Source organism: Rosa chinensis, chromosome 2 (assembly GCF_002994745.2).
Source record: "Rosa chinensis cultivar Old Blush chromosome 2, RchiOBHm-V2, whole genome shotgun sequence".
NCBI classification, from domain to species: domain Eukaryota; kingdom Viridiplantae; phylum Streptophyta; class Magnoliopsida; order Rosales; family Rosaceae; genus Rosa; species Rosa chinensis.
Genome location: NC_037089.1, coordinates 51035732 through 51107324, shown reverse-complemented (window position 1 = coordinate 51107324; position 71593 = coordinate 51035732). Strand labels below are relative to the sequence as shown.

General features: G+C 37.2%; 7 protein-coding genes across 8 annotated transcripts in view; 2 read left to right on the top strand and 5 right to left on the bottom strand.

Moving 5' to 3' along the window:
- The window catches only part of LOC112189119, an 11877-nt gene extending 1673 nt beyond the window's left edge, over window positions 1–10204 (bottom strand). Inside the window, exons 1-3 of the mRNA XM_024328389.2 lie at window positions 10025–10204; window positions 9222–9428; window positions 8873–9112 (exon numbers count right to left, since the gene is read on the bottom strand). Coding sequence (XP_024184157.1) covers window positions 9102–9112; window positions 9222–9428; window positions 10025–10148 — 342 coding nt within the window. The 5' untranslated portion in view covers window positions 10149–10204 and the 3' untranslated portion in view covers window positions 8873–9101. The remainder of the gene's footprint in view (window positions 1–8872; window positions 9113–9221; window positions 9429–10024) is intronic.
- Window positions 10205–25470: 15266 nt separating this feature from the next.
- On the bottom strand, window positions 25471–28418 carry LOC112189192 (cytochrome P450 89A2). 2 transcript variants are annotated; one of them, XM_024328466.2, is made up of 2 exons: window positions 27508–28418; window positions 25471–26351 (listed from the first exon to the last, which is right to left on the bottom strand). In XM_024328466.2, the coding sequence occupies exons 1-2, from the start codon at window positions 28315–28317 to the stop codon at window positions 25596–25598; spliced, it is 1566 nt and encodes a 521-aa protein (XP_024184234.1). In that variant the 5' UTR covers window positions 28318–28418; the 3' UTR covers window positions 25471–25595. The 2 variants fall into 2 exon arrangements, with proteins under 2 accessions (XP_024184234.1, XP_024184235.1); XM_024328467.2 differs by having other exon boundaries at window positions 27514–28418.
- A 14886-nt stretch (window positions 28419–43304) lies between these two features.
- LOC112184479 (protein FAR1-RELATED SEQUENCE 5-like) lies at window positions 43305–44759 on the top strand. The gene has a single exon (XM_024322740.1). The coding sequence runs from the start codon at window positions 43305–43307 to the stop codon at window positions 44757–44759; it is 1455 nt and encodes a 484-aa protein (XP_024178508.1).
- A 13-nt stretch (window positions 44760–44772) lies between these two features.
- On the top strand, window positions 44773–45772 carry LOC112184478 (protein FAR1-RELATED SEQUENCE 1-like). The gene is made up of 3 exons (XM_024322738.1): window positions 44773–45506; window positions 45597–45666; window positions 45764–45772. Exons 1-3 carry the CDS (start codon window positions 44773–44775, stop codon window positions 45770–45772), a joined length of 813 nt encoding a protein of 270 aa, XP_024178506.1.
- Window positions 45773–51427: 5655 nt separating this feature from the next.
- On the bottom strand, window positions 51428–54875 carry LOC112188510 (cytochrome P450 89A2). The gene is made up of 2 exons (XM_024327634.2): window positions 54073–54875; window positions 51428–52304 (listed from the first exon to the last, which is right to left on the bottom strand). The coding sequence occupies exons 1-2, from the start codon at window positions 54871–54873 to the stop codon at window positions 51549–51551; spliced, it is 1557 nt and encodes a 518-aa protein (XP_024183402.2). The 5' UTR covers window positions 54874–54875; the 3' UTR covers window positions 51428–51548.
- A 7654-nt stretch (window positions 54876–62529) lies between these two features.
- Window positions 62530–65363, bottom strand: LOC121051273. Its single transcript, XM_040513461.1, has 10 exons — window positions 64890–65363; window positions 64636–64738; window positions 64448–64587; window positions 64046–64320; window positions 63798–63971; window positions 63565–63672; window positions 63356–63425; window positions 63165–63263; window positions 63012–63079; window positions 62530–62669 (listed from the first exon to the last, which is right to left on the bottom strand). Exons 1-10 carry the CDS (start codon window positions 65361–65363, stop codon window positions 62654–62656), a joined length of 1527 nt encoding a protein of 508 aa, XP_040369395.1. The 3' UTR covers window positions 62530–62653.
- Window positions 65364–65790: 427 nt separating this feature from the next.
- LOC121051272 lies at window positions 65791–66630 on the bottom strand. Its single transcript, XM_040513460.1, has 4 exons — window positions 66380–66630; window positions 66062–66274; window positions 65858–65950; window positions 65791–65805 (listed from the first exon to the last, which is right to left on the bottom strand). The coding sequence occupies exons 1-4, from the start codon at window positions 66587–66589 to the stop codon at window positions 65791–65793; spliced, it is 531 nt and encodes a 176-aa protein (XP_040369394.1). The 5' UTR covers window positions 66590–66630.
- Between the last annotated feature and the right edge of the window lie 4963 nt (window positions 66631–71593).

Genomic DNA, 71593 nt, shown 5'->3' with positions numbered 1-71593 from the left:
CAAATTCCAAATTTCATAACATTGATTCAGATGAATAGTTTGAATTCTAAATTTGCTATAACTATATTCAAGAACATAACTTAATGCTATTGATCAGTCTTCGCTTCTAAAGCATTTTATCTATTAATTAGAAGCAACTGAATTTTCCAACCTCTGATTCTGAACTACCTAATGTTGACTACACATGACCCAAGCTTCATATTCATATTGCCCAACCTCTGAGCTATGTAACTCCTGAGATATATCAAACTCTTGCTATTTAAATTCAATCCTAGACATGTACATAACACTTGGGATATCTGAAATGTGGACGTAGTATCTTAAATACAATTTAAACCTCAACTATGTGACAAAAAGAGTAGCAGTCAACATTTCTATGAAATCACAGAACATCAAAACTATAGCAACTTCTTATGTTAAACACTGATAAACTCATAAAGTGAAATGACCTGAATCCAATATTTTACTTCATTCAACTTTTTTACAAAAACTATCTGCTCAAAACAATCTTAATGCTGCTGTATCAATTAATTCAATCAATCTGAAAATTTTCTCCTTCCTTTGATCATCAGGGGAAATAAGTGCACTAACAGAAACGACAAACGTATACCAAGTCTGACCAATTACTGCATTTGGTTTTAAAAGGTCTAACAAACAAAATTGAAGTAAATATAAACTTATGAGTACAGGAAATGCAAATACAGTAGAACAAAACTCTTGTTAAAATTAAGGTTATATATTAAATTAATTAAAAAATTTACCTTCTGTAATCATACCCTTCATAATTCATACCCTTTACCAATCTTCATACTTCATTTAGTTCATTACACCTTTATTGCAATTACTGCTCTGTTTTTTCTAGTCAATGCCAATTGTAGGATGAATAGAACCTACTATATACTGATTTAGATATTCTATTGCTAACACACAGTTCTATTTTCATTGTTGGTAAAGCAGCCATCGATAAGGTAAAGGATTCTAAAGAAAGTGATGATGAAACTAAGATCAATTTAGGACATCTTTGAATATCAATTCTTGATCAATATTCAAAACCCAGTACTGGAAACTAAGCAATTAGCACCATTTTGATACATAACCAATAAGCATAAGGATATAAAAATTGAACCTTGATTCCGTGAAGAGGAGCAGAATGCCAGTTGAATTTTATACAAAACTAAATAAAAAAAAAACCCCTCACCTGGTTGATCTAGCACTATTATCTTCAAAACCGAAGGGCACCGAAACTAAAAGATCGAAACCCATATCAATCCAAACCCAACAGCTACAAAAACCCCAATCAAAACGAAAAAACATAGAAATCTGGGAAACAATACCTTCGATGGCCAAGCTTTCATGATCGATCCAAACGAAACGCAGACGTTCTCCCGCTCTCTCGATTCCAACAGTATAATATCTCCAGTCTCTTCTAATCCTAAAACGCCACTCTCAGACAAAAGCAAAAACGATCGCGTAAAAAGGGTGTAGATGAATACAAAAACGATCAGGGTGTAGATGAATGGCAAACTTGTAATTGAGGGAGACAGCAGGGGCAAAAGAGACACTTCATTTTGCACAGTGATGAACAGTTAACCGGGCTTTAGATATATGTACTAGAAATTGTACCCGCGCTTTGCTGCTAAATTTGTGCTTGCAAACAAATGAGATCTATGAAATACAAAAGGGAAATTACTGCATTCTATTGAAATAGCGAAATTTCAATTTAGACTTTATTTGCTATTGAAGCTGGTTCAAAAATGCTAGTTGTACAAAAAGATTAGTTGCTCCTTTACAAAAAGTAGCAGGTGGAGTATACCCAAAGAGCTAGTTAGTGTAGTTCTAAGTTGGTCTAGTAAAATTTGCTGCTGGAGTAGGTTCAAAAAAGTGACTGCTCCAATTGTAGTTGTACAAACGGGGTAATTGTTCCAGCTGCAGCTGCACAAAATGTTGGAGCTGGTTCAAAACTGGCTACTTCAGTTATAGCCGTGCAAAACAGTTAATTCACGTTCTATATCAAAATCAACCAGAGAATAGGAAAAAGCGCATACTTGAATAAGAATAAGTGATTGAGATGGTGCAAAGCAGCAAAAAAAGGAACAACAGCAAAAGGAGTGAGATCTACACTCCTTCGCATGAAATCTACAAAAGCCAAACAAAACAACAATGAAATCCTGAAATAAATCGTTAAGTCACCTACTTCAAAAGAAAAAAGAGTTTTTGTTTTGGTAACAAAAAAAGGAATCAACTATACCTCAAGAATAAACCGAGCAATAGCAAATTTGAGACTTTAAGCAAAAAACACATTTCTATTTTCTTACAGTAACAAATTTAACAAACAAAGAGAGTTTGTTTTGGCAACCAAAAAAAAAAAAAGTTCTAGGTTTCAATTGTTAAAAAAAAAAATGAAAAAGAACCAAAGAAGCAATCAGAAAAATTTATGCTAAAAATAGATGATCTCTTGTTTAGTTTTCCAGTCCTTTTATGGGTTTTTCACTGCCTACACTTGTTTAGAAGCCTGATTGGAGAAGCAAAAAACAGTTTGTGTATGAAAGACTTTATCTTTTCCTTTTCAACTTTATGTTTTTTTTTAACAAAATTCATTTCAAATATTAAGGAAGATGACAATTAAGATAAGCAAGAGAAGAAAACCATTTCATCTTGGATATCAAAACAGTTATTACAAAATGTATGATATCAATTTGTAAGTTCTCACGGATAGAAATACATTCAAATACTGCCATGAAGGCATCTCGTTAAACCAACAAAAGTTTTTTTTTTTTTTTAAATTACTGCAAAAAATCAATAACGATAAATATTCATAAAGCTGATAGTTAAAAATGTCAGTATGATTGCCAGCGTTAGTTTAAGGTGTAACCTATCGATTTATTGAAATTTGGTAACATGCAGCAAGAGTACTTATAGTTAGAACTTAGAACTCATATTCATCCTCAACCAAACACTCTATCCACAAACAATTATATCATGCTATCATCTACAGCAACTCAATGCAACAATGAAGAAAACAAAGTTTTTACCAGCCAATATGTAGAGTCCTATATCCTGCTTCTGCAAAAGCCGTCAATGAGATTGGTAAGTGAAGACATCAATCAGTATGACCACAAACACAAAGGGAACACATTACAGAGTACAAAAGTAGTGAAAAGTAGATGCATTTTTGTAATTAACATAATACAATTAGGATTTAAATTTTGGGTCTATGAACAGCTGGCATTAAACTATTTATGAAAACCACATTTAGATTAAAATCTCCTTGGTTGTGGAGCACATGATGTATTTTGTATTTTCTCTTTCATAGACATGAAATTGCACTGCATTTTAATTGGTAACGTGGATCTTCATCTAGCTTAATAGTGAGTTTAAATGTATCAGTAGATAAAGAGATAAATATGCTCAGGTGTCAACCATAATGCTAACTGCAAGTTAACTGAACTTCAAAAGTTCCTGTCATGTCTAATCTTATTGTATAATTTCTTTAGAATGTAATCATACTCTCTAAATGGAAATCATATCTAAACAGAGTTCATTGATCTTCAGAATGTAATATTATTGTCTAATGGAACTCATATCTAAATGGAAATCATGGAAATCATCAATCTCAGAACGTTATCTTCATTTGAAAATATTTGTTTAAGAAACAGTATAACTAAAAAGGAAAAAGAAAAGAAGAAAAAGAAAAAAGAACTCATGAACCCAGTATTTTCCACTCAAAATCATAAACATTACCATTTACTAAACAACAAAAAAGATTAAAAATTACATACACCATTTATAAACAAAAACAATGGATGGAAGTCATGAAACAGAAGCCAGTTCAATGTTTGCTCTTTGCAAGATATACAGAGAGGTTTCATTATAGAAAAGGTCACAACTTTCGTCTAATTAAGGTTATCCGGAATGGCATAGTCCTTAAGGTAACTAATGTCGATTCATCTATCCACCCAAACAGAAATAGACTTGTAAAATTAAGTACTATAGCATGCTTTGTAACAAAAGGTTTGAGTGGTTGACTGACAGTTTTGCCAATATATATTTAACAACAACTTAATAGGACCAATTCCGGACTTTTATCTCAATTTTCAAAGTTAAATGTCCTGTATGCAGGTATCAGAAGCTTCATTTCACTACTGAGATTTTTTATAAGGTTCAAATAGGGATCCCCGTTTTGAAATGTATCACTTCCCAATAATACAAAAGGAGAAAGTTAGGAGGAGCCATAAGAGGTAGAGATAGAAGAGACTATACCCTGTCCCCGCAAAGAAGGTTAAAGGAAATATGAGCTCCCAATCATTATAGTCATGCTGCAAAAATTAAACCCAATTACCAAACACAGTAGATCGAAGAAAGACTGCAGAAATTTCAGAGAGGCTTGTACTTGGAAATTAATAACATACCAAACAAATAAGGCATCCTCAGCCATAGTTGCATCACTCAAGTATATAGTCATCAATATTAGGATTCTGAAATACCAAATAGAGACATGGCACATGATAAAATAAAGAAAGACCCGAAAAAACATTCAAAACAAATTATGAGAGCTAAAAATAGATGTAGTAAGTCAATAATATCAAACAGAGGAAAAAACACAGATCTGCTACTTTTACAACTTGAGAACCTATTTTTACTTGAATACCATCTCTAAAGAACTTGTCTTCAGCAAATGTTGTAACTCGTGTCAAACATGTAAGACCAAACCAAGCACATAACAGTTGACTGAACCAATACATCAATTGCAATAGTTAACTTGACCAATACCTTCAATTACAGAAATGTATATGCCTTACTCGCATGTCCAAAGTATGAGAGCTTGCTTCTATTATAGTAATGGATACATCATCTTTAACAGAAGGGTAGAACTTGGCTTTATCCTCAACTACAAAGTCATGAATCTTTGCAGAAAACTCCACACCTGCTGGACGGCCACCAACAACTGCATAACGCAAAATTCGAAGAACCACGACAATCAAACTACTTGATCAATCATGAAGAAATTAACAAAGAATCAAAATTCAACCTATTGGGAAATTCAAGATTCAATCACCAAGAAATTGAATTAGTTTACCTTCGGGTTGGACTGCCCGGCCTGATGATTTCCCTGAGAGCTTCCCGTCCCCCTCCTCTTCTTTTCTCCCTTCTTCCTCTCTCTCTCTGTCCCTTGTTCTAGACACAAAAATTAATATATTTATTGGTACTGACAGAATTCAAAGATGTAGCTAACAAATTTGATACATCCATGCCATAGAAATTACCTGATGAATTTGCTCAAAATCGACAATGATGCTCGTGTCGACTTGAATAACAGTGAAGGAGAAAGATTTATGGAAGAAGGAGTTATGGAGAGGATTTGTTTGTGATTCGAAATCCCTTCTTCTTCTTCTTCTACCCAGATCACTCGGCTCTCTTCGTTCTCTCTCTCTCTCTCTTCTCAACAGATGTGAACACGCGATTAGGGGTGATATTGATCCTCTCTGGATTCTTCTGGCGACAATCGAATCAGAAGGTTACAAAAGAATGGCAAACTGTAATTGAGGAAAGTAGAAAGGGCAAAAACGTCACTCCATTTTGTGAACAGTGATAAACAGGAAACCGGGGCAACTGAGCTTTAGTATATTGTATAATAACTAGTTAGTACTAGTTACAAATCCCGCGCTTTGCTGCGGGTAGTATAACTATTTTTTAGTCATTTAACAATTATCAATTGCTTTATTTCTAATTAAACTAACAACAAAAATCGAATGAAGTTCACAGTTTCAGAACAGTAAGAATCCAAATAGCCAAACCAATTCAAAACAAAATTGAAAAGAAACGAAACCAAATTAAAAAAGGAATACAGGCTGAGCATTCTTCTTCACTTTTTCATACTTTAATACCAACAGTAATCAAGTTAGAAGTTTAGAGGAGTAAATTACTTGATGCTATGCTTTCTTCCCGTATATCTAAATCCATTTAAACGACTATGTTTGAAAAGTTAAATAAACTTCAGGGACATAACGACAATATATACTGAATTTCCCGCGGCGATTTTAAACTCTAGCCAACTCCATCTATATATCCAGCATCATCTTGTATCAATCCAATTTCGATGAGAAGAATAGCATCAAGTCGGTCCACTTCAAACATGCTTGCATGATTGAAAGTATCATTCACCTCCTTGAATTTCTCCGTCACTACCAGAAAATTTTAGCTTAGTACTTGGTTGACTTGAGAGTTTTGCAAAAGGCAAAGGCCACAAATACTGAATAATGGAATCCATGTTTACACATGACATCGAAAATGAATGGTAATCTAATGCAGTCAGGATGGTTTCAGAAGTACACAGAGATCAACAACATACTAATAATAGGTACCCAAAAGAATTATCTACTATTCATTTCTTTCATTTGTCAATCAGGTGACTATTTTCTTTGGAAAAACAAACTGTGCACAGAAACTAAGCAAGGAACCAATACTGCAAAGATATTGCATTTCATATTGATTAACGATAGATAAAAACATAAACAGATTTTGTAGATACATGGGATAAAATTGTTTTTTATTTATTTATTTATTTTAAAATGACATTGCGATCATAAAAATTAATAGGGATATTATCTGCAAAGAGATTGCATTTCATATTGATTAAAAATAGATAAGAACATAACAGATTTTGTAGATACATGGGATAAAGCTGTTCCTTTTTAAAAATGGCATTGCAATCATAAAAATTAATAGGAAATTTATCTGCAGGGATATGAACCTAATTTCCAGGTAAACATCACTTCAAAGATTACTGGCATGTAGTCAACCGGAGACTCTGATAACAGTTTAATAAACACTAAGCAAAATAATGTTTACCAGAAAACAGAGATAGATATTCAACAGCTTATATGATCTTACTGTGAATTACCTTTCTGACTATGTTACGAATTGGTTCAACAATGCTCCAAAGGCTCCACAGTTCCACAGGTAACACTTGGTCGTAAAGGGGCGAATGCAAAATAATTCCGAGGAGATACGACATGAACATCATATGAGAAATTTTTCAGATTCCTTGAGAAAGTTGTTCCAGCCGACCTTCTTTCTTTCCACATCAGGTGCACTACTGATCAGGTCGCAATCTTGAGTTCACTTGAGCATAAGCCACATAGCCGCTGCCACTGCAACTCAAAACAATAGATAGAAGCCAAAAGATAATCATGCCATGTATCACACATGAGTTATGTTCAAATTCAAAAGCATAAAATAAGGGGTACGAACTTTGTAGAAACTCTAACATCTAAGCATGGTGACGTGATCGCCAAAAAAGTGGCAGATCATTGTAACTCTTGTAACTCTATATCTTACATCGACTTTTAGCCTGTGAATTTTAATTCCTGTCATTTAAAGTTACACATTAAATGTTCTATGAGCAACTGAGCCTGAAATAAATCAGATGGAACAAAAGCTTAAGACTGGATTCGTATATTTATTCATGTCAATTAAGAACTAATGCAAAAATAAAGGCTAAGAGTGTATATACATGTAATAATTCCAGGACACAGGAGAAACATTACAATTTACCTATAGCTGCTTCAAAACTAATGTATATCCTTGCAATACTTTAGTGTGATCATCCACTATTGTGAATTAAAGCAAGTTTTAACTTGCTGGTAGATCACCCCAGAACAGAAAGAAAAAAAAATTGCATATAGCTGTTTCGAATTTTAACAACAAAATCATGGACAACATGAGCAAGTTTGAAAAGCTGATTTCTTTTACTCGGATATGGTTTCCTCTATACAAATTCCTTAAAATAAAATCAATACATCCATTCATCCATCCATCCATTTGTTATCCTGCATAATATATACTCATTCAAATACATGAAATCGAGACGAAAAAAATGATCATATGAAAGACCAATCATAAGGAAAACAAACCATGTTTCAATCATACAAAGAAAAGGAACAAACATTAATCAAATTTCCAAACAAAAAAAAGGTTTAAGGGTTTACCTCCGTTAAGGGGATTAGAATTGGCAGTCAAGAAATTCAGAGAAGAAGATCCATTCATGCAGTAGATCGTGCTTTGAATAAAGAGATTACCAATTAACCAAAAAAAAAAAACGAAAACCAAATGCCCAGATTCGCGCTTTTCTTCCTTAGATCAAAATCCAACAACTGAGTATCACCTTGTTCGTGCTCATCCCATTCCTTCCCACAAAAACGGTGAGTCCAGTACTTATCAAAACTCAGACCAACTTCCCATCTTCTTCTTTAGTTCTTTCTATTTCAATATTGTAGCATCTTCTATTGCCTTCGTCTCCTCTCCTCTGTATTCCAATATCGTACTCTCCCTTATTCTTAGAATCTTGTTCAGTGAACAGCCGTGGAGGATCGACCAAGAAGGCCCAAGAAAAATGGCAGCCCGTACTGAGGAGAAAAACAGAGGGCAAAACAGTCACTCCACTGTCCTATGAACAGTGATGAACAGTGAATCCACATTTAGTATATGTAGAATTGTGCAAAAGTAGGCATGAAAGGGCATGACATAGCCAACTGAACTAAGGACATGCCTGGTACAGTATTCAACCATATTTTGTAACAAAATTTTAGCTGTTCCCACATCCAGGACTCCATTTTCTCTTGATTAACCGTACTCAACCTAGACTACAACTCATCCAGATAATCTAAGCCATTTGATTTCTGCCATACTCTGGAACTCCAAAAAAAATTGGAGTTGCCAGCGTTTATGAAATATGGCTAAAATTATGTTATGGAACAGTGGAACATGAAAATCATGTGTGTACCATCATTATCAATCATAAACAGACTAGATTGAACTAAAACCAAAACAATAAAAGAAACAATAATTAACGAGCAGAAGTACTGGAGCATACCATCCCAGCCATATGGGGCAGGATCCTTTTCCCATTTCTTGTACTTTGACACTGCCATCTCTTGTGTATCTAGCATGTAAACGCTTTTCATATCCAAACCATTTGCATCCAGAAGTTTACCAATTCTTTTTTCCTCTCTTCAAGCCATTTTTGTTTAGAAATGCCCCTTGTTTCTTGTGGAGGTTCCATTCTTTTCTTTTCAGCTGCAATATCTGTTTAATTTGCTTTCCTAGCCATATTCTGAAATATTTTGACAGTAAGTCAAAAAGAAAGTAAGATGGAATAGCAAAACAATCCAACAAACTCTGTGACAATTAAGTCTACTTTTGACAGTGTCAGAGAACCTTACCATCTTCGATCATCCTTAATTCCCACAACTTTTTCTTCCTCCCTGTGAACTTCGTGAAGTCTCCTTCCATATTCTCCTCCTCGTCAACATGAGGCTCATCACCATCACCAGCATGTTCATCAGTCTCTGATGGTCTATCTAGATCTTCCTCTTGCTGAGCAGCCTCTAATTTTGATTTGCCACTACCACTACTAACTTGTACAGATTCTGATGTAGGTGAGAAGAAATATTTTAGGTATAGAAACACAAATTATAGGGGATATCAATAATTTATTAAGGGTTCCACAATATAGAAAACAACAGAATTCCAGGTGTTCTTGACTAAAATTATAGCATGCATACTTCTAATACGAAGGGGTAGAGTTGAACAAAGAAGATGAAGATCTCATTATGAAGGAGAAAAAATGAAACATACAAAATAAATAAAGAAATAAATACTTTCGACATGCTCCCTTATAACTATAGAAGTTGCAATAATCAATAAAATCTATAAACCCTAAGTTTCATTCAACTTCTAATCAAAGCAGCTTCTGTAAATCACGATCTTACAACACACAGTTACACAATTAACAGTGAATTACAAAAAAAACTTGTCTACAATCGTGATATCACATATGAGAGTCAAATCATAGCGAGCGGCATTAAGATATGCAAACGTACACAGAAAATGGAGAAACAAAATCGATATCCTAGACAAGAATGGAAAATGGAGAAACAAAATCTATATCCTAGACAAGAATGGTGCAAGATTCTTTCAATTGATCAAATCATAAAAGTGCCTCAAGAACAGTTCAAAGAATAACCTGATTGATTTTGATCCATCCGAGCTTTGGTTTCAGCAATAACTTTGAAGCAAAACTCACTGCATTCATGGTAGGGATTGGATGCATTCCTGCAATCCGGGTGCACTCTTCCTTCATCAGACATGATTCGGCTGTTTCTATATCTTTGCAGTAGCTACCTGAAACAAATAACCCACCAATTAAACCTAACTACTAATGAAAAAAGGGGTCTAGATTTTCTAAACCCTTTCAACATTAATTTCAAAAACCTAGCTTTTCTAGTTTCCGTTTCTTACTTAAAAAGCTATACAACGAACCCCCAAAGCTACAGTGTTAGCTCCTCAAGTTTATTTCTATTTAAAATTCCATGTTCAGAACTTAGCCCAAGCCTGACGAATTGAAAAATTGAACATATAAGAATGAATTTTTTGAACGACAACATATACGAATTTTGGCATGAATGACAAAATATTGGTGATTTGTATAATAACAACAACATATACTCCTTGTTTGTCATGTGCCTCTCAGTACAAACATGCCCAAACTAAAAAGGATGAATTACTAACTCCCATTTTCTGATTCGAGCAGAGGAGCTGGTCTTGTCGAACTGAATGACACCAGTGGCGGAACTAGAGAATTATTTCTGGAGGGGCCAAAAGAATAATAAATAATTATTTATAAAAAATACATAAAATATATCTATTCTTTTCATTAAGAGCATAGATATTAAAGCATGTATTAATGTTTTCCATTTAAATTTGATTCCTTAACATGCATTTTTCCTTCTCGAAAGCACTAACTAATAGGTTGAAATCTCATACATCAAGCAATTTATTAGTATTTTCCTTTAACAAAGCATATAAAGTAGAGTAATTTGGAATGTGGAGGGACCACAACATAATTATTTTTCAATTTTTCAATAAACTTCAGCCAATTATACATGACCACATCAGATTATAATATGTCTTGGAGGGGCCCGGGCCATCTTTGGCCCCAATGACGTTCCGCCTCTGAATGACACCTTCCAAGGGCATATTCTTATCGCCGACGAAGTCGGTCTAGTTATTGTTTATCGGCTGTGGAGAAGGAAAGGCCGAGGAATTGGAGAGTTTCTCTTGGAATTGACGGCTGCTGATCTGCAATCAACGCCTCTGCCGGTGGCTTTTGCTAGCGTGAGGTTGAGGGATTTGGACGAGTTGGGTCTAGAAACGAATTTGGGTATTGGGGGTTGGTTTGATATGAGAGGGAGAGATTTACTTTTTCCTGTAGTGTTTGATCAATCTGCTAATTATAAGAAGAATTCTCACGGAAATCCTTGTGAAATACATATACATTTGCATTGATATCTGTGTTTATTTACCTCGGTAACTAATAACTATTATGTCAATTGTCATTTGATTGTTTACACAAAATTCTGTTTCTAATAGACTTTTTCACACGGAATTCTGTAGCTAATTGTTCTTTTCACATGGATATATGTGTTAACATTTCACACAGATATTCGTGTGTTATTCATTTCACACAAAAATCTGTACCAAAAACTTATTGTAACGGAAATCCGTTCCTTCGTAATTCACATAACATAAAAAATTAACGATTTCTAAATAAACTAATTTGTAATAGGTACAGAAATCAGTGTGAAATTGTTTTAGTTTTTACACAGACATCTGTTACTGTTGTTTATTCACACGGATTTCCGTGTTAACATGTCACACAGATATTCGTGTGATACTCATTTCACACATAAATCTGCACCAAAAACTTATTGTAACAGAATTCCGTCCCTCCATAGTTCACATAACATAAAAAATTAACGATTTCTAAATAAACTAATTTATAATAGGTACAGAAATCAGTGTGAATTGATATTCACATAGATAACCGTGTGAAAAGATTTCAGTTTTTACACAGACATCTGTTATTGTTGTTTATTCACACGGATTTCCGTTGATATTGTTATTGTATAAATTATTGTGGGCCAAATTATGCTCATTTCACACGGATTTTTGTTAGTATTTATATTTTGCACGGATATATGTGGCTTTTAACTACAATAAATCCTTGTGTGTTGTGATTTTGCTAGTAGTCATGAGAAGTGACTGCTGGAGGGAAAGTTGAAGAGCTTGGAGGCTAAGCTGTGGGCATATGGGATTGGTCAACATATTTGGCGGGAAATTCCGTTCCGACAAAGATACCCCTCCAAAATGCATACTTAACGGAGGAATTAACGATGAATTAACGGCATACACCAAAATGATAGAAGGAATGTAAAGTTGATACACCAAAGTGTAGAATCATTCAAAGTTCATACACTATTTGTGATTTTTTTTTCCCTGAAAGATATTAAGCATGATAATTTACAAAAGGGTTTTTGTCCATTTACCCCATTTCTAGGGATTTTTTTCCCACTAACCCCATGAAGTTTTTTTAATTCTCTCTTACCCAATACACTCTAAGGGAGTCTTCCCTAATACCCCATTAATATTTTTTTTGTTTTAATTTTTTTTTAATACCATTTTACCCCTCACCCTTTGTTACTTAGAGAGAGAGAGAGAGAGAAACCATAGGAGACTTCGCCGGAGCGGTCACCGGCCGCCGCCCACCGGAATTTGCTGAAAATCTCACCGGAAAGTTTTTTGCCCCCAATAGAGATCTATTGCCTCCCAATAAACGTCTATTGCCCCCTAATAGAAGTCTGTTGCCCCCCAATAGACGACTATCAGCCATGTATTGCCCCCCAATAGGACTTTCAGTTGCCAGAATGGAAACTAATCTTCCTAAATTTAGACAAATAAAACTTTGATTACAGGAAAAAAAAAAAAAACAAGGAGATTGCATCAATTCAAAACATCTATTGCCCCCCAATAGGCGTCTATTGCCCTCCAATAGACGCTTTAACATACATCTATTGCCCCAATAGAACTTTTTGTTTTTACCTTTTTCTTTCCTCCCCGGCTTTCTGCCTCAGTTTTACCAAAAAAAAAAAAAAATTTGGGCACCCAAACTCACAACACTACTGAAATACTGTACTCTCTGCTGTCTTAGATCTTCTCTTCTCTCTCTCTGCGCAAATATTGAATTCTCCCAGTTCTTGCGTCAGTGCATCCAGCTATATAATTAATAAAGAGGACAAGATGAAATTCACTAGCTAGCCAGAGAGACGAGTTAAAATAAACAAGTGTATATAGATATCTGATTAAGCTTACTTGGTCTTAGGCCTTCATTTCGAATCCAAGTCAATGGCACAAACCAAAGAACTCACCTTGAATCAGGCCAGCGCCGGCGCAATTGGCTATATCCGACGGTAGTGTTCATTCCAACAGGTTGTGGTCCAGCGTCGAAGCTAGCCGGAACCCAACCGGAAAACTGATTGTATAAGCCGAAGGTGAGTCAGGTTGGCGATGCTCCTCGGAATCTCGCCGGAGAGAGAGGACTGGAAACAACTCACCAGCGGTGGAGTTGGGCCGGAGAATGGAGCAGGACTCGACAAAGGCCAAATTGTCGTCGCGGAGGAGAGAAAGAAAGAGAGAGCGCAAAGGAGAGAGAGAAGGGAAACGGCGCAGTCGCGGTAGTTGAACTGGTGCCCGGAGAGAGAGGGCGGTGAGGTCGAGGGAGGGCGGTCGTCATCGTCTTCAAGCATGAATGCCATCGCTAAGCCGGATATGGAGATCGGAGATCGGAGATCGGAGATCGGCGAGAGAGAGAGAGAGAGAGAGAGAGAGAGAGAGAGGAGAGATATAACAAGTGGCACATTGTAGTTTCTTAATTAGATTAAGGGCAAAATTGTCATTTCTTGTTAAATTGTGTATGTGGGAACAAAAATCTGTTGCTGGGGTAATTGAGATCATTTTTACTCATTTTGGGGCTTTGGGTCAAGAGCCCTTTACAAAATTAGAAAACAATTTATAGTAATTTGTTGGTGAAAATCTATAGTATATAACTATATATATGTAGTGTTTAAGTCGAAAGAAGTGAAAATAAGAGATAAGATTCTACTGTCAGCATGATACAGAATTCAAACACTCCACAACCAAGTGAAATTACTATTTAGACTCACCACTTGGTCTTTGCGGGCGAGGTTTGACTCTGCCATGACTGTTAAGCCGTTTGGGAGAATGGTGACATGTGTTTCCGAGGTGGTGAGCATGTGTGAGTAATCTGTCAAGCTCCGGAAGCGCTCCCGTGCTTGAGGAACCTCAGGTTGGGGTCACGCGTGGTGAAGAGGGATTGGGTGGTGTCTCTAGCGGGTGAGGACGTAATGGATTGGATTGTGGTTGAGATGGTGGTAGAGACAATGGTTGGTGGAGGGAGGGTGTTGCAAGTGGCTTTGGAATTGGATGACATTGGAGAAGGGAAATGAAAGATTGGAGCTTGGAAAACAAAATACTTTTGGGGAATAAAATTGGAAACGTTATAGATTTATTGGGTTAGTTCTATTTTAGTACAATTTAGGAGAAAAGTGGTGGAGAATTAGATTTCTGAGGCATCACCCTTATTTCTAATAACAATAGAGGATTAGGCAATATCAACCCCTCTTACCAAACTTCGTGCGAGGCGCCTACATACCCTGCCAGTAAATGAGAGAAGACCACTGCACCTAAAAACTCATCGACCATCCCTCCTCCATTCGTTTTATTATTTAAGTAAATGAAAATACAAGATGGGGAGAAGTTTACAAAAACCAAAATCTCTTGAAAATAACGAATGCATGATAGCTAACATTGTAAGCTATTGATTTTCCTTATTCACACTTAAGATTGTCAATTGTAGCAAGGGTAAACAAGGGTCTTTCCCGCAAAGGACTAAGCTTATAACTACTCAAAATAATATCATAAAAGTGACCACTGTTCCTAGCAAACAGCAGTCGAAAACCTAATCTAAACTACTCAGAAAATTACGAAAATTTACATAGATATACTAGACACACAGAGCATCTGGAACCCAAAATTTGGTGATTTTTGGATAACTTTTACTATATAAAATAATTACCAAAATATAGAGGACAGAAAGTAACGAAAACAGATTTTGAGATGGGTTTTGAAATCAATGAGAATAAAGCTAGCTAGGGAAGATGCATCCACCCCCGACAATCACACACAAGATAATTTGTTCAATCCTAATTCAATTAATCTAGACGAAGATGCTCAGGTTGGCTCGGTACGCTTGAACACAACCCATTACCCTTTCTTACTTCGTATGCTAGGCAGGAAGTGCTCTACACCTAGACTATTCCCAAGCAATGCAACCTAAAGGTACGCTTATTATATTAAACATGAAGAGATCATTAAGGTCCACAAGAGTTTGAGACATCACTAGGCATCGCAATAAACTTAGCGCCTTGCTAAACCTAGGACTTAGTTTACTTGATAGTGAAAACTAACAATTGCTTCTCTAGAAGGTTTGAAGAGTCCAACTATTGACACAGGCATCAAACAATCAAAGCGGTAGAATCCTAACATGCATACTAAGCGTGGACTCAAAGCATACAAGCAAGCATTCATCAATGGAAAAGTAGTAAACAACAGTTTCATCTTGGATTAAAAGAAAAGAAAATCAAAAGTCAAATCATCTTGTAGTTCATGTCTAAGGGCTTCAAGCAGCCCCCTAACTAATAAGAACTAGTTAAACATGGAAGAAACAAAACTAACAAAAGAAAAGGGAGGAAGAGAGAGAGAGAGAGAGAGAGCTGCAGATTGATCTCCTTTTATATGCTTCTTGACCGGTTTTATTCATGAAAGTCCCTCCACATGCAGAATCAACGTTGCCCCTATTAGCTATGTCCAATCCATCATAGAAAAATTGGACAAGGTCATTTAGACTGAAGTTGTGATGGGAACACTTCCTCTACAACTCCTGAAATTCCTCCCATGCCTCATATAGTGTATCTCCATCCTTTTGAGTGAAGTTTTGAATCTCCCTCCTTAGTCGTTTTGTCAGTTGAGTGGGGAAATATTGTTTCAAAAACTTCTTAACCATTTAATCCCAAGTTGTGATGATACCTGCAGGTAACGAGTACAACCAACGTTTTGCATCATCTTTTAAAGAAAAGGGAAATAGAAGTAACCTGAGTCCTTCTGGTTGGATGTTCTGAATGGTTAGCAGCTTGCAAATATCTAAGAGTTCCCTAATGTGAACATTAGGATCCTCAAATGGTGTGCCAAATTACTAAGGCAACGAGTTAAGGAGCTGCACAGGAATGGAAAAGGCTTGATTGCCCTGTGGTGTGTAAGCTATGCATGAGGGGGATTCTAAAGCTGTTGGAAGAAAAACATCCTTCAATGCCATGTCGAGTCTTGGGGGTTCCTCTTTGTCCTCGTGAATTGAATGCACATGTGAGTTTGGTGGTGTGTTCTCCTCCTCCTCCCCTTGTGAGGAAGTAGAACCCGCCATTATGTAGTGAATTGGCAAACTAGTTCCCTTCGTTTGCTTCCTATTCGACTTGCAAGTGAGTTCTATCTCTAAATCCAAGGGGGTAAGATTGCCTTGAGCAGTTCTATGAGTAAGCATACACCTAAAAACACAAACAAAGAAAAACTAAGTAAGAAACTAAAACAAAAATCAAATTAAATAAACTAGTAGAAGCAATTAGAATAAAAGTAATCCCCGGTGACACGGCGCCAAAAATTGATAGCTAAATTTAAAGCTATTGATTTTCCTTATTCTCCTGCAAATATGTCAACGTAGTATAGAGAAATAAGGGTCTCCCTCAGAGGATTAAGTTAAACTAAGTGCTTCAACAAAAGTCACAAAAACGTGACTGCAGCTCCTGCAGAACAGCAGTCGAAAAACAAACTAAAAACCTAACTAAAACAACCCAGAAAAATATGAAAATTTACAGAGATGTACTAGACACACAAGGCGTCAGGCATACAAAATTTGGGAATTTTTGGATTTCGTTTACTATGAAATTAAAATACGTGAAAAAAGAGGACAGAAGGAGAAACGAAACTGAGACAGATTTGAGATTGGTTGATATCAAGATGATGAAACTAGCTAGGAAGGAAGTATCCACCCCTAACAATCACACACAACACACTTTGTCCAATTTGCTACCAATTAACTTAGTTGAAGACACTCAAATTGGCTCGGTACGCTTGAACACAACCTATTACTCTTTCTTACTTTGTACGCTAGGCAGGAAGTGCTCTACACCTAGACTATTCCCAAGCAATGCAACCTAAAGGTACGCTTATTAGATTAAACATGCAGAGATCATTAAGTTTGAAAAGAGTTTGAGCAATCAGTAGGCATCGCAAATAACTTAGAGCCTTGCTAAACCTAGGGTTTTGTTTACTTGCTAGTGAAAACTACCAATTACTTCTCTAGAAAATTTGAGGAATCCAACTATCGATCCAGGCATCAAACAATCAAAGTATTAGAACCCTAGCATGCATACTAAGTAGGCCTCCAAAGCACACAAACATAGAATTCATCAATGAAAAATCGGTAAACAAAACCTCAACTTTATTAATTGGAAAACAAATTGAATATCAAAGCATGTTATGGATCATGTCTAGGGGCTTCAACTGCCCCCTAACTACTGGAAATTTAGTTACACATAATTGGAATCAAAAACACAAAATAATGAAAAAAAAAGAGGAAGAAGAAGAGAGCCAGAGCTGCTGCAGATTGATCTCCTTTTATATGCTTAGAGGTTAGGAAATCCAAAACCTAAAAGAATTAGGGTTCACGTGCTTAGATGGAGTTTTCCTATTGGCTCTTGAACTTGATGACTTATTCTAACCATTCACATCGTGCCATTTGTCCATCATAAGTCGGAATATGAAGTACAAACTCGTCGTTGGGCTTCTTAGTGTGATTTGGGCCTCGAAACATAAATTCCCGCCCAACCTCAGATTGACGCGCAGCCTGACCTCTTATACTAAATCAGCCATAACTTCCTCTAGAAAAATGATATTGATGAGACGTAAAAAGATTCGGAAACTAGACATCTGAGGCTATCCATCAATATAAAGATCATCCTCTAGATCGTTCTGAACAGGTCTCAGTGCTCTGTCGAAGTTAACTGATCTGCACAGGCAGATTTCCTGAATGAATAATCTCAAGTCTAGCAAATATAATCCTCTCTACGTTTAGAACTGAAAACTAAAGTAAAGAATATCATTTGAAGAGGTTGGTAGTGTCTGTAGAATATTCTGTAAATATTTACTTTCCTTGTACGTATAGATTACGTCTCTCTGTATATTTGAAGGAGATCGTTGATTACTCTTGTATCACTTTATAAACTCTATTCTTTGGAGGTGAATATTATTGAAGCATTCCAAAATACATTGAATTCTTATTTTCTACTTGGTATCAGAGAAAGCTTTCCTGCACCGTATTCTTCTGAATCCCGAATCTCGAAGAACTTTATGAACCACCCGATCAAAGTTATTTTTCCACCATCACAAACCTACCTTGAATTTGCCACGGACAGCCTTGAAAGCCGCAACATGCATAATTGTCATAGCTACATAATTATCATAGCTACATCAAGTGGGGACAACTTTATACTTCCATACAATTCCAATTGTTTAAGCCTAGCTTTCCTGACAAAGCCGACAAGCTTTCCTGTCCCACCAACAATCCTGCTGCAGCCAACAAACTAAGATCTGCTACAAGCCAAGCCGTAGCCATCCTAGCCGACTGCTACAGCCGATAAGCATTGTTGCGTTGCTACAATCCATACAGTTCCCTTTATTGATTTCGTACAGGCTCCTATTTTTGCTAGATGGAGGACGACGCTGCCACCCTTGCACTCCACAACATGCCTCCAACTATTAACCATTAGGGGAAAAAATGCAAACAGTACCCGACCTTTGGCCCATTAGTAACTTTAGTACCTGACAAAAAAAAAATCACTTTGGTACCTGAAGTTCAGACCCCGACCCAACATTAGTACCTAAAACACTATTGGCCGTTATGGCGTTAGCCATGTAGCAAAATTTGAGGGGTATTCTCATCCCTTCACTCAATCTCTTCTTCCTCTCGCTTTCTTCATCTTCTTCTTCCTCCCAACTGTCCTTGTTTCTCGCATCTCTTCTTCTTCCTCAAGCTTAGATTTCCAATCCATCGATGCTAAACTATCATCTACAACAATGATTTCTAAAAGATTAATTGTGGGAAACGAAACTATCCCAAAAATGAAAGGCACCTATAAACAAAACCAAAACAAAAAGAATCAAAGTTGTTATGGGTGATCACCAAATTTTCTTTGTTTTTGTTCTACATCTATGGCTGATCACCAAAACTGAAAAATAAAAAATAAATGTCCAAACTCGGAGACAATCACCAATTTCTCAATATGCAATTGGTCTCCTATTAATCCATACCCTCTCTGTCTTCTATTTCCCCCAATTTAAACCAAAAGCTCATCACCAGATCCATCTAGTCACCCACACCATACCAATCAAATCTCACCGTAAACCCCGCTCAAACTTCACCGTAATTTGAAGTCAAAGCTTCAAAACAAACTGTCTCCTCCTCCTCTAGCTCTGAGATCACAACCCAAAAGAGCGAAGCAATTGACAAGTTGCAGAGCTTTAGAAACAAGCTCCAATGGTGCAATCCCTCGTGCCCCAGATGGAAGTGCCTTTCAAAATTTGCTGATGAAGGACCAGCAGAGCTTTGGGGTCTTGAGCATCATCGGGTAAAGCGGTTGGGTGCTGGACTCCAAGTTCATTCGTGTTTTAATTCATTGGATCTGGCGATGGCGACGATGGTGGTGTGGAGGTGGAGGGAGTGGGTGGTGGCAGCAGAGAGAGACATGGCTCCTCTCTCTATCTGTTTTTGGTTTTCAAGGAGAGGTGGAATTTGGAGGTTGAAAGAAGAGTATCAGAGGAGAAGAGAAGGTGGAATAGAAAGGAGGAAGGAATGGAGATGTTGTGCTGGTAATTTGAGAGGATGAAGATCTGGGATTGATCCCAGATGTGATCTTATATGCTTTTCTCTCTTTTTGGTTGTTTGATCTTTGTTGGTTTGGTGAAGTGTTCAAGATTTTGTGTCGAAACCCATGTTTCTCTAAGTACCCAGCTGAGTTTTTCAATATTTCTCTGGTTACTGTACAATAAAGCTGAAAGCTTTTTTGTTTTTGTTCTTTGAGCTAACATTAAAGCGTAAAACTTTATGATCTATTGTTTTCTGGGTATATTTGCATGACCCAGATTGTTGTTTGATTGGTGTTTGGTGAAAAGAGTTTAGATGATGCTGTGTTTATATGACAGAATTGAGTTTTATTTGCAATCGAATGCTAATTCGTGTGCCATGGTTGCGGCTGAGCACAGCAAGAAGTGTTCATGGAACTGTAGAGGAAGAAGGTTCACCGCTATGTGTTATTTAGGGTGGATTCATACCCAATTCAAGAAGATGAAGATTTGGGATTGATCCCAGATTCCCAGTTGGGAGGAAGAAGAAGATGAAGAAAGCGAGAGGATGAAGAGATTGAGTGAAGGGACGAAAATACCCCTCAAATTTTGCTACTTGGCTAACGCCGTAATGGCCAACAGTGTTTTAGGTACTAATGTTGGGTCGGGGTCTGAACTTCAGGTACCAAAGTGATATTTTTTTTTGTCAGGTACTAAAGTTACTAATGGGCGAAAGGTCGGGTACTGTTTGCATTTTTTTCCCTAACCATTATCATACCACCGCTCTAGATAACTTAGCGTTTCCAACTGGCGTTGCCTTGAATGAATCCAACTACACCATATGGGCACCTCTTATGAAGATGAGGATTGGAGCACGCGGAAAAGTTGGCTATCTCACTGGAGCTAGAGCTACACCAAATGTAGATTATGCTGAATTTGAAGCTTGGACCACAGAAAATGAAAAACTAAAGAGTTGGTTAATTGATTCCATGGAACCATCACTCATGAATCGATATATCCGACTCCCAACAGCCAAAGATGTGTGGGAAGCTGTTGCGAAGACCTTTTATGATGATTCTGATGAAACCAAGATTTTTGAATTAAACAAGAAGTGCTTTGGAGCAAAACAGAATGGTCGGACTCTTCCTACCTACTACAATGAATTGGTTGGGATGTTTCAGGAAATTGATCAGCGTATGGCCTCTCAGAATAATATAGTGGCTGCAGTTGTTCAAGAGATCACTGCCATGGCACAAATGCGAGTTCACATGTTTCGTAGTGGACTCGATCCAAAGTATGATCAAGTTTGTGGTGAGATTCTGCGTAAAGACCCGAAATTCGATTTGAAACAAAGCTATGCGTATGTTCGAATGGTGCATTCTGAGAGACAGGCAATGGGACACGCCTCTGAATCCTCTGCCATGGCTGTCCAACGCAAACAGGGGCCCTCCCTAGGCTTCTCAACTCCCTCACAACATCACCCTCTGGGTAAAACAAATCCATAGGCAAATACAAAGTGTCCGGTTTGTGGAGATGTGGGTCATAGCAAGCAATGGTGTTATGAAGTGATTGGCTACCCTGATTGGTGGGATTTCACCAAGAAACCGCGAAAAAACCTTGGAAAAGCTGTCGTGGCTGCTACAGAGAAAATGCAGCCATCTAGTGCCTCTGCTAATGTAGCACAGTTAGGTATGAAGGGTAAGGTCTCTATGAATAGTTCTTGGATAATTGGTACAGGTGCATCTAACCATATGACTAATGATCCTAGTCTCTTAGAAAAGCTGAAACCCTCATCTCAAAATATTGTTTCTACTGCTGACGGTACTCTGACTCCGGTTATCGGGGAAGGTTTTGTTGTCCTATCTAATACATTAACCCTCTATTATGTGTTGGTTGTTCCTTCATTGGCATATAATCTCCTATCTGTTGTATTCTAGCACTAGTATGTATTATGAACTTTTATCCCTCTTTCTGTGTGTTTCAGGACATTCTGACTCGACGGATTCTTAGTTATGGTGTTAGAAGGGGGAAGCTCTAGTACTTGGATCTGACAGAGAGTGGCGAACAACAGTTGTTAGGACAAGTGAATCAGGTCAATGGAGTAGAGAATGCTAAGGAAACAGTGTGGCTATGTCATCGTCTTTTAGGTCATCTTAAGAAACTACAACCTCATTTGTTTTCGGTTGTCAGTGATTCAGATTTTCGTTGTGATGTATGTGAACTGGCTAAGAGTCACAGAATTTCATATTCACCTAGTCTTAATAAAAGTCCCATTCTATTTATGAAGATTCATTCGGATGTCTGGGGTTCTGCCAAGATCCCTTCTCTTTCTGGAGCTCGGTATTATGTGACTTTTATTGATAATTGCACCCGTATGACTTGGGTATTTCTATTAAAGAACAAGAGTGATGTGTGTTCCATGTTCCAAGATTTTCATAAAATGGTGTCCACAAAATACCAACAGTCTATTCGTGTTTTCCAATCTAACAATGGTGGTGAGTATGTTGATGGCCCTATGCAGGAGTTTATGCAATCTCATGGAATTTAACATCAAACTTCCAACTCATATACTCCTCAACAAAATGATTGGCAGAAAGGAAGAATCGACTGTTACTTGAAGTTGTCCGTGCATCTTTGTTTGGCATGCATGTACCACGTGAATATTGGGGAGAAGCTGTGAAGTCCGCCACCTACCTCATTAATCGTACTCTTTCTCGGGTCATCGAATTTCAAAATCCTCAGCAGAAACTTCATATACTTCTGTCACTTCCGTCGCTACCAAACCTTGAACCTCGCGTGTTTGGATGCGTAGCTTATGTTCATATTCCCATGCCTCAACGCAGCAAGCTTGATCCTCGTGCCCGTAAGTGTATATTTGTTGGTTATGCAGATTTTCAAAAGGGTTATCGATGTTATGATCCTTTTACTGGAACTATGTATGTTTCTCTTGATGTTGCGTTTCGCGAATCTGAGTCTTATTATTCAAGGGGAGGTTCAGAGTCTTCCCTTTAAGGGGAGAGAGATTGTGAAGGAAATCCTCAGGAATTATTTGCATTTGAAGAATTTGAAGCTTTGGAGTCTAAATTTGGAATTGGAGTTAGGAACTCCCCAATATCAGTTGACAGCGATGTGGCAGGAAACAAAAAAGAAAAAGAAACTGGAGGTGAACACCCCATGGGGTCCGCAAGGGAAGAGAGTGGACTGAAAGAAAAAGAAGCTGCCGTGGGGTCTGCAGGAGAAGAAAGTGAACTGATGGGAGATAGAGAATGTGGAGGTGCTGTGAGTGGAAATAAAGAAAGAGGACAAATGGATGGAGGTGGACTCGTGATGGGAGATAAAGAGGATGGACAAATGGATGGACCAGTGGGGCCCTCAAAGGGACAAGTTTTTGGCTCCAGTCGACAGCAGCTCCAAAGTTGCCAATTTTTTGGCTCCAACCGACAACAGCTCCAAAATGTCCTTGAAAGTCGCCTTGACGTGACAAACCGAGGCCCCACGCGCCAGGATACTGCCACACACCTTGAGGGTGACAATGATGCATTAATACCCAGTGGTGATGCACCTAATGATGAAAAGAATATAATTCAGAGCCCTCATCTATCGGAGTTCTTCCCCCTCTCTACATCGTCAACTGAAGAATCCGCTGTGAGTATTCCTTCTCAGGTACCTTTAATTTTGAATGAATCATTTGGGGTAGGTAATATTGAGCCTAAGAAATCACAAAGGGTTACCAAGGGTATTCCTAAGAAACAATATGAACTAGACATCAAAACCAAAGCTAAGTATGCTATAGCTAACTACATATCTAACCATAGGTTGTCTAGGTCACATGCACTTGTTGTTAGTCAATTATCCACTGTATCTATCCCTAGTAGTGTACATGATGCTTTGGTAGATCCTAAGTGGACTCAAGCAATGAATGAAGAACTAGAGGCTTTATAGAAAAACTCAACTTGGGATTTGGTGAATATACTTACTGGAAAGAAGATTATTGGATGCCAATGGGTGTTTACAGTAAAACTTAAAGCTGATGGGAGCATTGACAGGTACAAAGCCAGATTAGTTGCCAAAGGTTACACTCAGCGCTATGGAATTAATTATGAAGAAACATTTGCCCCTATAGCAAAAATCAATACTGTTCGAATCTTGATTTCACTTATAGTAACTAATAATTGGCCTCTACATCAGTTTGATGTGAAGAATGCTTTCCTCAATGGTAACTTGGAGGAAGAAGCATATATGGACATGCCACCTGGAGTCAAAAATTTGCCTTATGGTACTGGCAAGGTTTGTAAGTTGAAGAAGTCTCTTTATGGTTTGAAGCAGTCTCCGAGAGCTTGGTTTGAGAGGTTCTCCAAGTCCATGAGGGCGTTTGGATATAGACAAAGAAACTCGGATCACACTTTGTTCATCAAGCGTAGTCAGGGTAAGATTACCGCTCTGATAGTATATGTTGATGATATGATTGTCACATGGGATGACTTAAAAGAGATGGAGGCTCTACAGAAGTATCTTTCTAAGGAGTTCGTGATGAAGGATCTTGGGCAATTAATGTACTTTCTTGGAATTGAAGTTGCAAGGTCCAAGAAGGGGATTTCGTTGTCCCAACGAAAGTATGTACTTGATTTGTTAGCTGAAACCGGGATGCTTAACTACAATCCTAATGAGACACCGATAGAGATGAACCACCGCCTTGTATGTCCGGATCAAGTTCCAACTGATAAGGGAAAGTACCAACATCTAGTAGGGAGACTTATTTATCTTTCTCATACTAGACCTAATATTGCTTATACCGTGAGTGTGGTTTGTCAATTTATGCACTGTCCTAGTGAAGAGCATATGGATGCAGTGTATCGTATTTTGAGATACCTTAAGATGGCACATGGAAGAGGTTTGTTTTTTTTTTTTTTTAAAAGGGTGAATTGGAGGTTGTAGGGTACACAGATGCAGATTGGGCTAGTGATAAGACAGACAGACAGTCTACATCTAGGTATTTTACATTTGTTGGAGGAAACCTGGTGACTTGGCGCAGCAAGAAATGAATGGTTGTTGCTACGTCAAGTGCTGAAGCTGAGTTTCGAGGTATGGCACGTACATAGAGTGTGTGAGATGTTGTGGATTCGTAATGTGTTAAAAGATTTGGGTGTTAAACTCAAGAAACCTAAGGATTTGCATTGTGATAGCACATCTGCAATTGAAATTGCTCACAATCCTGTTCAGCATAACCGGACTAAGCATGTGGAAGTAGATCGACGTTTCATTAAGGAAAATCTGGACAGGAAAATTATTCGTTTTCCTTTTGTGCATACAGAAGATCAATTAGCAGATGTTCGTACAAAATGAGTGTCAAGGAAAGTGTTTGAAAGTCGATTGACAAGTTGGGCATAATTGACATTTATGCACCAACTTGAGGGAGAATGTAGAATATTCTGTAAATATTTACTTTCCTTGTACGTGTAGATTACGTCTCTCTGTATATTTGTAGGAGATCGTTTCCTATTAGGATTACTCTTGTAGTACTTTATAAACCCTATTATTTGAAGGTGAATATTATTGAAGCATTCCAAAATACATTGAATTCTTAAATTCTACTGTGTCCAAGGAGATGATAGAGATGTTGAAGTTGATAAATATATGCTGGTGTTGTCAAATCGAAAATTGACATCAAATGAGTAAAGTAGATCGAAGTGGTGAAATCGTTTAATACAGAATCAACTGATAGTTCCTTCTCATTTGTTCAACCTTGGGGATATTTGAGCCTGTAGTGGATTCTTCATTACCCAGGTGGCCTCTTGTCTCTCAGTCAAATCAACACCAACTCCATCCACAGCCTCCCACTCGTACTTCCAAACCAGATTTGCCACCAAATACTCCAAAAGAAGCATTGACAAACCCAATCCCGGACAAATCCTCCTACCCGCCCCAAACGGTATCATCATAATTTCCTTGCTCCCTGTTATATCACATTGTACGTTACCTCCATCTTTCATAAACCTTTCAGGTTTAAACTCCATGGGCTCGTCCCACACACTCGAGTCTCGACCAATTTCGGCCACCATAAAATTCACAGTACAGTTCTTTGGCAGCGTATAACGTCCAGCCAGAATAATGTCCTCTGTAACCGTGTGTGGCACCACGTAGTGGCCTGGTGGGTGAAGCCTTAGAGCCTCCATCACCACCGCTTTTAGGTAGTGCATCTTCTGAAGATCCTCATCTTTCAGCTCTAATTTTTCAACACCCACAACCTTTTTAATATCTTCAACAAGCCTCTTCTGAACACGTGGGTATTTCACTACATTCGCCATGGTCCACTGCAATGTTATGGACATGGTGTCCGTGCCGGAATTCAAAATCTCCGAGCATTGATGCATTAGTTCTTCTTCATTGAAGGCTCTCTTCTCGCGGGGGTCTTCTAAATCCATTAATGTATCAACATATGCTATTGTGAACTCATCGCTGTTCTTATCTACCATTTCTTGTTTCACCTGTAAAGAAAGAATGGATAGTCGACTTTGAGTCAAATAGATCCTCATGGGATGCCTTTGGGTAGTGTAGCTAGTTATACATTCATGTACGCAAAACTTGCTATCCGACTGAAGTCCTTAATTCCATGCATATTATTCTTGTTATCACCAGTATGCACTTCAGATCACATGCAATTTCTATTGATAAATCTTCTATAAAAATTTGACATGAATGGAAAACACAAAATGAAAAGCGTAGAATATGTAAGATATAGCGTTGAAGTAGAGAAATTATATACAAAATTTTAAGGATACCACTTCATAGTGATTAACAATTCGTGTTTTATGTTTTTAAGTTTGAACCCTATATTTTTTTGCTCTTTTGAAAGAATGGCGGGTATGGTTGCCTTCAAGTTTTGATTAATAAAATTATTGAATACAATTGTAGGGACATAAAACCTAAACCTCATATTATAATAAGCAACGAAAGAGCATCCCGAATAATAATATGAGCCTCCATTAATCCTATGTATTCAAGCCTGCATCAACTAGTAAGGGTTGCCATACCAACAATCTAACTTATGTGTTTAAGTTTGAACCCTACTTCTTATTCTCTATATATAGTTAAATATGGTATTTCATAGTTTCGAAAGTATAATTTAAAAAAATTAATAATGGAAGTAAGATGTAAAACTTCCAAAATATTATAGATAACTATTTTTAGGGAGTCAGTTATACTTTTTTTCTCTTCTATTAGAGCAAAAGAATGCATTTTGTTTACCAAAAAAACGACTTATATGAAAGTTAGAGTCTATTCATGATCTCTCATCCTATAGTGATTATTCAAATGCACCTTACTTGATAAAAAAAAAAATGCTCTTCAACTGTATATTCAAAACCGAAAATCATTGTTTAAGCATCTTTTAATGATTATTACCGAAAAATCAATCAAGATCTAAGATATCCAGGTAGTTATGTGACTGTAATAAATAAAAATGACAATAATTTTTAATTTGATTAATAAATAATCTGTAAAAGTGATTAAACAAAAAATATTAAATTTTGAGTGTATAATAAAAATTTTGAAAAACTTTTGGAGGTACTTCAAGCGCTAGAGTGTTCAATTTCATTTATCATATTCGTAAAAAAGACCAGCTGTTTCATCCCTATTTCTTACCACCACCTTCTTTCGTGCCCGTATGAATGGAAGCAGGAGGTGCTTTTGTTGCTGTCGAATTTCGTTGAACTGATTCCAACCCTTACGGAACAAAATCTTGTTCAACCATCTCGGTCCCAAGTTTAGGGTCTGGAAACCTCTGACCAAACCGAACATAAAGCGACGCTGCACATCAGCAATTTCTTTCATCTTCGCCTCATCCTCCACCTTCTCACCAAACACCATATCCACGAACAAAGAAGTTATGGAGAATCGAAAATGGTCTAAAACTTCGACGACTGGTCCGTTGGACCATACGGACTGATCGAGACGGTTGGTGAGGATGTCCAAGGCCCATTTGCGGGAGGAAGCGTAGGACTTGAGCCGAGAAGGGTTCAGAACCTCGGACATGAGGTTTCGGCGGAGGAGACGCCATGTTGGGCCGTAGCCACTGCTGAAGATGACACGGTTGTCACTAGTGATGAGCTTGGTGATGGGCTGGGGAGGAGGGCGGTCCGAACAGACTGCTCCGTTTTGGACCAAGACTTGGTGGGCGAGTGAGTGGTCGTTGATGAAAATGGCGGGGTGAGAGCTGAAGGGGATGGGGAGAGAGACGATGGGGCCGTACTTGGCGTGGAGGTCAAGAAGGATGGGTTCGATTCTGGAGGTCAGTTTGAAGAGCCATATGAAGTTTCCGATTATGGGAATCGAGGTGGGTCCTGGCGGTAGAATAGTACCGTCGAGTTTGGCCGAGGGTTTCGAGAGAAAGAGAAGAGATTTGAGGAGGAAAGCGATGAAGAGGGAGAGGATGAAGATGAGAAACCACATCATTTCCGTGTTTCTGTAAATTAAGTGCTTGGTGAGTTGGTGTTGGTGTATATATAAATATGTAGCAACTAAATACTATAAGAGAACACCGGGATACGATGAGACTTCCGTTCGCGTTTCCATCATCTTATGACTCGGTACTGTCATTATAATAGTGAGAGTGATTCATGACTTTCTGGATTAAGGCTTTAAGAAATTTTATATTTGCATGACGTCTGACACTAGAAATTTACACAATACTGAAGCAATAGCAGAAGCATATAATCAAAAACAAAACAGAAGTTAACAAAACGGAAAGACATTGTAATAAAAAAAAATTATACCAAGTGATATCACCACATTGATTATTGATGCCGTCTTATTTATTTATTTATTTATTTTGAAAGAGATGTCCTTATACTAATCTTATTTGTTTTGTTTTCCAATATGATCTGCCACCTATTTTTTTTTTTTTTAGTACACACCTGACAGTACGTAGTGACCTGCTACATATTTTTATTTTATTTAGTAAAAATAAGAAGTAAAGTTTAGGGTAGTAAACTGAATTTAGTCTTTTTTTTTTTTTTGAAAAAGTCATATGTTATGCAGTTTAGCAAGCAGTACCAAAACAACATACCCCTATGAGTCGTCAAAACGAGTTGTTACACAGCGCACACCAACACAACCTAGCCCTAAACATAAAATAAGCTATCTAGTACACAACCATCATAGCCACCTTTTAGAATCATTCCATAAACAAAGAAACCTAGTGCCTCGATAAATGAGCAACATAGTAACTAATTTCATTGTGATGTATTCAAACTTAAACAACAATATAAGTAGAAGGAGGTATAGCTCCCTCAATTAAAAGACTAGTGTTTGGATTCATCTTCAATCTTTTTTGGAAAACATTTCCATTTGAGGTTCAGACGGATCTTTTTTGTCTTCGAATTAGGAGTCGTATTCAACTCACTGTTGTTCTTGCTTCTCTTAGGACGACCGAACTTTTTCTTCTTCGGGGAAATAATGAGTTTTCCCTGCTTCTTTGCCATAGCCAAAGGCAAGACTGAGCCGGCAACGCAAGTAGTTTCTGTAGAATATTATGTAAATATTTACTTTCCTTGTTTATGTAGATTACGTATTCTGTATAATTGTAGGATATATTGTCCTATTAGGATTACACTTGTATCTCTATATATATACCTCCTATTTGGAGATGAATAATATTGAAGTACAACAAACACATCATAGTCTTATTTTATACTTGGTATCAAAGCCAAGCTGAAACCCCAAGCCCGAGCCATTGAAGACAAAGATATCTTGGAGTGTGAAACTGAAAGTCAAAAGTCAGCATCACCAATTGAATTGAAACTGCATCGAAACTGAAAGTCATCATCACCAATTGAATTGAAACTGCTGCACACTTTTTGGTTGATTCAACCTAGCCGACAAAGACATCCTGCACCCTTTAATTAAGTCTACCCACCTTGTTTGACTAAGTCCTCCCTGCAGGATAATTAAATCCAGCAGATATAGACCTCCTGACCTCCTGCTGTTTTCAGCTTGGTCACGTGTAGGCTTCTTATATTTTGGTCAATGGAAGTCGACGCTGCCACCCTTGCGCTCCACAACATGCCTCCAATCATCAACCATCACTACTATAAAAAATGCATCACACAACGGAACATAAATCATCTGTTGTGTGTTTAAGTAAACTCTATTGTACAACAGTATTAGTGATGTTCTGTTGTGTGAATGTCAACAAAGTCATAATTTTTTTTATCAAAACTACATTGCACAACAGAATAAAGTATTGTCCGTTGTCTGAGTCTTAAAAAATTTAGCGGCAGATTTCCCTCCACTCTCGAGTCTTGGTTGCCTCTTAAAACACTGAAATTCAGGTGACTAGGTACAACGGTTTTACTATTTCCGTTGTATGATTGAAAAAATGAGCACCAAAGTTTGAGGAAGCTTGCTTGAATGTCTTCCCCTAGATAGGCCTAGTGCAAGTTGTAAAAATTGTACAACAGATTTAAGCTTTTCTGTTGTGTGAACTTGGAACTGGGTGGCAAATTTTGAGCCAAAATGTTGTACAGTCGCCATGTTTCCCTCCATGATTTCAGATTTTGATTTTTAGTGTTGCACTCAGACAACAGTTGGTGAAGTTTCTGTTGTGTGAATAACTTTGAATTTTTTGCTACGTTTAATTGCCATGCCACATCGTGTCCAAAAGGGAGAAAAAAGATTACAAAACCTAGCAAGCCTCTCGACCTCTCTCATTTTTAGAACCCTTTCGACCCTCTCTCTCTTTCTCAGTCCTCTCTCAATTAGATTTGGATTGCTGTCCTTCATCGTCCTCCTCCGCCTAGGTTTGTCTGCAGTGCCCCTAATACACTTTCCCTCTCCTCCATCTCTCTCTGAAAAATTAGGATTAGGGTTTTTTGCTGAATCCCCAAATTGTGCTGAAGAGATTGGCAGTGGTTCGGGTTCGGCGAACTAAAGACCATCTCGCTTCAATTTGCCATCAACATGTCATCAGTCCCTTCAATTTCAAGTCCTTCACCTCCCTTCAATTTCAAGTCCTTCACCTCTATCAGTCCATCGTTTCCTTCTCTCTTTCACAGGTTATTCTCTTAGCTGGGCGATTGAGGTTCGGACTCTCGAGGAAGCTCTCAGGTCAGGTATCGTTTTCGGTTGATTTTGATTCTGATTCCCTTCTATTTTGGCTATTATGATAGAGTTATGTGTTTTTATTTGCATTTTTTTGAAATTTAGGTTTGCATTTCTCCAAAGCTCTTTAGCGATGGAGGACATTGAATGCCCCAGATCCACTTTCTCTCTCCACCTCGCCTTCAAACTAGGGTCGATTGAAGAGATGCAGAAGACGAAGGTGTCCGAGAGCGGTGGCCAACATGATGTTCTGCGCTGACGAGGCAGCGCTGTGCTTCATTTCCTTAACCTCTTCATGGTATTGTTGTTTTCGATTCTAGTTGCTCCTATATAGTTGTACAATCTGTATCAGATTCCCAATTTGTTGGCCTCTAGTTGTTATTTATTTTTTCTGCCGCAGGTGACAATGAGGGATGCTCTAAACTCTGCCTTCGATGAGGAAATGTATGTCGATCTGAAAGTGTTTTTGATGGGTCAAGAGGTCAGGAGACGTGGATAGGTTCTGTTTTTGTTTATATGAGACCCAACCGATTTTATTTTCGCGACCTTGATCTTTGCTCGTTCTATTTGTAGGTTGGGCAGTATCAATGTGCTTACAAGGTTAGAACTACTCATGGAAAGAAACACATTTGAAGTTTTTTGTTTCATTTTATTCAAGAACATATGTGAACTTACCTGTCTTCTTCATCCTCCATTGTATATAGAAAACTGAAGACTTTTGGATAAGTATGGCCTTGAGAGGGTTCTCGATACCTCAATCACATAGGTGATTCTTGTTACTTGACATGCCAGTTTAAATTCTTTCTTTGTTACTTATGTTCAGTAAAATTAGTATTCTATGTTGGGAATGAGATAGAACAGGGGTCCTTTGGCATTTCAATGGTCATGTTTTTGCATCTGTTGTGAAGGGAATTATGGGAATGTAGGTGAAGCATGAATGCACACAATTCAAAGAATTTTGTCTAGCAGGAAATGCTGAAGGGTAAAGTAAACATGTCTCTTGTATATGTACACTTTATACCAATAGTATTACAACTAGTTCTTCATTTTCTCCCTGTTGGGGCTTCATGATTATGATTTAATTTTGCAGATGCTTCAGGGCTTTCTAGAGAGCAAAACATGAGCATGAGGCATTAAAAAGGCAGTTTGAAACTCATTTCTAGGTACCTCTAGACTCTTTCTTTCTTTCTGGGCAACTGTACGCTGTGTTCAATTAATTAAGTAACTCTTGGGGCTATTTTTCTTTCATATATTTGTAGTTGAGAAGACAAGCTGGAATGGCACAAAGGTCTTAAATGCCACATAGATTGGCGATTGCATGAGGTGCCCATATAATAGGGAGAAACTAGTTGAGAACCATGTATTTTGTCAATCTAGTGAACTCCTAGCTACGTAATATATGTATTACTATAGAGGGCACCCTATTCAAGTTTAGCTGCTGCAATATGCAGATACTAAGTTTTGGTTAGCCATATATATATAACTAATATTGTTCGAAAAATCTACTTATCTAGGGCCTGTTGTTCTTTTTTCTACCTACTTATCTAGATACAGTAGTATCGAGCCCAAATTAATTTTGTTGTTGGTTAGTTTAGGCCATGGCCTGTTTAAACTACAATTTTGCAAAGGAGAGATCAGAATCAAAATTTGAAGTATCATTACTTATAGTGATTGGAGGCATTGGTAATGATGATACACTTCAGTCTTTGTTGGTTTCATTGCTGACCATAGTTCTTGCTTCATATCTGGTTCTCTTTGTGTTCTCATTTCTCCCAATTATATGGGCACCATAGTTCTTGCTTTATATGCTAGGAGTTGTTATCTAGGTGAGTTGTGATTGGATATGGACTCCCTTATGTTAATTATGGTGTTCTAGTTTAGCTAAGGCACACTGGTTGATTTTGTTGACAATCTTTTTCGGTTTGGTTGTAGCTAAAGATCTCTGTAGGCACACTGGTACTCATCTCTTCGAAGTGGTAAGATTCCTTCCAGAGTATAGGGGTGCAACACCAAAGAGATCAAAAGGGGGCACATTTCAGGTTGAATCAAAAGTAGTCTGTCGAGCTCCTAGTCTTGTGTACATGTGTCAGTGAGTGACTTTGGTGTTGAAATTAACATGCAGATGCCAGAAATGGATGGATTTGAGGCAACAAGGGAGATAAGGAAAGTGGAGAAAACTCACCATGTCAGCATTCCGATCATTGCATTAACAACTCATACACCAGGCGAGGAAACAAGAAGGATGTTGGAGGCCGGCATGCATGGATGACTATTTGAGCAAACCCTTGGAAAAGGGTCGTCTACTTGAAACAATGGGTAGACTGGTAGGGAAGCAGTAGAATTGTGCGGTCATGATTGTCAGAGAACAAAGGAAGAGAAAAAAACAAACAGAGCTTTTCATGTAAGTTTTGTTCAATTCTGTATCTAGTGTTAATCATCAGTTGCAATATAAGAGAAGTCTCTTAAAATGACATTCTAAAGTGAAAAACTTGTGAAGAAAGTAAATTGTGCTAAGTAATGATAACCGCATGGGTTTAGTTATTATGTTAATTGTCCTAAATATGTTGTTTATTTAATATATGTAGCTCCTTAAAGTGCCTTCTAGTTTACTGGTATGAGCATGCTAACTATGATTAAATGTTTCAATCATTGTGTGTGTCGTTGCATTGTTTTTTTTTATGTTACCTAAAACACTCCAATGTTAGTTTAGCTAAAAAAATTAAGTACACTATATTAGACATAACTCAATCACAGTTTTGTATTATGGAATGACATATAATATCAAATGACTTATTATATGACGTTTCAATTGTTTCAGGAGTATACATAGCATCCTTGGTGCCCACTGTTTCCCTCTAGCATGTTTAGTTGAATTTATTATCTTTTAAAGATCGATGCATTATTGATGGGTTAAGCATACCTTCAGTTGTTTATTCAAAACTCTAATGTTTTAAGAAAATTCTGTCTTACTGCAATCCTTAAAGATACTGATATCTCCAGTGGTATATTTTTTACGAATATAGGATTTTTGGTTATTTCATTGATGCCCATATGAGTATATGCTAAATCTTTAAAGCACAAAGTTAAATAGACCTTCACTCGGTGGTTCTACTGAATATCGTGATGCAAAATTAAGAGATTTTGGTTTTGTTGTTTTGTTTACAGGGAATCCGACATCTTGTCTCCGACAGTTGAACTAGAGCCAATACAGCAAGCGGTAAGTCTGTGAAGAGGCTGCTATGCTTTACTGATTAAGAAAGTTGATTGCTTTTTATTTTTCAAAACTTTGCTTAATTTCTGCAAGTTGAGGCTGTGAAGTGTAAAAGTTGGAGCAGCTCAAGTCAAGTAGGCTCAAAGAGATAATTTTGAAAAAGATGTTGGAACTGGAGAATAAGCTGTTGTATGCTCCACCCGACACACTAGGTGTTGTTGCCTTAGCACTACACTGCAAGTATGAGAGAACTTTAGTGGCAAATATTTTCCTCTTGCGACGATTTGATTGTATCAGCTTTTGCTATCTTTGAATGTAATTAGCTAGAATGCAGCAGCCATCAAGGTAGCTAGAATGCATCTTTTTTTGTTTTATGGTATGGATACATGAATGTATAGATGATTGACAAATGCTAGCTCTTTTGGTACATTAGATGGTTAAATTAGAGTGCTTCTGCCTAAATCTTATATTGAGCATTATTTTTGTGCAAATAATTTAGGCAAAGAATCGATAATAAGCAAACAATAGTGAATTACATTACGTTGTATGAATATGCATGTGTCGTTTTCACACAACAAATCACTTATAATCACACAACGGTACTTGTAAATTTTTTTTTGTCTCATTAGTACTCACACAACAGAAAGAATAGATATCAGTTGTCTAATAGTAAATCACATAACGGTATAGAAACAATATGTTGTATGACTTGTGAAGAATTCAACACTGAGCCTCACACATACAACAGTTACTTTATGATATCTGTTGTGTGAAGGAACAACCAACAATAGTTGCCATATTTTTTTGTTGTATGATAAGTTAACCAACAACAATATGGTATTACTTCCGTTGTCTGAGTGTCATTTTTCTGTTGTGTGAGAAGTTAACCAACAACAGCGTGTACTTACTTCTGTTGTCTGACCACCATCGAAACAACAATTGAATGCGCCGCATCAAATTTCTGGCATTGGCATGCGCAGAATTGGTGCAATGGTTTTAACTGATATGTTGTGTCTATGGTACACACACAACGGTGTTTCACCATTATTGGAGTATGCTCATCACACAACACCGAGATAGACGACAGACATGGTCCAAATCACACAACAGATTTCCACCGTTGTGTGATACATTTTTTGTAGTAGTGCATTATCATACCACCGCTCAAGATAATTCAGCGTTTCCAAAGGGCGTTGCCTTGAGTGAATCGAACTACACCATATGGGCAACTCTTATGAAGATGAGGATTGAAGCATGAGGAAAGGTCGGCTACCTTACTGGAGCCAAAGCTGCACCATATGAGAACTCTCCTGAATTTGAAGTTTGGGCCACAGACAATGAAAAAGTGAAGAGTTGGCTCATTGATTCTATGGAGCCATCACTCATGAATCGGTATATCCGCCTCCCAACAGCCAACGATGTTTAGGAAGCTGTTGAGAAGACTTTTTAAGATGATTCTGATGAAACCATGATTTTTGAATTAAATAAGAAGTGTTTTGGAGCGAAACAGAATAGCCAGACTCTTCCTACCTACTATAATGAATTGGTGGGAATGTTTCAAGAGATTGATCAGCGTATAGCCTCCCAAAATATCACAGTGGCTGCTATTGTTCAAGAGACTACTGCCATGGCATGAATGCGAGTTCACATGTTTCTTAGTTGACTCGATTCAGAGTATGATCAGGTTCGTGGTGAGATTCTAAGCAAAGCTATTCCTATATATGTTCGTAAGGTGCATTCTGATAGGCAGGCAATGGGACACGGCTCTGAATCCTCTGTCATGGCTGTCCAGCGCAGACAAGGTCCTCCCCTAGGCTTCTCAACTCCTTCACCACGCTGCCCTCCGGGTAAGACAAATCCATATGCAAATACAAAGTGTCTAGTCTGTAGAGATTTGGGTCATAGAAAGCAATGGTGCTATGAAGTAATTGGCTACCCTGATTGGTGGGATTTCACCAAGAAACAGTGAAAGAACCTTCGAAAAGCTGCTGTGGCTACTACAGAGGAAGTGCAACCATCCAATGTCTTTGCTAACGTAGTACAGTCAGGTATGAAGGGTAAGTTGATGATGCAGCCGTATCTAACTCCATCTTGATACATTGCTCATCTTCCTTGTGGTGCAGCTTGACCTAATCGAATCTAATGAACCAACCCACGAAAATCTAGGGAGAGGGCAAACAGATTGCAAAGAGCTAGTGGAAGCCCCTTCAGCAACACCCACGTTTCCAAAGTATTATACAAGGTGGAATAGACTTCATCAACATGATCCCATCATTTTCTCCCTAAACCACCGTCGTATTCCGATAGTATCACGGACCTCCATGAAGGATTCGATTGCGATATGCTTTCCTGTCAAATTGGAACACAAACCTATCACCTATATATATCAAGATTGTCACACCTGCTCATAGCCACCAGATCGTTGGGATTATACCCTTGAAGCCCGGTAAATTAGCTTTTGGGGCGAGAAGATGATAACCAAGTAGAACTAGTCATCCTGAATTGATGCGACACCTACCAACCTGAGGTCCACCTTGGACATATCTGACAGGACTTGTCCTGGATTCCACCCTAAAATCTGAAGTGGCCATGTGGTGCCCACTTTAGAAGTAACTTTACCAAAAAAAATTGGCATAATTACCCCTTAAAAATGGACTACCCAACCCTGTGAAAAACAACTGAACACTTCTAATAGCCAACAATATCTCCATCTCCATGACCTTATAAGCTCTTCTCAAGAATTAACTTCCACATGTGATATACAAGGAATCTTAAACATGAACCTCGGTAATCAAAGCAATAAACCTACAAGCTCTTCTCCCAAATTATAGATACAACTGAAGTTTCGGTAATCAGAGTAATCTAGATGAAATACTAAAATAAGGTACAAGTAGGTTAAACGGGTGACCTACAATAATGATGAAGGTGGTGGACACCATGCCTCAATGCCTATGCATGCTCAAACTCAACTAATCTGCAGACTCGGCAAGAAAAACTGAAAAGCCCAGGAAAACACATTTAAAAACTATTAGAGTGAGTGGATGAAAAATACATAATTAATTTCAAGTAAGAAATTTATGCTTTAATTCCCAATTCTACTTTCCTATAAAAACTAAGTATGCAGTACGATTTCATGAAAATACTTTTAATCAATCTCTGGTACTGAAATCTCAAAATATGTTGTAAATTATCTCATTTAAAATACGAGAATCTCATAAATATCATAATCTTAGCATCTCAATATCTTATTTAAAATACTCACATCATAACATAGGCGATGACTAGAGGGTATTGCCGACTAGTCATCTCATGTCACGTAGAGGGCACTACCAACCGAATGATGCATCGGAGGGTACTGCCAACCGAAATACGAGGAGGCAATGGTTAGAGGGTACTGTCGACCAGATGACACATCAGAGGGTATTTTCGATCGGTATACTACGAGGCTATGGCTGGAAGGTACTGCCGACTAACCATCTCATGCCATGTAGATGGTACAGCTGACCAGATGTCGCATCGGAGGGTACTGCTGACCAGAATATATCTGATGCATCGGAGGGTACTGCCGAATATAATATATATTCTGGAGGGCATTGCTGACTCAATAGCGCATCTAAGGGTACTGCCGATCAGAATATATGTTCTGGAGGGTACTACCGATCAAGTAATGCATGCATGCTCTGATAATATTATTAACCTCTTCAAATACATAATCTGAACTCATTAATTCTTATATAATTTTCTTAACTGAACCACTTTCCAAAAGCAATTTTTGAATAACTCAATATTCAAATTACTCGATAATTAAAAAATGCTTTTGGAAAACATAACTCAATATCAATTCGATAAATCATCAACGAATTTTTGAAAGTATAAATCATGAAATCTCGATAATCCCACCGTACTCAAGTACTCGAATATCATACTTCATTTATTATCATTAGTTTCTCATATCGTATTTAACTATCAACACGCTATCGGAAATGTAACTTATGAAATTCTTATAGATCATCAATTTATGAAAATCATTCAATCGTAAAAATCATATATCAAATCTAAATTAGAAAATAATAATAATACTGCATGCACATTTAATTAAAAAAAAACAAATTAATGTCCACTAACAGAAATTCAGCTATGATAACTGTCCGACGAATTCCTCCTCAAACTTGGTCTACATGTCGTCTTGAATAAAATGATAATCATTAATAACTAATTTCGAGAATCGAAAATAAATTCACGATAATAGAACCGAAACCCTAAAATGATAATTCATCAAAAGCTCAAAATTACATTGAAACGAACTCAAATTTCATAGGTTACTTTGACTCGATAATTCAAACAATTGATCGAAAAATGCGGTTGACCCAACGGTCGGATCATCACAAATAATACCCTAAATCTCGAAGCTTCAGACATTCCGATCATTTTCAAAACGTAAATCAATTGTAACAAAATTTATATCTATAGATTCTTAACGCTACGCTCCACCTAACAGACCAAAGCGAAAAGCCTGAAGTGGTCATAGCGCCCCCACGTGTTGCCGAATCTGACCCCGAATTGGGTAGCAAGACCTATTCCAAATTGTTCATTCCAATATTCCCAACAAGTTTTACAATTATTACACAGTCCAATTTCAATCAAGGGAGCCAAAATTTACCTTGAACACCTCAGGAAGCTGAAATCTTCAAATCTTCAATTCCCTCAACTCCAGCCAATTCATGCTATGAGTCTTGTATTAGGATGATCAGCATAGTAAGGAATAGTAAGGGTTTCAAAACCGAGGTTGTGGCGTCTTTGGAAGTGACCGGAAAATAAAGTTCTGGCAAAGACGTATAGCACGGACTATCGAAGCAAAGAATGCGTCGATTCTCCTTACTAGATGCAAATCAAGCCAAATCACCACCACATACCTCAAGAGGAGGAAGAGGTGGTCCAAACCCAACCGGTGGCTCGCCATCAGATGGCCAAATGGCTGAGATCGTGTTGGGTTGAGGTGAGGGTCGGGTCACAAATCTAAGTCATGCTAGAGAGAAACAGAAATAAGGTTTCTAATTGAAAAAGAAATTTCCCCCAAAATGGAAAGGTGGAAGATGCTATTTATATAAGGTTTCTTGAAATAGTAACTTCTTCATACGAACTCTGATTTTTGCGTGTCATGTGTCCACGAACTCGTTTTAACGTGCTCTACATCTTTCATGAATGATGTTTTCCTGAAAAGTTGATAAAAGAAAAAGTCAAATTTGGAACCCCCAAAAGTTAGAAATGGAAGTAAAGAGTGAAGATTTTAATCGTTTACCTTCCAAATGATCGGTAAACGAGTATATCTAGATATGTGGCGTAACAGTATCAGACAAAGAGAAAGCCGTTGCAAGGTTGGGAATGGCGTCGGCCATCAAATTTGGGAAATTTTGTTGAAGAATGTGAGTCTGTGAGGAAGGCCTAACAGAGTGACTAGATGTGACGTCTCAAACCCGAATTCACCGGTTTACTAGTCATTTGGACGGTAAACAACTTTTATTTTCACTTTTACTGTCGTTTCAATGCTTTTAGGGGGCCCTAAAAGTTGACTTTTTGTTCGGATCAAAATTTGAGAAAATTTTCTTCATGAAAGTTGTAGAGGATGTTAAACCGAGCGCGTGCATATGTGGTACGTAAAAATCGGAATAGTAACGAAGAAGTTATAAGGGTTTTAAATTAGTGGCAGTTTTGTAATTTTGAGGAATTCATGTCTATAAATAGAAATCTGGACTTTCCATTTCGGGAAAGCCCCGAAAATTTCCAGTTTTCTTCCTCTCGCCGACGTAACTTTCTGGCATCGCTGCCGCCTCGTCCGGCCACCTATGGCCATGAAATTGGTGTCCATCTCTTCGTCTTGAAACAAGATTTCTATCTATATATGCCTTGCACCCTATCATTCACCATAGACGACGAATCGAAGCCAACAGTTCACTGTAGCAGCTCGGGTTTTCTGGAAAATTTTCCAGATTCCGGCCATCTCCGGCGGCATTTTTGAGCTTGATCGATGCGCCTCGAGATGTGGATGATATTTCTCCAAGCCTTGTTCCACGAATCGAAGGAAAAATCGACGAATCAAAGGTTTGAAATTCTTGACACTGTTCACGTTTCGGGTATAATCTTCACCTTAATTGTTGAGGTAGTTCTAGGCATTTTCTGGCTTTGTTTTAGTTGAAAGAATTAATGTGTGTGTTGAGAAGGTGCTACTGCCAAATTTTGGTGGCCATTAGAGTTGGTGGCAGCGGCGGCGGCGCCGCCACTGTGGGCGGCGGTAGCGGCGGCTAGGGAAGCTTTTTAATTTCAATTTCTGGGTAGTTGAATTCTATAATTATCTTAGAGCTTATATATGAAGTTTGGTGAGGATTGGTGGAGTTTTGAATCGGTTATAAATTTCTAAAGATTTGGATTCCGATTAATGTTAATCGTGAATCCGGTTGTCGGATTTCCTCCATAATTGTTATATAGTCTGAAATCGACGAGTGGGCTTTGTTGGTGAAGTTTGGTTGGATGTGGAAGAGAATTGGAGAAGTTGAGGTTTTGGGTTTTGAGACTTAATTATTGATTATCGTAAAATTATTTTCCGTCCGGTAATTATTTATGTACAAATAATTGTGTACAGGGCGACGTACCGAGCTATTGCTCGACAAACTCGTATGCATGGTTGCCTAAATAGTACTGTGAGTGGACATTTATTTTAAATTAATTGTGCATGCAGTATATTAGCATTTTCCGATTGAGATTTAATTTATAATTTGAATTATTGAGTTTTATGGTTTTATGAGATTTAGTCTATCGAGATTTATTTATGAATTACGAGATTAGTTTTGAAATTCCTTCTCGAGGGCTTTTAGTAGATTTTTCAGATAGTCATTCATGAGTTATTGAGTTGAGGAATGATTTTTGGGAAGTGACTGATTCAGAAAATATTATGAGAATTTTGGATTTCGAATATCGGTTTTTATGAGGATTCACGAGTACGAATGTTTCATCGAATATTTGAGCATGATTGATTTATCGAGTTTTGAGCTCCGTACTTATCAGCTTTGAAGTTAGATTGAGTTTTCTTTCCGAAAGCATTTATTGATTTACAGAGTATTTGATTTTATGCTTTCGAGGATGCTTTCGAGGATTTATTGAGATTTTGAGGTTATTTTCAGTTTCTTGAGGAGGCTATTCAGTTTATTAAGGAGGCCAGTTTTGGCGCATGCGTATCTTACCTAGTTGGCAGTCCCTTCTAGGTAATAGTCTGGTTGGCAGTCCCTTCCAGACTACAGCCCAGTTGGCAGTCCCATCCGATGCGTCACCTGGTTGGCAGTCCATTCCAGATGACATGAGGTAGTTGGTCGGCAGTCCCGTCTACTACATGTGGTTAGTCGGCAGTCCCGTCTACTACATGTGGTTAGTCGGCAGTCCCGTCTACTACTTGTGGCTAGTTGGCAGTCCTTTCTATCCACCGCCTCCTATTCCGGTTGGCAGTTCCTTCCGATGCTTCATCTGGGTGGCAGTCCCTCCTAGATGGCATGAGATGACTAGACAGCAGTCCTTTCTAGTCATCAAACGAGCCTCATGAAAATGATGTTTTTATAAGGATTGATGATGAGATTTTAAGAGGTTTCAAGATGTTCTTGTTACGTGATTGAGATTTCAGTAAAGAGGATGATTAAGAGTGTTTTCAAGATTGTTACTGCATGCGAGATTTTAGAGAATAACTTGGGAAAACATTAAGTTTTACTTATACATTTGAAAGTACTTATTTTTCGTCCACTCACTCTAACGGATTTTAAATGTTTTCCCCTGGGCCCTTCGGTTTTAAATGCCCAGTTTGCAGGCCAGTTTAGCTTGAGGTCGAGCGTACTTGGGGTTGAGGCATAGCTATCATAGCTTCCGCATTATAAAAGCATCGGTCATTTATCTTGTTTTCTATTCTCTTGTACGCCTGTACATTAGATTGCTCTGATAACCTATGAAATTAATATTCTTAAATTCAGAATTGTTTATGAAATGAGAGATGTGAGATGTTGTAATATAGGGAGCAGGGTGGCTCCAGGAGAATAAGGATGGATGATTTAGAAGTGTGGATGTTTTTCTACAGGTTTTGGGTTGTCCATTTTTAGGGGAAGTTCTGTCAAATTTTTGGTAGAATTTCTTCTAAAGTGGGTCCCGCAGGGCCTCTTCGGATTTCAGGGTGAAATCTGGGGCGGGTCCTGTCACTAGATCAGAAGTTTTTGCTAATAACTCTTTAATAACATGATTGTTAGACTGCTATGCATATTGAATGTAGTCCATATTTTTTCTTTTATTTTTGCGTGTGTGTGTGTCTATATATATATATATATATATATACATCCCCCTTCCAATGAGGGATACCTATTTTTGGCCAACTTGAGGGATAGGCTCCCAGCCCTTGGATCAGGTTTAATGAGCTTGGACGGCTGAGATCGTAAACAGTGATAAACAGTTATTTAACCCTTATCTAACCCCAATACCTAAACTCGGGCGTGAAAAGGGATCTTCAATTCTTTAGATTTGGCGCTCGAAGAAACAAAGGCTTGTGGTATCCTGATGTTTACTTTCTAAGACAAATCTGGTATGGCTCTTCTTCTGCTATGGTATGTCTTTTCAATTATGTACAAGGACCTCTGTTCTGATGCTTGTTTGATGCTCAATTTTATGGGTTTATCCACATTTGTTATTTTGTTGTTCTAATTTTTGTCATCAATTCACTCTCTATCTTTGATTGTCTATTTGAAAAGAATTAAACTTTTTGAGTTTATATGGGAATTTGATTTGATTAATATGGAGGACCTGAAACTCTTTGGCTTTTGTATGTTTTAATCGCTGAAGTTCTGTGGTATGAGCTTATGCTCGAAACAAGTTTTGTGCTAGAAATTTTTAGTCCTGCTGCATGTGTTTAGTTTCATGACTTTGCATTCATCAATTTGAAAACGGCTTTGCATTCATTTGAAAATGGCTTTGCATTCATTCATTTAAAATTGGCTTGCATTCATTAGTTTAACGAAAACTTTTAGTTTTGCTATATGTGTTGTGGCATTTTGTAATTGATAGAAGAGCTGAAGATATGACAGATAATAAGATGGTTGTACATGCAGAAATGGAGACTAATGGGATTATTGTACCTGCGGAAATAGAAACTGGACCTATTCAAGCTATCCCTCCGTCAGAAGAAAATGTCTCTACTTCAATTTTCTATCCTCAAGTAAGGAATGAGCTTAAACCCTTCAAGGGTCAGCAATTTAAAACATGGGAAGAGGCACATGTTTTTTATACCAAATACGCATCTGCAGCTGGGTTTGTTGTACGAATTGGTTCCAGTAAAAGGAGCAGAGCAACTAATGAGTTTATAAGGAAAGAGTTTTTTTGCAATAGACAAGGAAATAGTCCGATTGAATTGACTGGTGATGAGAAAAGGATTCGTGGTGTAGTAAGGGAGAACTGTAAGGCGAGAATGATAGTTGTGAGAGATAAGTCTGGTGGATTTGTAGTCAATATATTTGATGAAGCTCACACTCATCCTATGACAAGTCCAAAAAGACTCCACTTGCTGAAGTCCAATCGTCGACTTACTAAAGCTCAGAGATCATTATGGGAACAACTATCCATGGTAAACATACCCACACACCAGCAATTTGACATTCTTGGAGTGCAAGTAGGAGGATTTCAGTACATTGGTTGTACACAACAAGATTTGTACAATCTTGAAAGGGATAAGCGTAAAGAGACAAAAGGGCATGATGGAGAAATGTTGCATGACTACTTTCTGCTAGAGCAAGAAAAAAATTCCGGGTTCTTTTTCACAATAAAAGCAGATGTTGAAAATAGGATTACTCATTGTTTTTGGGCTGATGCAATTTCGAGACAGTTGTATAGGTTTTATGTTGATGTGATTATCTTTGACACAACATACCAAACCAATCGGTATAGTTTGACTTTTGCACCATTGATGGGGATAAATAACCATGGTCAGACAATTGTGTTTGGAGCTGCATTCTTAAGTGACGAGACTACAGCTTCGTTTGTGTGGTTGTTTAAAGAATTTTTGAATGCTATGTCAGGGGGTCCTCCTAAAATGATAATTACTGATCAAGATCCAGCCATGGAAAAAGCTATTTCAGAAGTCCTTCCACACACATTTCACAGATATTGTAGCTGGCATATCTTGAGAAAGTTTTCTGAGAAGCTTGATGCAATCAAATTCAGAGATCACTATGATGAATTCAGAAATTGCATTTACTCATCTGAGAATGCAGAGGAGTTTGACTTCAAATGGAAATCAATTCTTGAAAAAAGTGAATTAAATGGACATAAGTGGCTGCAATCAATTTATGAAATTCGGTTTAGATGGGTGCTGGCTTATATGAACCACATTTTCTCATCTGGCATGTCAAGTTGTCAACGAGCAGAAAGTGCGCATTCCTTTTTTAAGGATTATGTTTCTCATAAAAATTCTCTAGTGGACTTCATGGTTCAGTTTAGTCGGGGTCTTTTACACAAACGGCATGAGGAGTTGATTTTAGATCATATTGACAACAATGAAGCCAAGATATAAGTGCGCCATTAAGATGGAAAAGCAAGTGGCTGCTATTTATACACAGAAGTACTATTACATATTTCAAGATCAGTTGTGGGAGAGCTACAGTTACAATCTTGAGGTCACAAAGGAGGATGAAACTAATTGTATACTTAAGGTTATGCGTCAGGATCATGATGATGGAAGAGCCCGAGTCATTATGTATGACAAATCAAAAGATTTTGCCTCATGTAGCTGCAAATTGTTTGAGAGTGCAGGAGTCCCATGTAGGCATGTTCTACCATACTTACACAAGTTACTTCAAGTTCATAAATTTCCAGATCAATACATTTTGAAGAGATGGACAAAATCTGCAAGATCTGAGGTTGTGATGGACAAGATTGACATGGAGATAACTGTTAGGAAGTCCTTACTTGAAAAATGTGGTCTACTGTTCCAGCCATATTCACATGTAACTGATAGCGTTGTCTTAAGTGAAGAAGCAAGTCAATTGTTTCGTGAAACAATGGATTCTTTGATTGAGAAGATTAGGCCACTACTTGCCAATAATAGCAGTGAAGGTGTGGAGTCTTATGCAAAAACAAGTTCAACTCATCAGTTTGATTTTCGAGAACCAGATGAAGTTAAGACAAAAGGAAGGGCTAAAAGAATTAAGAGAGGAAAAGAGAAGGAAAATGGAAAACGCAATAGTTCCGATAGACATTGTCATAGATGTGGCAAAGATGGGCAGACCCATGACAAACGCAATTGTCCACTGCTCAATCAGTAAGAATACATATTTTACATATTTCATGTTTTGTTGGTAATGTTTGGTGACTGTTGTCACTAAATATATACCTTCCTTTGCCCTTTTAGATCTGCTGATGTTGATACAAATGAAAATTTTAGTGAAGATGACATTGATACTGATAGTTATTCATCACAGGTAATATTAATACCTCCCTATACCTCTCTATACAGTCTGAAATTTTTTTCTGAAAGAATTAATACCTTCCTTTTTCCCATGTACATGGTGTGGTCAGGATGATTAGCTGCTGTTGTGCTTGATGAAGAAGTGTTTTCTTTTCAATAGTAATTTTGGAGAGACAGAGGAGACATGTTGTGCTTGCTGCTGCTAACGTTTGCTTTTTGGTTCTCAGCATCAATGTTGAAGCTAGGTCTGGAATACTAGAGTAACACCTGTTTTTGGTTCTATCATGTTTGTTTATTGTGTAATTGCATTTCTCACTGATGCAAGGTCACAAGTCTAGCATTGATGATGAGTTTTGTATAGATAAGCTAGTAGATGTTTGTTGACTAGTTGTACATTACAGTATGTTGTAGTCAGTACTATTGCTTTTGATGCATTTTTTTCCAATGCCAAAATGAGACAATTGTAACACCTGTTATATATCCCTTCATATGCTATATATGCTTGCCTGCTTGCAAATGTTTGTAAATACATTCTCATAAGTTTCAGAAATGCAATACAATTGACAGATAGAAACAATGATCACATATACATTTCTCATAAGTTTTTTAAAATACATACACTAGTTCAGAACATTACAGAGTATCATTTGATAATCAGCATTAATTGCCATCCTGAGAGCAACAAGAGACTAGAATTGCATAATAAAGAAACATGAATTGTATCGATACAACAAATAGGAAAACTGCTAGTGACAACATCAATGGTAAGGGGTGTTTGGCTGGCTTCTTCATCCTCTTCAGCACACATCCAACAATTAAACTTCATCCTCGAGAGCTATAGCTAGGCTGCAATCTGCATTAGCATCAGTAATCTGACCCAGCGCTTTGTATGCAACAGCACGATTGCACAAACAAACAGCTGTGAAAGGACGAGATTCTACATTACATGACAAAGCAGTAGTATAATGTTCAACAGCTTCAGTATGCCTCCCGGCCTGAAATGCTTCGTTCCCTGCAACCTGTAATGCAAAATTTATTATGGATTATTTCGGTTCTAGACTCCAAAACATGAAGATGACATTGCTAGATCACAATTCCAGAAGATGCAGAAGTGCATTAACGATTATGTGCAATCTCCTTCAACCTAGAATTTTGTTTGTAAAATAACCCAATGTAACATTCATTTAGATAGGAGCAATTTATAGATCGATTACATCTTATACCACCCAAAAAATGGACGTCTGCCTTTTATTTCTTAGTTACTGCCAAAATGAAGTAAAGGGATGTCCATTGAAATATGTTTCAATTCAAGAACTAGAAGCCATACCTTATCTCTATTTCAATTCATATAATTCTTTCACATGAGCACTTCATTCTTCAATCTAATAGAACCCCTAAACTAACCAATTCTGAATGTACATGAGCACATAACAAATGAATCGAAATACCAAGAACGTGAATCACCTTGGTTCTAGCTAGGAAATGTTGTCAACCTGTGTTTGGCTGTATTGCACAAGCTCTGAAAACAAGAACGCAAATGCACTCAAACTGACCTGAAACAACCGTCAAATCCCAAAATCAGCAAACATCCAAAATCTCAATCACCCAAAAATTCAATAAAAGCAAAAAAACCCAGGTCCTCATCACTCAAATTAAGGTTAATTGAGTACAAAGTTTCCCCTTAAATCGAGTACCCAACACACACAGATCCATCAAAATCACACCCATTAAGTTCAGGGATTAGTAATTTGATGCATAACGAAACAAAAGTGAATGAGCTAGAGAGAGAGAGAGAGAGAAGACCTCTTATTTTCCTTTGCTGAGAGGCTTGTCGAGGACGTTAGGCAGTAGCTTCATCTAACCGTCTTCTTCTTCAAAACAAATTACAGTGAGGTAAACTAACCGTCTTCTTCGAGATCGCTACCGTCGTCGTTGGGGTCGAGCTCGGCGGCCTCAGCCTGATCGGGAGGGGCCAGGAGAGAGTCGCTTTCGACGATGTGAGAGCGGACGTTAAGCACTTTAGGGTTGGAGAGGACGCCGAACGACTTGTAGTTTTGGATGACGCTGCCCGACAACATCTCTTCCAATCAATGGCGGTGGGATTACTTTGGATTAATGGACGATTTCCTTGTAAATTTCTGCAATTGAATTGAAATCTAAGGCAACAGTGGACTATTTCCCTCAACAAATCAAATACTTACTACAATTACAAAACCCACCTGATTTCTAGAAAAGTTCATGCTCGATTTACAAATTCTCTGAGAGAGAGAGAGAGAGAGAGAGAGAGAGAAGAAATTGGGAGGCCTGAGAACGGACCCGAGTTCAGGAATTGGGGTTAGATAAGGGTTAAATCACTAATCACTGTTTACGATCTCAACCGTCCAAGCTCATTAAACCTAATCCAAGGACTGGGAGTGATAGGAGCATTTTAATGCGACGTTTTAATAATTATTTCCTCATATTTTACTTAGTTATTTCCTTAAATAAATAAATTTTAATTTAATTTTTATTTTCTAGGTACATTGGAATAAATGGAGAAGAAATGAGCTGAAATGAAGAAATAGAGTTTTCCTGATCCAACTAGGAATCCCAGTCAACGCAGGAATCCTGATGAGGCTAGGAAACCTGAAGGCATTAGGAGACAACATGATGACGTGGGAGATATTATGGGGAATTAAGCTGATTTTGCCATGGGAAATTATGGAGTTAATGTCAAAAATCAAGAGATGATCAAGGATAATGATGCCATGGAGAGATTTAAGGGAAGAAAAGTCCAAAATGCATCCAGATACATTGTCTAGGTTCATGCCTAGATATTTGGCCGAAAATTAAGAGAAAAATCATAAATAATCTTGGGAAAATCAGCAACAATATATTAGGGATTGATTTTGGAGCTTTTTGATTGGTTGGATGACACACAGAGCTGACGTGGCGCTACGTGATTGGTCGAAACTGTGTGGCAAAGCTTGGCCATTCCCCTATATAAACCCCCCTATGCTAGACGTTTAAACACACCATCACAACAACATCACACCAACACAACACAACACATTAGAAAAATTCTCTCCATCCTTTAAAGCAAGCCACAGAGTTAAAGCAAGGCCGAAGCAAGAGAAGAATGAGCCGTGACCTTTTCCTCCACCATCCACCATTGAAGACTTGCTTTCAAGCTTCAAGGATCACAACGAAAATCATCCATCCTCATCTTCCATCCACGGTGTAATTCGACCTCTACTTTGTAACCCTTGTTTTGAATTTCGTTGGTTTTGTTTTAGTTGACATTCATGATTGAACAAAATTATTATTTCTGGAATTTTTATGATTAAATGAGATTTTCAGATTCTTATATTGTAATTCGAGAGTTGCTTATGTGAGTTTGTTTAATTAAATTTGCTTTATAGATATCTTTTGTATTTTAATCTTATGTGGTTCGAAACACTTAGGGTTTTGATATGAATGGTGCTAGATTTAAGAACATGAAATCAACTTTTTGTTTTGTGTAACTTGAATCGAAGTAGTAAAGGTTTTGGACAAAAACCGAATTTAATTAAAGAGGATTGCAATTAGGTGGACTTTTTCATACTAAGTTGCACACTTGAGTTGATAGCGTTTCCATGTGTTTCATGCGTTAGACATGTCATGATTGACTAGCTTTCTAGGGCTTGATTACATGTTTGATAGGATTAATCTTTGTGCTTTCACTTAGGTTAATTAGCATTGAAAAGTAAAAAATGGGAAATTATTTGCTTTCGAATATTTCACATAATTTCCCTTTCGAATATTTCACATGATCAACTCCTTTCTCATGACTTAGATGAACAATATTAGGGTTTAATCGAATTTGATCATAGTTTCGGTTTTGATCTTTGTTCTCTCATTCCACCCGTGTATATATGTTTTTACATTTTCTTTATTTTATTTATTTTAGTTTTTAATTTAATAATCCTAAAACCCCCCTTTTGTGTTCATTTGTATATATTTTTATTCTTTGTTTTACTTTTGTAAATAATACTTTTTACTTTTATTAATTTGTTTTTGCAATTACAGGTGTACCCTCAATCCCCGGAATAGAACGATCCACATTTACTATATACTAACGATGACATTTCAGGGTTAAATTATGCGCTTGCTTTCAGGTGCATCAGGGAGCCTATCCCTCAAGTTGGCCAAAAATAGGTATCCCTCATTGGAAGGGGGCTGTGTATATATATATATATATATATATATATATATATGTATTCAAAATTAAGACTCCATTATCCAAAAATTAATCTTTTCAAATCAAGAGAATTTAGTTTCCCACCAACCCTGAATTTAATCCTTTTTTTTTTTTTTTTTAGATGAAAGGTGTCAGACATTATTGAAAAAAGAGCATACTAGTGATTACAAAGTTTAGAAGCTATCACATTACAAAGAAAGGAAGGTATAGAAGAGTAAAAGAGAGGCTGGCCAGCAAAAGCAGCTTTTGTAGCCATCAGGTGATCGAGCTGCCTTCTTGGCACCCTTGTTGTGTGCATAAGTCGAACATTGGGTAGTGCATCAAAGAGCACTTCTAGACCAAAGAGTACTAAATCTTTTGTTTTTGTTTCTAATTTATTGTCCATTACAATCATTTTAAATGAAGATAAATAAGTATTTAATAATTAAAAATTAAAGAAGGTCAGGTGAGGAAATTCAGGGCATGTTTACTAACTTGGAATGGAATGGAATGTAATGGAATGATTACGAAATAAAAACACCTCTGTGTTTACTAACACATAAAGGAATCGGAATGATTCCAGGTAAAAGAATTCATGTGTTTACTAACACATGAAGGAATCGGAATTGGTGTAGGTCCCACCTATTTATCAGGAATCGATTCCTGAATACTCAGGAATTCGATTACGAAGGGGGGAGACGGGTTTAGAAATCATTCCTCCGGAATCAATACCGATTCCTTTCTTCTCCAATTCCACTTGTCTCCGATTCATGATTATTTTCCATTCCAAGTAAGTAAACATGCCATCAGAGGTCTCAGTAGAAAAAAAACTCTTATTAATTTAGTATACCGACATGAGTTGGGACCATAAGAATTTACTATTTAACCCAATTATTAATATACCAAACATTTATTTGTCGAGATTTTACTGTACATATAAACTTAATTTTAAGAATTAATGAACGATTTGAATTAGGAAAGGTCAGAGTGAAAAATTTCTAAATTACAAACGTAACCTAAGAATTGGCCCTCCAAAAATAAGGAGAGAATCTAAACCATTTACATCTTATTGAGTTGAAAATTAGTTCACACATAATCTATAAATATTTAATTAAACCCAATATCTCAACAAAAACATAATTTTTTTTTACCAATTAACTCTCAAATATTAATAAGATTTAAGAAAATTTTAATCTGCAAGGATACAATAGTAAATTTTAGAGCAGTGATTTATTGTACGACATCAGTATACCTTCTTATTTGTTCTATGTTAACTCTAGGGTAAGCCAGTTTTGGCCTTTGTATGCTTCGCCTTAGGATGCCATTTTGAGCAATTTCTATTGCTAGTTCAATAAATTACAAAAACAGAAGAAAAAAATATAGAAAAATATGAATAATTTTGAGAGCAAAATTCCCACACAACTTGTTCGTTAAACTACCCAAAATTGTATCCATAGTTCTTTTCTTTAAATATTACATCAACAACTATAACAATTAATTAATGTTACATGAGATTCACGGTCTTCCATTTATGAATATGATATTTATGCTAGTAGACCAAATGGTATTGGCCAAAATTGATTCCATAGTTTTAATTTAATTTTTTTTTTTTCAATATTACATACACACAGATAATTTCTTTCTTCTGGTATATATCATTTATTACTTATTACAGACAATTGACTGATAATTTATTTTCACTTGTTCAACCTTGGAGATATATGGGCTTGCAATGGATTCTTCATCACCCAGGTGGCCTCTTGCTTCTCAGTCAAATCCACACCAACTTCATTCACAGCTTTCCACTCGTACTTCCAAATCAAATTTGCCACCAAATACTCCAGAAGAAGCATGGACAAACCCCACCCCGGACATATTCTCCTCCCAGCCCCAAAAGGTATCATCTTAATCTCTTTACTCCCTGTTATATCACACTGTACATTATCTCCATCACTCAGAAACCTCTCAGGCTTAAACTCCGTGGGCTCGTCCCAAACACTCGGGTCCCGACCCATTTCGGCAACCATGAAATTCACAGTACAGTTCTTTGGCAGCATATAACGTCCATCCAGAACAATGTCCTCTGTAAGCGAGTGTGGAACCACAAAGTGGCCTGGTGGGTGAAGCCTCAGAGCCTCCATCACCACTGCTTTCAAATAGTGCATCTTCTGAAGATCCTCCTGTTTCATTTCTTCGTTTCCAACCCCCACAACCTCTGTAATCTCTTCAACAAGCCTATTCTGAACACGTGGATATTTCACTACATTCGCCATCGTCCACTGCAATGTTACTGACATGGTGTCCGTGCCGGAGTTCAAGACCTCGGAGCATTGATCCACTAGTTCTCCTTCATTGAATGCTCTGTTCTCGAGAGGGTCTTCTAAATCCATTAATGTATCAACATAAGCTATCATGAAGTCATCGTTGTTCTCATCTACTCTTTCTTGTTTAACCTGTTTAAGAAGAATTGATAGTCGACTTAGTGAAATGGACGTCTTTAGACAAAATTTTCCAAGTACACAAAACTTGTAAACTTTGGTCAATAAAACTTGTAAACTTCGCCGGGTACCTAGTCAAATAGTTATTTTATGCACTCTATTATGCTTATTATCACTACAACATATGCACTTCGAATCATAATTTCTATTGATAAATGTTTTATAAACAATTGACACAAGTGAAAGAGACGATCTGTAAAACAAAGGATATGTACTAGCTTTGAAGTAGAGAGATTATGTGCAAAATTTGACAAATTCATATTCACTGTTTTAAAGTTTGAACCTTAATTTCATGCATATATCACTCGTTAAATAACATTTCTACAACAACAACAAAAAAATCAATTGAATATTGTATCCATTAAATGAAAGTGAGCTAGAGTTATGGTTAATCTACGAATTCACAATTAGGTTTTAGATTAGACCTGCAAATGTGGTTTTAAATATGAATCCATTTAGTAACAACAAAATTTAACCTGATCTGATCCTATAATCCTGCAAATCATTAATACCTCAATCAGAATCTGTATTCGGGGATTAGTAGATATCCGGTCCACTAGTCTGATCCATTTATTATAATGAATATTCTTAAAATTCAAATAATAATATTAATTTTTTTTAGGGTGATTCTAGTTGGACCTCCATATTTTTCATTTATTAATAGATTTTGTCAAGTCATATGAAAAGACGAATAAGGACTAAGAGAGAAAAATGAAAAAAAAAAAAAAAAACTACTCTTCTTACCTCCCTAAATATAACATTCAATTAAATTATTTTTTTATTTCTTCAGAAATTTCCTTATATTACCATATAGTTTTATAATTTACCTAAAATAATTAAATAAAAATAATAATTTATATATATGGCCCATCATTTAATACAAAAATAAATTTAAAACAATCTGATTTGGAATTCCTTAAACTAAATTCATTGAATATTATGATATAATTATTACTTGATCTTCCAAACCAAAACCCTTAAAATCCTTCTTTTACCAAATTCAAAAGGATTCCAGCAACATATCAAGATCGAGAATCTCTGATTAATTTTGGTGGAGGAGAGACCTATTCATTAGAGAGCAATATCATGTTATTTTGATTCATTTTTCTTCTCATGGTTGAAGATAGAGATAAAAAGTAGAGTAACAGATTGTTATATCTCATGTTCAAGGGTCTTTTGGTAAAAATAAGGAGGTCTACTTAGCTTTTCAAGTATTCTAAAAAGTAAATTAGAGGTATACTAAGTATGGAAGATCCAAATAGCAAATTTGGATGTCAAACTAGAACCACCCTTTTTTATTATCATGATAAACTTCAATAAAACATCAAAACAAAATGAAGAGTATCACCGAATGTTAAATTAAAATTAAATAACTAAAATACTCCTTAGAATAATACACTAAAGTAAGTAAGATATTGTGCTTATAATTTTTTTTTAATAATTATAAAAATGGACCAGATTATTAAATGATCAAATCAACTTAAATCTGTGTTTGATCCGTTAGATAGATGGATTAGCGAATCCGGACCATTCCCGGATCAATGAATTAAATTTTCAATCCAAACTCATTCAATAACTACAGATCTAGATTGGGTCTAGATCAAAATCCAGTTTATTAATAGGTCTACTTAAGGTGCTAGAGAGAAGAGACCAAAGTGGTCTACTTCATGTATTGTAGCGCAGTAACTAAACAAGTAAAACAAAAGCAAAGATCGACCATCACCTTCTTTCGTGCCTTTATGAAAGGGAGCAGGATGTCCTTTTGTTGCTTTCGAATTTCGTAGAACTGATTCCAGCCCTTACGGAACAAAATCTTGTTCAACCACCTGGGTCCCAAGTTTAGGGTCTGAAAACCTCTTACCAAACCAAAGATAAAGCGACGCTGAACATCGATGATTTCTTTCATCTTCGCCTCATCCTCCACCTTCACACCAAAAGTCATATACACGAACAAAGAAGTAATGGAGATCCGGAAGTGTTCTAAAACTTCGACGACAGGTCCGTTTGATGATACGGACTGATCGAGCCGGTTGGTGAGGATATCTAAAGCCCATTTTCGGGAAGAAGCGTAGGACTTGAGCCGAGAAGGGTTTAAAACCTCGGACATGAGGTTACGGCGGAGGAGACGCCAAGTTGGGCCGTAGCCGCTGCTGAAGATGACACGGTTGTTGTTAGTGATGAGCTTGGTGATGGGCTGGGGAGGAGGGCGGTCCGCACACACGGCGCCGTTTTGAACCAAGGTTTGGTGGGCGAGTGAGTGGTCGTTGATGAAAATGGCAGGGTGAGGGCTGAAGGGAATGGGGAGGGAGACGACAGGGCCATACTTCGCGTGGAGGTCAACAAGTATGGGTTCGATTCCGGAAGCTAGTTTGTAGAGCCATATGAAGTTTCCGATTATGGGAATCGAGGTGGGTCCCGGCGGTAGAATAGTGCCGTCGAGTTTGGTGGAGGGTTTAGAGGAAAAGAGAAGGGATTTGAACAGCAAAGTGAATAAGAGGGAGAGGATGAAGAGGAGGAACCACATCATTTCCATGTTTCTGTAAAAGAAGTGCTTGGGGTTGGTGTATATATAAAAAAGAAGAAACTATAATGAGAACAAAGGGACCAGATGCCATTTCCATTCGGCAAATCATGTAATATGTTATCATTAGCTAGCATTTTCTCTAGCTCAGACAGGAAAAAAAAAAAGGAATTAATGACGTCTGATACCAAAGTTCAAGTTTGCAAGTACCCTTATATCATATATTTTCTGTTCACAATAATTGAGCAATAATGCCAAAAAGAAGTATTAACAAAAACAAACAGAAGTTGAAAAAAGCAAAAAGACATTGCAACTTACATCGATCACGACATTGATGCTGATGGATGCTATAAACTTAAAAAGTTTCTTATAAAAACCTGATTTTATCTTAAAATTAATTACATTTTATCTCTGAGTTATAGGATGGTTTTCAATTTCGTACTTACATTTTAAAATTTAGCATTTCCTCGAGACATTTTTATACCCATAATTAAATTATCTGTTACAGAAATCTGTTAACTGATGATGTTGCAGTTTAACTGATGACATCAATAAACAAAATTCTAAATATTTAAGCCACATGGACGTACATATAATTAGACAATCCCTCAAAGAAATATTTTTTTAGTAGTAGGAGAGACAAGGAGTCCAGCGTAATTGTACTTGGCTATAATTGATTTTCATCTCAATTTGGGAGATCCAAACATAAATGAAAGGAAACTGCATATGATTCACCTTAAGCACCAAAACCAGCATGATCCCACACCCAAACCCCAACGCAGAACTAGACTTGAACACAAACCACTGCTCCTTCGAATTCATATCCTTAGAACACCAAAGCGAAAACCAGTTTCTCAATCCCAAAAATACAACCGAAGCTCAAATTGATTGCAAAGCATGGCGATTCTGGTCTGATTCCACATCGTCGAGTCTGGGTCGTCAACACGAGGTCTCCTTTGAGTCTAAGTCCTCGATGAGCACGAGGTCTCTTCGTTGTTTAATGTATTAATCAACGGTTCACGATCCGATACTGTAAGATCGGAGTAGGGGTCATCATGGGCCGGGCTAGGGCCGGCCCTACCCTAAATTTTAGGGCTTAGGGTAGGGTCGGGCCGGGCCTAGTCAAAGTCAACAAAATTTAGGGCCGGGTAGGGTCGGGCCAGGGCTTAAATATGTTAACCCTTACCCGCCCGAAAAGCCCGATCCGTTAGGGCCGAAAGGGCCGGGTCGGGCCGGCCCTCAAATAGGGCCAAATAGGGCCGAAATGGGCCAAAAAAGGGCCTTATTTTGTTTAACAAAAAAAAACATTATTTTTTTCTTCTCAAAATATGGCTTAATGGTATATATTGGTAATAAAAGACTCATTGTTTTTTATTGAACATATTTAATACACACACACACTTGTAACTTATAACATTTATTAATATTAGTTAAGGGGGTTATATTCAATTAACTATCTATATAAATCTCTCAATATTAATTGTTGTGTAACAAAGAAAATAGAAATTAAAGAAAACAAAACTTATGAAATCAATTACAAAGAAATAAATAAATTGCATACTATAGAAAAAAGAGAAACATAATTAAAAAATAGAAAAAATAAAAAAAATTTAGGGCTTATTCGGGCGGGCCAAAAATTTCAAAATGGAAATTGATCAATCTGACAATGGTCATATGCATATACAACAGTAGTAGGTATTGTGTAAAAAAATTATGTCGATCTGCATTAAATAAGGCACCAAACGGAGCGGTCAACACTTTGTATAAGCAAATTTCCGTAAGGGGAGCGGCACCTTTTGCGGACAAACATCCCCGTATTTTGACAGCAGGTGATAGACCCCTCCCCATGAGAGTGTGGGAGCTGATAGATCAAAAAAAAAAATTGCAAATTCTTGGTTATGAGCATATTTGTGTTAGGTTTTATTTAGGGTATGGAGTTGACCGGGTCGATAGAGACCCAACCGAAGGTGGAAGTCACTGAAATTTTTACCGCTACCATATATTCATATACGGACGACATCCAATGGTGCATTTTAAAAAATTCCATTTCGTCCCCCATTTTGCTCATGGAGGATAACAAGCCTAATAAACGAGTTATACTACATTAATAGGCATATAAGGATTATATGTGATCCAAAAATTCTGAAATGGAAATCGACCAATCTGAAAATTCTCATATGTTTATAGAACATTGATAGGTATTGTGTAAAAAAATTAGGCCGATCTACCATGAATAAGGCGCCCAATGTAGCGGTCAACGCTTTGCACAAGCAAACTTCCCTAAGGGGAGCGGCACCATGCGCGGACAAACGTTGCGGAATTTTGACATCCATAAGTAGACCCCCTAGCCATGAGAGTGTGGGAGCTGAAAGATCGAAAAAAGTGAATTGCCAAGGACCGGTTAAGAGCATATTTGTTTTATGTTCTATTTAGGGTATTGAGTTGACCGGGTAGATCGAGGTCCAACCGAATGCGGGAATTGTTGAAATTTCTACCACTAACATATATTCATATGCAAACAACATCCAACGGTTAATTTTAAAAATTCCATTTCGTCCCCTATTTTGCTCATGAAGGGTAACAAGCCTAATAAACTAGTTATACTACATTACAAGACATATAAGGATTATGTGCGATCCAAAAATTTTGAAATGAAAATCGATCAATCGAAAAATTCTTATATGTTTATACAATAGCGATAGGTATTGTGTAAAGAAATTAGGCTGATCTGCCGTGAATAAGGCACCTAACGGAGCGGTCAATGCTTTGCACAAGCAAACTTCCCTAAGGGGAGCGGCACCATGCGCGGACAAATGTTGCGGAATTTTGACATCCATAAGTAGACCCCCTATCCATGAGAGTGTGGGCGCTGAAAGATCGAAAAAAGTGAATTGCCAAGGACAGGTTAAGAGCATATTTATTTTATGTTCTATTTAGGGTATTGAGTTGACCGGGTAGATCGAGGTCCAACCGAATGCGGAAATTGTTGAAATTTCTACCACTAACATATATTCATATGCAAACAACATCCAGCGGTTCATTTAAAAAAATTCCATTTCGTCCCCTATTTTGCTCCTGGAGGGTAACAAGCCTAATAAACTAGTTATACTACATTACAAGACATATAAGGATTATGTGCGATCCAAAAATTTTGAAATGAAAATCGATCAATCGGAAAATTCTTATATGTTTATACAATAGTGATAGGTATTGTGTAAAGAAATTAGGCTGATCCGCCGTGAATAAGGCACCTAACGGAGCGGTCAACGCTTTTCACAAGCAAACTTCCCTAAGGGGAGCGGCATCATGCGCGGACAAACGTTGCGGAATTTTGACATCCATAAGTAGACCCCCTACCCATGAGAGTGTGGGAGCTGAAAGATCGAAAAAAGTGAATTGCCAAGGACCGGTTAAGAGAATATTTGTTTTACGTTCTATTTAGGGTATTGAGTTGACCGGGTAGATCGAGGTCCAAACGAAGGCGGAAATTGTTGAAATTTCTACCACTAACATATATTCATATGCAAATAACATCCAGCGGTGCATTTTAAAAAATTCCATTTCGTCCCCCATTTTGCTCATTAAGAAGTTAACATTACATTGGTAAAATGGTTTCAACTCGACCAATTGATTATTTTTAGTTATGTTGATTACTTGATTTATTTCAAAATTGGTATTACATGAATATATTGTCCAATTTGAAATAATAGCTTTGTAATTATTACAGTTAATTAGTTAATAGTAATTATTGGTAAATATTAAAATACCCATAAGATTATATTAAAATGGCGGCGTTTTTGCCGAATTAACTGTTAATTCTTAAAAAAAAAATATTTTTTTCTTCTCAAAATATGGCTCAATTTAAAAGACTCATTTCCTAATATGACAGATTGAAATAATTTTCTACACTTCCATAGTTTTATACATATAACACATGTAATAGAAAATAACAAAAATAAAATATAAATTTTAGGGCCGGGCTTTTAGGGCCGGGCCGGGCCTAGCCCTTTCGGGCTCAATCGGGCCGGGCCGTAGGGTAGGGCCGGGCTTTATTTGGTTGACCCATACCCTACCCTAAATAAAAAAGGGTCGGGCCGGCCCGCCCTAATGGAAGGGCCGGGCCGGCCGGGCTTAGGGCGGGCTTAGGGCCCAAGGGCCATATGATGAGGCCTAGATCGGAGGACATTCAAGTGCGATCTGGAATCAGATTTGGGTCAGGCATCTATTTTACGCCTGTGAGGGCGGCATCTATTATACGTCATCTTCGAAGAGGGCATCCTTTAAAGATTTCATCAATCGTTTTGAAATGCTAATTACTACACCAAAAACCTTATCAGACAACGGCAGAAAACCGTTGTGGGATTTGAAAGGCCACCATTGTCTGTTGAAAATTCAGACAACGGTGGAACACGTACAGTTGTGTGAGAAACACACAGACAACAGATATGTGTTATAACTGTTGTGTGATATCTTAAAAGATGTCATGCGCAGCTGCGCAGCATTTGAGGCGCTGTCTTCAGACAACAGTGCCAGTTTTAAGCTATTGTATGTTAAGCGTGTCAGACAACATATTTTTATTTTGTCTGTTGTCTGATTGATCTTCAAACTTCAGTTTTTGGACTATATCTGTTGTGTGATTAACTTTTGGACAACAGAGTTCAATTGGTTCTGTTGTGTGATTAACTTTTAAGACAACAGAGTTCAATTAATTCTGTTGTGTGATTAACTTTTAGGACAACAGAGTTCAATTAATTTTGTTGTCTGACTATAAATTAGAAGACACTGATTTGTTAAAAACCGATGTGTGATATGATTGATTACAATGTGTTTTTATCCCATTTTTTGCCATTCAAACAACAAGCAGTGATCATTATATCTAATTTGTTGTGTGATCATTTGAACATCACATTCCTGAATTAGATTGTGCATTCATTTGGTCCATTTACCAAATGAACAGAACTTTATCAAATACAAACATTGCAAACCATCAAATGATTCATATAACCAATACTTTAAACTTCAAAAGCAAAGGGGGTGCATTTCCCAATCATTGAAACCAACATTTTACACAAGAAAAGCATTCTAATGCATGCCCATCTACTTGGGACATCAAAAATCTAATACACATATATATTTGTTCCAAAACATGCCACACATGGTGCATGACAATGTACCAGCAGAGAAGCACAAAAAAGATGCTTTCTTTATCTAAAATGTACCAGCAACAAGTGCGCTACTTCATGACTCGTGCACATATGTGTTGACAACAAACTTCCCCCACTCATTTCGCACTTGATCAATATCCGCTTAGGTGTATTGGCTGCTGCCTCTCCTCTCCCACTGAAATCAGTTTATTATATCAAAAGGATTAGTTAATCATTTTGGTGAATGAGGCATGGATATAATAACACACTTATGAGAAATTGAGTCAAGTGGCTATATTTATAGCTATATATGTTGATACCTTGGAAGGAAACAATGACATGTCTTTATCCTCAATGATATCTCTCATGTATCGCATGATAAAGTACCTGCACTCCTTGTTGCTAGGTTGGGGAGGAATGCGCTAAACACAAGCAAATGAATGAACAAGTGAAAAGTCAAAATGAAATACTGTTTTTTGAAAACCACAAGTGGCCGGTGAAACTTACAGCCAAATTTTTCCAATGGACTGAACTCTAGCTTTGCTTATTCTTTTCAGCATTATACATACGCATAGCACTACACCAAAACAACAATATGATCGATGATGTACCATATAGGAAAGGAGGCAAATAAGTGTATTAAACAGATTTCATAAAATTGAGGCATTACGATCAATATGTAAACGAGGGCTTACGTATCCAAGATAGACATCCAATCTCCTGTAGGTAAGCGTCTTTTCAGCGGGTCCATAAAATAGGCGGTTCCTTTCTCCGGATCAACAAGTGTCAACATCCAATGATCACTACATGCATACAAATCGATATACATTTAGGGTAAGAAAATCCAATAACAAGACAGAACAGTATACCACAATATATGAAGAAAAACAAATCGATATACATTTAGGCTAAGCAAATGCAAAAAAATAAAATAAAATAAAAGGAGGTCCATTAACAAACACATATCATATTCTCCATTAGGAAAAGCTATGCTAAAACAACATCCAAACAATTCTCCAATAAGAACATTAACTGCAGATGTAGTATATATGAACCAAACCAGTCCTACACATTTCACCTGAACAAATCCAATGATACCATGATATATATTAAGCATAGAACAATAGATTTCAACAAATTAAAGCTTCAAAACAAATTTAATAGCAGTCCACAAATTCAACAATGAAGCTCATAGTACTCACCAATCCAGCTCCAGCAATGGATACCAACAATAGCAGTAAAGCTCATTGCACGAGTCAAACTCACTATCCAGCTTCTTCCAACTCCACCAGATATGCCTTAATTGTGCGGCTACTAAGAATAATAAACAAGGCTATCAGATTTAATCCAAACCTCAACAAGTCCTAGCTTCCATAATGCATGACTAGACAAGACCTAAATGAAATTTGTTCAATAAAACCACCAGCGCTCAATGCAAGCTTACTACTCAAAGGCCATAGTTTTTTCCGAACCTATTGGCATTCTTGAATCAAGACTAGAATTTGCAGGATTTGGAAGCTTGTCGAACATGTTTTGTTAAATGCCGGCAATTCTAGATATTAGTAGTGTTGCTAAGCCTTAGTTTCTTTAAATGAGGACTTTGATTTTCCTCTCTTATACTATCAAAAATTCAGCTTCCTTCTTGAAGATATAATAATAAACATCAAACCTTTATATCATCCAATAGTTATTTTCTGTACCTTTCCAGTGTCAGATTCATGCATAACTTATTACAAATACATTTGAGACCGGACCACCAAACGATATATTCTCCACAACACACTATGCCAAAAAGGCCTTCAGACGACAGAACTGTTCTGTCGTCTGAACGAACAAAAATGTGTCGTCTAGTACGGTGTCGTCTCTTGGGGGCATTAGACGACAGAAGTGTTCTGTCGTCTGAAAAATCAGACGACATAAAAAAAATTAAAATCTTGTGTTGTCTGATGAGTTTTGCATTTTGGGAACATTGTGATCTGTATCTTTTAAAGCATTCAAACAACAGTTTTGTATTGTCTGATAGACAAAACAACCACAGTATTTTTTAAATGGTATTGTGTGAAGCATATTTGCAAGACTTATTTGTGTGGTTTGAATGCCCTTAAAACGATAATTATATGTGGTCGTAAAGACCATCAGAGGACAATTAAGTGTCGTTTTAGGGTAGGTTTGTATGACATTTAAATGTTGTGTGAAAGCTTTTGAAATTATACATATGTGATGTTGGGAAATGGTTTAGACAATAGATATCATATTCTTTCTGTTATGTCAGTCTCATTACGACGACAATTTACTGTCGTTTGAGATTATTTAGACGACAAATATTTGTGGTCTGAATATAAAAAGGACCACTAATAGTATATGTTTTATATTGTCTGTAATCACATCCAATCACACTTATTTGTTGTTGTTATACACTTTAGCCAATACTTTCAACTAATTTATGTTGTTGTTTTGCCTTTCAGACTACAATTTTCTGTTGTCCCATTGTCAAAAAGACAATAGACTTCTTATTGGTTTTTGTGTTGTGTCTATGCAGCTGCAACCACACGTTTTGGTGTTCTTTTGTTGTAGCTTGCAGTTTGTGACGACACATTTTAGTAGTCCCCTGTACAATTGGTATGCATGCATTCTGGAAATTAAAATTGGCTATTCCTGAAATCATAAAATCCACATCGAAAATCATATTGCAATTTCCATTAATCCACCATTGTCTCATGTACACAAACCTAATTATCAACATCAGTTCTAAATGGCCCATATCTACTAATCTGGGCAGCCGGCAAAATATATGCATGCAGTACTGCTTGCTAATAAACCAGAAGCACTACACAATGTGGGCAACCAACTAAACAACATAGCAAAATAGCTAGCAGTACTGCAATCAAAATTTGGCCTATATATATCAACTATGCATGTCCAAAAGTTGATGCTACATATCTTCAACTACTAGTTAACCTACACATGCACTAGTTATCTTTGAACTTCATAACATACTTTGCCCACTCTGCCCGGACAACATCAACATTCTCCATTGTGTAATAGTGATTTGCTTTTCTTTCCCACTGCAAGGACAGAAGCTTAGTTATGCATCACAATGGATTAATCCAATAAATCACTAGTACAATAGATATATTAGTTACTGATTACCTTAGCACTCCACTCTTGGTTTTTATCCTCCACTATATCCCTCATGTAATGCATAATCCAATATCCACAAGTCTTATCACCCATCTGCTCCGGAATGCCCTGAAAGAAATAAATATTTTCAGTACCTAATAAACCTTGCCTGAACTAGAAAAATGCAAATATAAATAGTTAGCTAGATGGGGAACACATACTGCACAATTTTTCCATTGAACTGTCTTTCGGCCTTTCCTATGTTTTTGTGCATTGAATATTTTGATGGAGCTTCAACAACAACACAATACACAAAATTATGATGAAACTAACAACTTATAAATTGAGAATCGATATCTCAAAAAAAAAGAGGACTAAACCGTTTTGTACATAATACTAACAAAAAACCCATCAAGCTAGCTGCACTTACTTGTCCACAATAGTTCTCCATTCACCGGTGATGAGTCGCCTCTTTAGCGGATCCCTGAAATACACAACTTCTTCAGTGGGGTTCACCACCGTCAACATCCAATGACAGCTGGCATTCAAATTTATGATAATCAATACCAACACAAATCTGATTTAGGTACTTGCATTGCTATATTTATGAGATCAGAAGTCAATATTTACAAAAACAAAAATGCATGAATGAAGCTTTCGTACCCTGAATTATAGGGGACCAAAAAAATCTGACCAGGCTTCCCTCTTTCATAAGAAACTGACAAAGAACGAGCCCGTTCAGTCGGATTTCCACAGCCAATGACACTAGTATTAGCAGGATCTACGAAGCCAATCATATCAAGCATCTTCGATTTCTTCAACACTTGATAAAGGAAGCTGTAAAACCACAAGTCTCAAAATATCATTCAATAACACTGAATTAACAGCTTCATTTAAAATGCATTACAGACCTCATATACATCACAATGCAGCCGGCAGAAACCTCCTTCATGTTGGTCATGGCATACACATCCCTTCTGAAGATGGCGACCTTTTTTAGATATCCAAATAATTCCTCGCCTAAGGTTGTGTGGATGGTGATCCCATCCTTCAAGTTATCATTAGCCCATGTGGCCAATGTCTTAAGTGGTGGAGGCAAATTGGGTGGCAGCTTGTCCAAATCATCATGATCAAAATCCTCATCATATATATCCTTCTTTTTCCTCCTCACAATTTTATGCTTTTGCTGCTGCAATTGATATAAAAAATAACATTGCATGATTAGTATTTCTATATCATGTAATATAGCAGCTCACATGGGAGTTTTGGTAAGAATACAAAGGTTAAAAATGAATTTAAGCAAACTACATTACCTTTGCATCAGCTGCAGTGGGTATAACCCAGTCTCTAGGCCAAGCAATGCATGTACCAATTGCATAGCGGACAAACAGAATCTCATCATTAATAGGAATTGGTAGCAAAGCATTAGTAACAATAGATTTGGTGATCAATACTCAGACATTTTCCTCAGCCATTGGAACACCATGGATAGTTTGCTTGCAGGACTCAACATCCACTTGAATGATCGTTCCTTCAACCACTATGTTGTCCAATGAATCTATCGTAAGTTTACACCCTGACTGGACAATATTGGCGGACTGAACCTGCTAATTCAAACCAAAAAATATGTAAGCATTAGTCACATTTGAGGCAGCAATGTCATCAATATGGTTGATGAAATGTAATTGTAAAGAAAAAGAAAAGAAAACTGATTGTAAGGAAAAAGAAAGTAAAGCTAGGGTAGCGATTAATTACAGGCACTTGCACTTGCTCCACAACTGCATTTTTTTTCGGAGTTAAATAATTTCTAACTTCCTCCTCAATAATCGAGGTTAGTTTGATGTTCAGCTCCCCATCCACAAAGACTTCATTCTCCTCAACTACTTTCTGCTGGTCCTCCCCTAAATCTAACTTCTTCTTGGCAGTTTTGGCAGCTTCAATTTCAATAGCTTTCAAACCAGCCTTTTCAAGTTGCCTTGAACAGCTGCCCTGGCCAGAGCCTAAATCATTCAGCGGTGTCACAGGTTTGGGTGAGTCAGCTGGCATCTCTTTCCCATTAACCATCGCTTCTAACTTCTGAAACCTTTCCTCCCAAGCGGCTCTTTCCCTAGCAATTTGTTGCTCCATCTCCAACTCCCATTTGGCTCTTTCCTGAGCAATGATATTTTCTTTCTCTTCTGCTAGTATCTTCTTAACACTTACCTTGACACTATCTTCTACATTTAGCATTTGGCGTTTAGGTAGATGAAAATATGCTGAAGGCTTGACGAAGCCACCAACACCGCGTACCCTACTAGGATACTCAGGATTTCCCAACACCAAAGTCAGAACATCATCTGTTCCTTCAGGGTTGATTTCTCCTTCAAACACTTTCCTCTTCAAACTTTCCTGATATAGACATCAATCACAGCACACAAAAATTATCCTTGGGATACAAAACCTGAAAAAAAAAAAAAAAAAAAAAAGAAAGCAACAAGTAATAAACAATTACAAAAAACTGAACTTACAATTTTTTCGACCTTCTTCTTCACTGCTGGCCCTTTGAAGTTGCCACTCTTGTCTTGCCGGGCCTTTATCCACATCGTAGCACAATCCAATTCTTCAATCGGTATTTTTTTCAGCCTATAAATATGAATAGATACGTGTGACATCATGATCAGTTTGGTGTAAACTGAAAAGAATAACAAATATATTGTAAATAGATTTGTAAGACGAATACTGACCAGTTCTTCTTGGAAGTTAGCATATCCTTTCCATGACATTCGATGAGGATACTTATTCTCCTTCCTCTTTATTCTCTGCTTTTCACGGAGTATCTATAAAGCATATATAGAATTATGCATTATATTTTAGTATCTGCATAAACACTAACTAATAATGCATAAACTGTTCCACAACTGCATGTCCAAGTATGGTATTAGACAAACCTGAAATTGTTGTGAAGTTCTATCAGCCACGAACGTATTCCATTCATCTACCTCAATGGATCGATAATCATCTGGAGGGAACTGTAAAAGTTCAGGAGAATCCAGATAGGGAATAATGTACCAGTTGGTTAGTTTGCTCTTGAACTCTCTCCATTTGTGGCCGGCTGATGTAATCACCAATTTCTTCCATTCTTTTGGCACCACATAAGCATCCTACACATTAACGAATACAAGGTATACTGTTTTTTGAAAAAAAAAATAATGAAATGTAAATCAGTGAACAGCTAGCAATAACTTATATATAGACTGATTGTTTACCTGAATACTATTCCAAATCTTGTCTTTTTCATCCAAAGGCACATTTCTCCAATCATTTATAGATATTGGGATCTTGGTGCGTTCCAACACCCCAATGTATGACTGCATCTCCTTAGCTGCCTTCCCAATTGGCTCCCCATCAGCATTAGAATTCACCTTTAGCTTCTTTGCTCGAATCAGTCGCCTGGTAATTTTATTCATGGTTACCATCCCTCGCTTAAGCAACCTCAATCCACCAGTGATGTTGTCATCATCATCAGAATCCTAGTATGACTTGCTCTTTACAGACTTACGACTGGACGACGACTTCTTTGTTGCCACAGCCTTCTTGGAATTTCCTGCTTTAGGCGGTGGCATACTTCTCCTGGCTGAAGCATCCTTGCTGGACTGAGTAGCTTTATGTTTTCGCGGACTTCTCCTAGGGAGAGTAGCCTTGTTGGCTTCTGTCAGTCTTGCTTCAGCCTTCTTGGGAGTAGCAGGTTTACAATTTGGAGAAGTAATAGGTGGTTCAGAGACGGTTTTTCTAATACGTTTCATCTGCACCGCTTTTATCCTTAAGGCTATAGATCTAGCAACTTTCGATGTGCTTGCAGATAGAGCCATGACCTGCAATACATAATAAACACAGTTAGCCCCATAATATATGTTAACAATTAATGTCAATAAACAGATGAAACAAAAACACATAAAACAATGAAATAACTAACACATAAAGCAATGAAATTACTAACACAATGATAGGCGCATTTTAATGTGATATTTTAAATGTTAATTTCTCACATTTTGCTTAGTTATTCCTTAACGAATAGATTTTTAACTTAATTTCTATTTTTAGGTACATTGGAGTAGATGAAGAAGAAATGAGTGTTACGTCCATAATTACCTAGAAATGATGGAGAAGAATGAAAATGCACTAAAAAGTCAACCTTGAATATTTTCTTACTCCGGCTAGGAGAATCAGAGCCAAGCAAGGAAGAAGGAGCGGCCACCTGACCAAATGAACTCGAAATGAGCTGAAACTCTCCAGATCCATTCTAGACACCCAAAGGATCATTTCTTATGAAGAGTGCCAGAGAAAAATATGAGTGGAAGGCCTTCAAACAATCAGCCCAATTTTCTACAGAAGCAAAACCGGAAAACTGGACCTGTAAGAGGTCCAGCAGCATTTCCGGCCCAACCACTTGGAATAAAGCTCTGAAAATTTGTGAGGATGATATACACTCATAGTGGAACATTTTTTATGAAGAAGTCGAAGGCTCATTCTGAATTTTTGATGGAGAAATAATTGAAGGAATAAAGGGGAAGAAACTGACCTGAAAACAACTCAACACCACATATTCATGTTTCCCACCCATATGAAGAAATCATTTCTTTTTCCTTGGATACAATTTTTCTACCCTAAAAGATCATCATCACTTCCACATTTCTTCACCTTCATGCTTTGCTTTCATCATTACCTCATCTTTTACATATTTTACAAACCACTCTCATACTCCACTTTCATTATTTTTCTTCATCTCATCATTTCACTCTTCTTTTCTTCCCTATTTAAACACCTTCTCCTCTCACTCTTACACACCAATTCCTTCATCCATTCCATCTTCTTTGTCCCTCCATTTCCTTTCCATTTTTCCACACAAATTCCTTCATCCATCTCATCTTCTTTGTCTCTCCATTTCCTCTCCATTTTCCTTTTTCATTCTCTAGTTTTCTTGTTCTTCATTTTCAAGCCAAGAGAAAGAGAAGCCATGCAATACATCAATTTCCTAACCGCCATCCACCCTTGTGTCGTCCCTAGAAGATTGCTTGCTTTCAAGGATCTTCAAGTTCTTCGTCTCAAGGCTTTATCATTCATCTTCCAAGGTGTATTATATCCTTTGTCTTGTTTTCTTTGCTTGATTTTGTAAGACTATGAATTCTAGTTAACAATAATGTTTAGGGCAAAGTTTAAGCCCAATTTCTATGTTTAAATAAAGTTTTCGAATTCTATAATTGTGATTCTAAGTTGCTTATGTGAGTTTGTTCGATTGAATTTGCTTGATAGAAAACTTTTATATGTTTATCTTATTTGGGTCGACACTTATAGGATTTGCATGTAATTGGTGCTAGGTTTAAGAACATGAAATCGACTTTTCGTTTTGTGTAAACTTGAATCAAAGTAGTAAAGGTTTTGGACAAAAATCGAATTCAATTGAAGAGGATTGCAATTAGGTGGACTTTTCCATAACTAAGTTGTACACTTGAGTTGATAGCCTTTCTCTATGTCTAATGCGTTGAACATGTCATGATTGACTAGCTTTCTAGGGCTTGATTGCATGTTTGATAGGATTAATCTAGGTGCTTTCGCTTAGGTTAATTAGCATTGAAAAGTAAAATATGGGAAATCATTTGCTTTCGAATGTTTCACATGATCAACTCCTCTCTCATGACTTGGAAGAACAATTATAGGGTTTGAATCGAATTTGATTACATGGAATTGATTTTGATCTTTGTTCCTTGCGTTCCACCCTTGTATATATGTTTTTACGTTTTCTTTATTTTATTTATTTTCATTTTTAATTTTAAGAATCCTAAACCCCCCTTATTTTTGTTCACTTGTATATATTTATTCTTTATTTTATTTTTGTAAATAATACTTTGTTATTTTAATTCTTTATTTGTTTATACAATTGTATATATTTATATTCTTTATTTTATTTTTGTAAATAATACTTTTCTTTATTTGTTACACAATTACAGGTGTACCCTCAATCCCCGGATAGAACGATCCCTATTTGCTTATACTACTAACGATATTTCAGGGTTAAATTGTGCGCTTGCTTTGAGCGCATCAATTTTTGGCGCCGTTGCCGGGGATTGAAAAATCACTTGCTAAATTGTGTCATTTATTGTATATATTTGTTGTTTAACAATTGTTTGAAACTTAGTTTAAATTAACTAGGATGTTATTTATATTATTGAACACGAATTTTAATTGCAGGTTGTAAATTGAGAGGAATAGGTGAAGTCTCTTTTGTTAATATTGGCCTAAACCCCTTATTGGTACCTAGCTCAGGTCCCTTAAGGTTGGGGGCGGCCTTTATTAACACTTGTTGAACTGTCTTCACACTTATGAACTTTTTCATCTTAGTAAGAAAGCCTATGTGAAATGGTGTCTAGGAAGGGGACAACGTTCATGACGGGTTTTTGAATCCAGAAGTGCTTGCAAATGGGCCTAAACCACTATGTGGGAGTAGCTCATGCCAAAATGGATTTTTCCTCTCGTGTTCGCCCTCCCCCACCTGGCCATTTCAGTAAGGTTGCCCAAACGATTTGAAAGGGAGTTTGTGTCTAGGCGACTATACTTGGGCCGCACGTCCACTTGATTTACCGCTTGGAATTTGATTCGATATCAATAATGTTTATAATAAAAGAAATACTTGTGAATACTCTATACGTGTAAATTATTTTGTTGTTTCACACTTTAATACTTGTAAAAATACTTTTCACGTTTTATACTCACTTGTACTTAACTTGTGTCTTTTGTACAATATACTTGTTAATTTTACTTGTAGTTTGTAATTAATAGTTATACTTGTTTTTATTTTGTATTTCTTTGTTAATTATAGTTACTAACTTTATTTAATGTAGGTACCGTCTGGCTGCAAGACGTAAAATACAAGCGCTACTTGGGAGGCAACCCATGCAAATCAGATTTGCTTTCTTTATCCTTATCTTTTATTTTTCGTTTTTGCTTATTTGTTTTAGTTGTTATTTTCGTAAATTTCATCCCTATATGCTTACTTATTTCATTGCATGCTTTTAATTGATTACATTGAAGATAATGCAATATTTAAGTGTGGGGGAAGAGATTTATATTTTTGTCTTTCATTTTGAGTCCAATATATATTTATATTTGTCTTTTATTTTTTGAGTCCTTTATATATATATATATAAAAAAAAAAACTGCATTCATTCATTCTTATTAAATTCAGCTATTTACAAAAAAAAAAAATAATAAAAATACTCTATACTAAACCATGTCTGCATCTCCGTAGGAGTTGAGGCTGAGCTCAAGGGAAATGCGAGAGTCACCGCCATAGCCGCTACCTCCCTCGGAAGTAGTCTTCATGTTGCCAAAGATGTCCTCACCATGCATGGGGAATAGTGGAAGGGTTTCAATCTCCTGGTGATCTCCTCCTCGTTGTTCCATGAAAGATTGTCCTCCTGTTGTGCCAAAGGAGGTAGTACTGGTATTAGTGTTGAAGGGTGAGGAGGAATATGGGTCAACACCATAGCCGACACGTGACCCAAAGTTTAGATCAATGGATCTACCATCATCAGTAGAACTAGTGGATCCAAAATTGAGATCGAGAGATCCACCAACCGGAACGTTCCGAAATTCCTTCAACTTCTGCCTCTCACGAGCCTTGAGGTTCTGGAACCAAAAGAAGACGTTTTTGTCCTCGATCTGCCCATACTGTTTCAGATGGAGGCAGATCTCTTGAATCTGCTCTGGAGTTGGGTACTTAAAACCCTTATCATAGTAAAGGCCCTTGAGGATTCTTAGTTGAGGCGGTGTGGGAGCCCACCGGTTATTAGTCCCGGCTGCTTGGTTGTTTCCTCCATCCTCGATTTGTTGCTGGGTCTGTTGCTCCATTAGTTGCAGAGTTTGTGGTTCCATGTTGATGAAGAAAGGATTTGAGTTTCGAAAGAAAGGCTGAAGGGTTGAGAGAGAAAGACTGGAACTCGGAAGAATTTTCTTTTGGAGTGAACAGTCGCTCAGAATGCACCTATTTATAGAACGAGTGAGCAGATCTCCACCGTTGGATCGACGATCTCTGAGATTATATCTACGCGTTGGATTAAAGTCACCCGAAAACACGAAAAAGCTGTTGGCTCGTGAAGGACACGTGGGGGAACCAAACGAATCTCGAGGAGCTGTGACAGACAAGCTACAGCCGAAAGCAGGTTTAATTGCCGTGAATCAAGGAAAAGAATGGCGTGGGGGAATCAAACGAATCTCGAGGATCCGTGACAGACAAGCTATAGCCGAAAGCATGCCATAAATCTAGGAAAAGAAAGGAATATTTACACGTGGGGGAGTTTCTTGGGCCGTGAACTGTCATAACTCTTCTCCTTCCCGGAGAAGCTTTGTTAAAACCGTGTGCCTGTTGAGATTTCTACCCTATTTTGTGCTTTACATATACATCCTTTTTTGTCTCCTCCAGATTT

Excerpts from the sequence above, each read along its gene's own strand:
- LOC112184479 (XM_024322740.1), top strand. The coding sequence starts at position 43,305 with ATGGAGACTAATGGGATTATTGTACCTGCGGAAATAGAAACTGGACCT.
- LOC112188510 (XM_024327634.2), bottom strand. The coding sequence starts at position 54,873 with ATGTGGTTCCTCCTCTTCATCCTCTCCCTCTTATTCACTTTGCTGTTC. Across the intron at positions 52,305-54,072 it reads TCATAAAGGCACGAAAGAAG|GTTAAACAAGAAAGAGTAGA; the intron begins GTGATGGTCGAT and ends CTTCTTAAACAG.
- LOC121051273 (XM_040513461.1), bottom strand. The coding sequence starts at position 65,363 with ATGCTAAATGTAGAAGATAGTGTCAAGGTAAGTGTTAAGAAGATACTA. Across the intron at positions 63,426-63,564 it reads TGGAGAACTATTGTGGACAA|CTCCATCAAAATATTCAATG; the intron begins GTAAGTGCAGCT and ends TTGTTGTTGAAG. Across the intron at positions 63,264-63,355 it reads TTCAATGGAAAAATTGTGCA|GGCATTCCGGAGCAGATGGG; the intron begins GTATGTGTTCCC and ends TATTTCTTTCAG.
- LOC112189192 (XM_024328466.2), bottom strand. The coding sequence starts at position 28,317 with ATGATGTGGTTTCTCATCTTCATCCTCTCCCTCTTCATCGCTTTCCTC. Across the intron at positions 26,352-27,507 it reads GGGCACGAAAGAAGGTGGTG|GTGAAACAAGAAATGGTAGA; the intron begins GTAAGAAATAGG and ends CTTTCTTTACAG.
- LOC121051272 (XM_040513460.1), bottom strand. The coding sequence starts at position 66,589 with ATGGTAACCATGAATAAAATTACCAGGCGACTGATTCGAGCAAAGAAG. Across the intron at positions 66,275-66,379 it reads AGATTTGGAATAGTATTCAG|GATGCTTATGTGGTGCCAAA; the intron begins GTAAACAATCAG and ends GTTAATGTGTAG. Across the intron at positions 65,951-66,061 it reads GAACTTCACAACAATTTCAG|ATACTCCGTGAAAAGCAGAG; the intron begins GTTTGTCTAATA and ends TATGCTTTATAG.
- LOC112184478 (XM_024322738.1), top strand. The coding sequence starts at position 44,773 with ATGGAAAAGCAAGTGGCTGCTATTTATACACAGAAGTACTATTACATA. Across the intron at positions 45,507-45,596 it reads AATTGTCCACTGCTCAATCA|ATCTGCTGATGTTGATACAA; the intron begins GTAAGAATACAT and ends TTGCCCTTTTAG.